At 41.3% G+C, this 51,786-nt stretch overlaps 5 protein-coding genes across 11 annotated transcripts; 2 read left to right on the forward strand and 3 right to left on the reverse strand.

Annotated features, from left to right (window-relative positions):
• The first annotated feature begins 14,947 nt into the window (after positions 1-14,947).
• On the forward strand, positions 14,948-17,824 carry LOC102717972 (2-dehydro-3-deoxygluconokinase). The gene is made up of 5 exons (XM_006651003.3): positions 14,948-15,375; positions 15,760-16,007; positions 16,140-16,431; positions 17,004-17,156; positions 17,250-17,824. Exons 1-5 carry the CDS (start codon positions 15,043-15,045, stop codon positions 17,634-17,636), a joined length of 1,413 nt encoding a protein of 470 aa, XP_006651066.2. The 5' UTR covers positions 14,948-15,042; the 3' UTR covers positions 17,637-17,824.
• Positions 17,825-18,319: 495 nt separating this feature from the next.
• LOC102717878 (myosin-binding protein 1-like) lies at positions 18,320-21,689 on the reverse strand. Of its 3 annotated transcripts, none has more exons than XM_015835584.2 (4): positions 21,451-21,689; positions 20,036-21,376; positions 18,693-19,959; positions 18,320-18,411 (listed from the first exon to the last, which is right to left on the reverse strand). In XM_015835584.2, exons 2-3 carry the CDS (start codon positions 21,051-21,053, stop codon positions 18,716-18,718), a joined length of 2,262 nt encoding a protein of 753 aa, XP_015691070.1. In that variant the 5' UTR covers positions 21,054-21,376; positions 21,451-21,689; the 3' UTR covers positions 18,320-18,411; positions 18,693-18,715. The 3 variants fall into 3 exon arrangements, with proteins under 3 accessions (XP_015691070.1, XP_015691071.1, XP_040378020.1); XM_015835585.2 differs by having other exon boundaries at positions 18,693-19,860; positions 21,451-21,688; XM_040522086.1 differs by lacking the exon at positions 21,451-21,689 and having other exon boundaries at positions 20,036-21,407.
• Positions 21,690-25,992: 4,303 nt separating this feature from the next.
• On the reverse strand, positions 25,993-35,657 carry LOC102718156 (DNA topoisomerase 3-alpha). The gene is made up of 24 exons (XM_040522122.1): positions 35,352-35,657; positions 34,329-34,507; positions 34,044-34,116; positions 33,635-33,757; positions 33,430-33,551; positions 33,284-33,356; positions 33,056-33,172; positions 32,855-32,938; positions 32,234-32,413; positions 32,007-32,135; positions 30,205-30,279; positions 29,772-29,861; positions 29,566-29,670; positions 28,754-28,788; positions 28,530-28,659; positions 28,323-28,375; positions 28,153-28,249; positions 27,993-28,031; positions 27,743-27,821; positions 27,553-27,624; positions 27,303-27,386; positions 26,966-27,130; positions 26,773-26,893; positions 25,993-26,420 (listed from the first exon to the last, which is right to left on the reverse strand). The coding sequence occupies exons 1-24, from the start codon at positions 35,655-35,657 to the stop codon at positions 26,174-26,176; spliced, it is 2,778 nt and encodes a 925-aa protein (XP_040378056.1). The 3' UTR covers positions 25,993-26,173.
• A 745-nt stretch (positions 35,658-36,402) lies between these two features.
• On the reverse strand, positions 36,403-40,343 carry LOC102718254 (pentatricopeptide repeat-containing protein At5g01110). Of its 5 annotated transcripts, none has more exons than XM_015834783.2 (6): positions 38,268-40,343; positions 37,772-37,914; positions 37,490-37,587; positions 37,367-37,405; positions 37,129-37,216; positions 36,403-36,905 (listed from the first exon to the last, which is right to left on the reverse strand). In XM_015834783.2, exon 1 carries the CDS (start codon positions 40,341-40,343, stop codon positions 38,394-38,396), a length of 1,950 nt encoding a protein of 649 aa, XP_015690269.2. In that variant the 3' UTR covers positions 36,403-36,905; positions 37,129-37,216; positions 37,367-37,405; positions 37,490-37,587; positions 37,772-37,914; positions 38,268-38,393. The 5 variants fall into 5 exon arrangements, with proteins under 5 accessions (XP_015690269.2, XP_015690271.2, XP_015690267.2 ...); XM_015834785.2 differs by having other exon boundaries at positions 37,367-37,400; positions 37,772-37,950; XM_015834781.2 differs by having other exon boundaries at positions 37,772-37,950.
• Positions 40,344-45,538: 5,195 nt separating this feature from the next.
• On the forward strand, positions 45,539-51,390 carry LOC102718533 (protein CHROMATIN REMODELING 35-like). Its single transcript, XM_015834952.1, has 6 exons — positions 45,539-45,616; positions 46,464-47,079; positions 47,586-47,813; positions 48,336-48,503; positions 48,917-50,679; positions 51,093-51,390. Coding segments are annotated over exons 1-6 (2,781 nt in total). The 5' UTR covers positions 45,539-45,614; the 3' UTR covers positions 51,097-51,390.
• The last annotated feature ends 396 nt before the right edge of the window (positions 51,391-51,786 follow it).

Here is a 51,786-nt window from a genome sequence, read left to right on the forward strand (position 1 = left end):
AATTAAATTGACTAAACTAACTACAACTATGAACAGTTTAGCAAGGCTCCATTTTTTTGCATTGAAGCTCTTACGTCAGGGAAAAAATTGAAAGAATTGAACCTAAATGAACAGTCGTTGATCTCTACGTCTGCATCCATGTGTACAGTAGCTCTTCGATCATGTTCATGTACATAACTCCGGCGCCGCTAGCTACGGCCGGCAGCGCCCGGAGCCACCGCCGGCGGTGGGGCTCTGCTTGCAGTCGTTGGGTCCCGACCCCGACCCTCCCTTGAGCACCGCCTGCAAGACGACGAACTCGCCGGCGACGCCGCCCTGGCCCTGCAGCCAGCCACCCAGCTCCCCTTCCAGCAGCCTCGCCGCCATGATCGCGTTGCAGCACTGCATCACCAGCACGGCGGCCACCAGCACCGCCACCCTCACCGTCGCCGCCATATTCAGCTGCAGCGCTAGCTACTGTAGCACGTAGCTGGGTACTAGATCAGCTTAATTATCTAGCTAGGTGGCTTAACTTAATTTGTCTAGATTGTTTCAGAGATCGCAGACAAAGAATTGTTTCAGGAGCCGGACACTGCTAGTAGCAGTACGTACTGCGGTTTGTTGGAAGGGAGACAGGATGGGGAGCTGGTTATATAGAGAGTTTGGTCGTCGTTGAATTGAAGGTTAAAAAAAAAAACGCAACAAAAGGGACCGGGTCTCTGTTCTTCGGCGCCATTGTAAAAGCTGCTACTTTTAAGCTTTTGGTCGTCACTCTCGCTCGCCTGGGGGATCAAAAAGACGCGGTTAATTGTTTTGAGCGAGCGAGCCGCGGTCACGTTTAATAACTCCGAAGATTTTCCTATGTTTGACATTGACATTGAAAAGTACTTCGTACATTGTTGCTTACTTCCGTCATCCTAAAATATTTTCATTTTTTATACGATATCTGATTTTTCGTCTTATTTAAAATTATTTTATAATTAATATCTTTGGAGAACCGTCACGATGTCGACGGGTTGCGCCGTCAGAATCCTGGAAAATTCGTTACAGATGCTACTAAGTCCTTTGTAACCACTAGGCTACGAGCCCTTTCGCTATAATTAATATTTTTATCGTTACTGGATGATAAAATATAAACGAATATAAACAGTACTTTACACATGTCTAATATTTTTTAGTTTTTTTAATAAATTTTTTAAATAAGACGAATGATCAAACATTGGGTATAGAAATTAAAAATTAAAGTTTTTATAGTAGTTAATTATGATCAACCTGCATGAACTCGTTAATTAATTGTACGGCGTCCAGCCTGCGCTACAGCTAGCTAGTTACACGTTTGGCCGAGACGATTTCAATGGATCAATCGATGAACTAGCGGCTAGTCGCATTCAACGAGCTAGTCAGCCGCCGATCGATCGACATGATCGGGCTGATCACTCACTGATCTGGCTAGCTAATGCTATAATTGCGTACATTTTAAAATATAAGCATTTCAGATATTTAAACCAGGTATCAACTTATATATATTTTTAGCACTATTTATAATACAACTGGTCTCATCAATCACCTTAATTAATTATATTAAAATTTCTTCTTATTTTATCCACCCTGCCTATCATATAACTCCGTTTATTCCCTATTTACCAAGAGATGATATCATGGTTTTTTCTTCTCACGCTTAATATGTGCTAAACAATCCCTAGAAATGTTTATATTTTAACTGATGCCTGCTTGAATGGTGCTCTGACTTGATGCCCTCCTTTCCTGCCTTGCCGGCCAAGCTGCAGCTATCCTAGGCCGTTATAACTTCCGAGAAAATGGCGGCGACTTTGATTGATTTCATTCGTTTCGTCGTGTAGATTTGGGCGTATATATCACACCGGCCGGCCGGCCGTTTTTAAGTCTGGACTTGCAGGGCAGTGCAGTGCGTGCGGGCAGGTTAATTTATTTTACGCGCATGGGTCAGTTAATTACCTGCTGATCACTCCATGCACCAATTCGATCACCACCGCGCTTCGATCGATCTCAAAAGCTGAATTAATTATATTGGTCTTGTTTAATTACTACTTTAAAATGTAGACTTTTTAATATTAACTAGACACATTAATTAATAAATAAATCTAAAAAAGACTAAAAAGTCATGTAATATAAAACGAAGACACTACTTAGAGCATGTCTCACATGTCTGTCCTGGCAGTCAAATAATAGATGCTTATTTGCTACTGTATATTATATATATATATATATATATATATATATATATATATATATATATATGACATTTCTATTATATTCTCTCTGTCCTTAAGACGTTGTTGACTTTTTATACATATTTGACTATTCGTCTTATTCAATTTTTTTAAAAAAATATATAAAGCTATATATATATGCATAAAAATATATTTAACAATAAATAAAATGATATAAAATAATTAATAATTATGTAATTTTTTTAATAAGACGAATAGTCAAATATGTATAAAAAAATCAATGACGCCAAATATTTAGGGACAGAAGGAGTAATGTTGATCAAGTCTAACTATATATTGTTAAGTATTTTTTTAGAGAATACGTATAAGAATGAAGCCAAACTATAAGTGTAGCGCGTATGCTATACGCACCAACAATATGCATGGTGTATTATTAAATTACATGCCAGACATACAACCTAAGGGGCCTGGTCGAACTGTGTGTTTTTTTCGGAGACTATGTGTTTGTATTAAAGAAGAAGATTCCTAACCTAAAGTCCTATTAAAACTATATATAAGAGAAATGTAAATTTTGTTTTTTTCATTTGCAAGTATATGCTTAATTATTGGTTACTAGAATACCATTCATCTGTAAAGTTTGTTCATTGTATTTTTGCAAACATTTATAAACACATATGTAGATATCGTATTATCAAAGAATGCTACATCCTAAACATAAGTATCAAAACTTTTTGTTCAATGTACTAGTAGTCTAACTATTTAATAGCTATATTATACAATTAGCTGTCAAAGTTAAAACTGTGAAAATCAACAAAGCCAAGTAAATGCAAATGGAGTTAGCAATAAATAGGATTAATATTACAACAATTGTATTTAGGAGCATTGATATTTCACTACATTTATGTAATTAGTGTTAATATTACAAGAGGAAGTGGGTTTTCATGCCTTAAAAAGCTGCGTGAAGAGAAAAAAAAAACATCAATCTTAAAGAGACGTGTGAAGAAAAAAAAATCGTGCCGTGCTGCAGGGGATTATATTACAGTAGTAAACATAAGTTGTATCCTCTCTATTTTTTTTACATTGCAGGGTCTACGTTCAACCATTCATCTTATTAAAAAATTACATAAATATTAATTAATTTTCTGATTTGATTTATTATAAAAACTTTTAAACTTGACTTATGATTTTATATATTTAAACAAAAAATTTAATAAAACAAATGATTAAATATAGATCGAAAAGATAATGGTGTCAAATAAAGAAAAACCGGAGTGAGTATGTTGATTTACTATGTTGCTGGGTTGTTTTACTTCACACATTTTGTAGAATTTTATTTGCACTACACATCAGTTAAGTTATTCAATTAATTAATACTAGAACGTAACGTTATGAAAGAAGGGAGAGTGTGTTTACAAAAAAGATCACTAATCAAAGACTAAAAACAATTGAATTTAATCAATATTACAAAATTTGATACATTTACCTGGCTAAAATGACTAACACAACTTAATTACAATTGCGAGACTATTTTTGTCCCATGTGTACTCGCACGCGTATTACACATGCTCTGCTTATTGACTACTACTACACTAATTATAAATATCAGCTTCATATACATTTAGCTTCAACATTCCTTTTTTGCATGGAAGCTCCTAATTAACTGAAGATCATTAAAAAAAACGAAGAATGAATCAATATATGCAGCCGGGGCTAGCAGTCGGCCGGCGCCGGCGAGGACGACGGCAACCCACCGGCATGGAGCTGGGCAGCTTAGCTGCTGTGGCATGGTGGGCCGCCGCCGGCGGTCGGGCTTTGCGAGCACCCATTGCCGTTTGGCGGAGTTGGGTCGGTCTTTAGTATCTGCAGGACGAACATCGTCGTCTCCCCGCCGCCGGTCTGCACTGGCAGCCGCCCGCCGACGACGTCCCCATCCAACGGCCTGGCCGCGAGGACCACGCCGCAGCACAGCATCACCACCACCGCCCTCATCATCTTCTCCGACGCCGGCGACGCCATCGATCTTATCAATCAACGAGCTAGCTAGGTGCGCAGCAATTAAGGCTGTGCACAGTGCAGCTCGCTCGAAGTGCCGATGAACACAGCAGACAACAAGCAGTGCGTGATGCTACGTACTTGGGATTAAACAAATAATAATAAGGAATTAATGGTGTGTTTGTTGGAGGAAATCCAGACAAGACGGGCTCCCTTTTTATAGCAGCTCCATACGTTGAACTGCATGCATGGTAGTAAAGATCGTAACAAGGACCGGGTCTAATCGCAAGCGTTTACCAGAGCTAGCTAACAACATATGAGGAGGCTAGTGCCCAGTGTACGTACGCGGTTTTCAGCTTGGTCCGTGCCACAAGGTTGAACGAATTGTTAGGTGCAGACGTGCAGTAACAGTGTATATTTTCGTGCGTATAATATGTTTAATTAACTACGACGACCAAAGCTAATAACGTAACTGACTGTGCGTGTACATACGACGTTCTCTGATCGATTGGTAGTCCATTCGTTCATGTGTGTGTAACTCGACCTTGACTCCGACCGTGTGTGTGCCCTTGAATTGACACATTCCTTAAATTCAATCGACGGACCGACCGGCGAATTTCCTCGATCGTAACGCACCGGCTTGCTAGTTAATTAATCAGTACAATTCCCTCCTAAACAATCTACTTAGTACTTTCCCTGTAAAAAGAACAGCGACTTATGCACACCATGATCGACAATCGACAGGAACATGCATGCCGTGTTAATTACCGTGTATAATTTGCAACGAGTAGTAGACGTTTGTAGCGTATTTATTTATGTACACGCCGTGGTTGTACTGTGGGAATGGTTAGGTTCAAGTGTTCAACCCGTTTACGACGTACCGTGTATTCTTTAAAAAAAAATACCTCAAGGTATTATACTTTTATATAAAAATTTAACATTTAAGTTACCATGTATATTAGAATATCAGAATTTGACATAAAGAAATTTTATCGGTAAAAAAGCCCTGCGACGAATGATATAAGCTGGTGTAGGTGTTTGTATGTGATCCATCGATCTCGATCGCACGTGATTTGGTTTTTTGGTCGGTCGTGTTGAACGGTTTAATTTAAGGTGATGTGGTGTAGTCGATCTGCGCGTGCCTTCGCAGGTGGGAGGGTTGGGCCTGCTGCTCGTGTAGGTCGGTCCGTCGCGGCTGGGTCCGTGGGTGTGGTGAGGTTGCGCCCAGTCTCTGAGACGCCATGTCCGTGACTCCGTGTAGTTCAAGTTATATGGGAAACTCAGTTATCACAAAGTTAAAACTGAAATTATTTTGGAAAATGCCCAAACTAAGCAATTCAGCTTTGGTTTTAGACATGGCTGAAATTTGACAGATTATGATTGCAATGAAAAATTTGATATGAATTGATAAAGAAACTGATAACACATTTCTTCTTTTATGTTTTTTAACTTCAATAACCGAGAATTACATCAAATCATAAATATACCTCCAAACATAGTATGATAGTTGCATAATTTGATGTACTTTATGGACTACTATGCTCTGATGTACTTTATGGAGTACTATGTTTATATTAGTTTAGTTTTTGGTTAACTAATAACTACAACCAAATTTCGGTTGGTGTCAGCTGGTGACCAAACTATGAGGGGGGGAGAGGGAAGAGGGTGGAACCAGAAGGAAGGGTGAGGTGGAGGTTGTGAGACCACAAGTCTTTGTTTTATCTTTATTTTTCTCGAATACCATGTAAATGTCTATTTTTTTTATCTTTTTGTGTGACTGACGTGTCACCCTATATATTTGTTATACTCTTGCTTCAATGTCACGTAAGCGCTATATCAACGTCACATAGAAAAAAAGTCAAATAAGCTATATAGTTACGCCCACGTCAACCAAAACCACTTTTAATATATACTGCTAAGGGATTTGTTTTTACTGGTTTTAGAAGTTGGTAAAACTCTCTACACCTAGTATTATTGTAGTTATAGCCAGGATGCAAATAAAACTTGGCATATAGTTGAGGACTTAGGGTGAACTTTTTTTCTTTCGGACGTCGGCCAACCGTTATGCAGAGTTGAATCGCCCTTACATGGCTGGCTACGTTTGAAGTTAATGACTACCAATGATGGAAAAACAGGGTAACAGCAGCCAAAAGACACACGCGTAGCCTTATCATTTTGCTGAAATTAAGTGAAATGGCTTATTAATGGTTAAAACTTTTATATACTTATTCTTAGTGATATAAAATTAATGATCTAAAAGCAAATAATATAAAATACAAAACATCAAAATTAAATCTTTTAAAATTTGAAGTTTGGTTTATATCGAAAGACGGTGGCATGGCAGTTACAACCCGTAAGCTCTTAGCCTCATGCCGATAAAATGATCATTAATAACCCATTACCTATCACAGTAATCATCCAAAATAACCTATCGCAGTAATCATCCAAAATAACCCTATCACAGTAATGATTTTTTTTCGCGATACACCGGTCCGCCGCAATGCAGTATTTCAATGTTTGCTTGACACAAATAATGGATATATCCATCCACACAAATATGAACCAAACATCCATTCTTAAATCTTAATCAAAACAAACTAAATATGCTTATTTTACCTAGCCTGCAGGCTAAACGGCTCACACAAACTTGCTTGCTTAATTACAGCACTTACAACAATGAAATGTCTGACTGCTTTGTCCCATTGTCGCATGCACATTTACATGCTCTGGTGATTAACTAGTACCACTACATATACCAACTATGATCAGCTGTACATTCACCTCTTCCAGCAATCCATTTTCTGCATGGAAACTCGTAGCTGCCGATCGATGATTAAAAAAACCTAACAATGCAATGAACGAATTAACAATCTACGTATATATATACGCACTTCCTTAATTATAATTAAGCAGATCGATCGATCGACGGTGAGGACACGGCAATTAAGGAGCTTATGGTTAATAAGCTACTCGATCTACCGGCCGGGACTGCCGACGCACGGCGGCGGCGGTGCGCCGCCCGGCGGGGTCGTGTTCGCCGTCGGACTCATCGTGCATTCGTTGCCTTGGCCCCCCGACGAGCCCGTCCTCAGGATCTGCATCGACACCGTCTCGCCGCCGCCGCCGCGGCCGGCCTGCTGCATCCGCGGCGGCCACCCGCCGACGTCCCCCTCCAGCGTCCTCGCCGCGAGGAGCACGCCGCAGAAGCACTGCAGCAGCACGGCGGCCACCACCAGCGCCCTCACCATCGCCGCCGCCGCCGACGACACTGACGCCATCTTATGATCAAAATAGCTAAGGCAGCTATATTGACTATAGCAGCTCAAGTGTTTGACTGTTTGTGCTAAGCTAACTACGTCGAATGCCTTAATTATAAATCAGGAAAGAAATGTTGCGTTGCTTGGTTTGCTAGTTGGAGGAGATCGGACAAGATGGGTTTCCTTTTATAGCTAACTCTCACGTACTCCTCCTACGTACGTTGAACTGCATATTATGCAGTAGAAATTAATCAAAACAAGTTTAAGGATCAGCCGGGTCTATTTTCTATTCGTAAGACTAGTTTATGTTTTTTCTTCCCCGGTCCAGTACTACGCGGTTTTCAGAGCGGTCCATGTCCTAAGTTTTGACCATTTTGGAAGATCAGTTAGATTTTAGATAAAGCACTACTTCCTGGCTACGTTGTTTTATCTGGTTTATTTCTAGTCTTTTGCGCATTTATCGAATTAGTAAATGGTGTATATTCATTTTTAAGAAATATATATCGAAGTTCATCCTCCTAGTTTTTAACTTTATACACTTAATTTTATTGTTTATGTCATTAAATAGCTATTAAAAATTAGATGTTATTTTTTATCTTTCATCTCCATCTGCAGTTGCACGTTGGTGTATGAAAGCAACTTAGCCACAGTCATGTATTCCGGCCTGTGTGCTAAGTAGAAACCTTGTATGTGTTGTGTTAACCATAACGACCAAGCTGACTGACTGCGAATGATGTTCTGATTAATGACCAAGAAGCTAGCATGCGTAACTAGCAGTCGATCAGTATTGACTCTCCGACCCTTGAATTGACACATTCATTTTCGATCGCCCGATGTGAATCCCTCGATCGTAACGGCGGGGTTAATACCACCAGTTCCATCAGAAACAAGGTAGTACCAAGAGAGACAGCCTAAAAAAGGGTGAATAGGTGTCTTGAAAAATCTTTCAAATCGCAGCAGTCAGTACAGGGGCCGGACCGTCCGGGCCTATGATCGGACCGTCCGGTCGGCACTCTCGGGTTGGACCGAGAGCTCTGGCTGGACCGTCCTGGTTAGAACACCGGACCGTCCGATCAGTGAAAAATGCAGACTTGACAGTCTACCTTTTCGGTGATGTTACTGGGAACGTGATATGATTATGTGTGTAATAAAACAGCAGAAAGATCGCAGGAACAAACAGAACACGAAATTAACAACAAAGACACGAGAGATTTATCCCGAAGTTCGGATCTTTCGATCCTACTCTCCGTTGAGGCACTCCTGCGAGCGGGATCTCTCTCGATCCTTTCTCTCTCTTGGCTTCCTCCCACAAGGCCAACACAGGTCTCCGAATTCACAACTAGGGACTAGCAACCCCTTCGATCGATCACCAAGGCGGCTTGCCCAGCCCTAAATTGTAATTCGCTCTACCTTGCAGCCTTCTATGAGAAAGCACAAGAATCCACTATCAATCTTACCTATTCCTTGCGGAGGTTAGGTACCAACCTTCACAACTTGCTCCCGGGCGATCCACACGAATCGGAGGCTCGCGGACGACGCCTATCTGTCTAGGAGATCAATCTCCAAGAGTAATAGGCCACCTTGACTCCACATACATCCATCAACACCTGAGAATGAACACTCTATCACTCACTAACCTTAACACTCTCTCTAAGACATGATCCAACGATTAATCTCTCTAGAAGGTGTATTGGGTTAGTGGGGAGGCTTGAGAGGTGCTAAACTTGCCCTAGCAACCAGAAAACTCGAACAGAAAGCCTCACTAACGGCTAGATATCAAGAGCCCATTTTATAGGCTGGCAGACGTCACTTAGCCGTTGAAAAAGAAACCTAACCGGACTGTCTGGCTAGGGGGCCAGACCGTCCGACCAACACTTAACTCACTCACTCAGAGCAGGGGCCGGACCAAGGTCCGGACCGTCCAACCACCAGACTATCCGGCTTGGGGCCGGACCGTCCACACACTCGACTTGAGCAGGGGCCGGACCAAGGACCGGACCGTCCTGTCACCGGACAAAGGGCCGTCATGTCCCTGCTTCAGGAAAAACAGCATAGGCTACAACTGGACCTAAACTTACTCCACTCGGCTTAGGCTTACTCCAGGATGCATGCAGAGATTCCAGTGACCCCTCTTAGTAGTACGGAGTTCCTACGACTCAAAAAGAAAAAATAAAATACGCCTTCGAGCGCATTCGTCTTCGTAGAGCCGTCGCTTCGGGTCACACATGCTCTAAGTTTGATCAAGTAATCCTTCAATCAAAATGATCTCTCATCTTCTCTGCAATCACAACTGATTAGCGCACACATGCTTGGCTAGCATTGTCATTAATCATTCAAAACTTCGTTTAGGGGTTAGATGCACTTTCACTATATCCGTACGTTCAACATATGTTTTGGGTTTGTACTTAATAAATTTTCTTTAAATTTGATAGAAATTTATAGGAAAACACGGCAATAATAAATTTGTATATTATTTGTATATATCTAAATTTTATTAGTATCAATATAAATTTTACTACACGCTTTATATGATCTATACACAGCTACAGCTTCCATCACTCCATTTTTGCATGGAAGCTCCTAATTAACTGCAGTGCAGATAAAAAAACAAATAAGAGTAATTTTATAGTACTCGATTAGGTACAAAGAGGTATCAAAATTTTAGTATAAAATTTAGTACCTCCTAGTATCTAAGGTACCGAAAAATATCAAAATTTACATAGAAAAAATAGCAGCTATTGATACCTTCTTAAGAAATTTATGCTCAATAAATAATAACTAACGAGGACTGTCTGTGGACAGATCCATGCGTAGTGATTAGTGAAAGTCACTTAACCCAGTTGATCAGGCACTCCTATGTGCCTAATGTGCTAGGGTTGAAATTGACCTTTTATAGTCGTCGTATCTCAACCGTAATAACGATCAAGCTAACTCACTGCAACTTGATCTACATATCAAAACGACCCATTGTTTTGACACATTCATTCCGTCGACGATCGATCATTCGACCGGCATCATTCCTCGATCGTAACGGCTGGGTTGACCCGTTAATTGGACCACGGATCGCTGATACGATGAGTTAGTTATTTTTTTAATTTGACATTGTTAGCTTTTAAAAGTATCATTAAAGTTCATTCGAATATGAACTGAAATTTCACTCATTTGCACATAAGTTCTGAATAAAACGAAACGTGGATTCAATAGTGTCAGCATGTCAAATAAAAAACAATGGGAGCACGAAGTAGAGTAAGATTGACACCCTCGTCTTTTCGCTTCTCCTTATGCCTAATGGCTAAAATTTAAATTTTAAATTTATAGTTGATTTTGTTTTTTACCAATGTTTATTTTTAAAATTTATCTATTAAGATCGCTAAAAAATACGTATATAAAATTTTTGTTCGCAAATTACTTTTCATTTACAAATATATCGTTTAACTTTTTTTATTAAAAAAACAAACAAGTCTTGAATGTTTGCACTGTTAGAGATATAGATACATACGGTTAGAGATAGAAGAGTCCAATGGAAATTCTAGAGATAAAGATAAAATCCTAGAGATATATGATATAATATTTATCTTGTATTCCAAGCTCCTATCTCCTATGTACCCTATAAATATATCTACGAGCGTCAGTGCAATATACAACAGATCACAAGATTTCTCTACCATCAAATATTTTTCACGTGGTATCAAAGCCTAGATCCCAACACTAGTTGTCGATTTCAAGTCCACGCCGGCACGCCGGCGGCGAGCTGCCACCGGTGAACCCATCAACTAATTTCCGGCTGACGACGAGGACACCAGCCAGCCATCTCATCAATATGCACTGTCATCGATCAGCAAACGCATGGCAGCAAATCGAGCCTTCGGCTGGTAGCAAGATCGTTCCGATCTGAAGATCAACGGCAAGGCGGCGGCGAGGACGACGACCATGCATCTTCAGTTTTCAGCACAGAAACACATACTGTGCATGTATTTTGTTTTTTTAAGTAGCTATCTAGACTCTACAGATTATTCATAGATTAGATTTTCTCTAATAATTAGTATTAGATCAATTTCTTTTTAGCCACCATATATCATATATAGATTAGATTAGATTAGTTTCTTCTCACTACAAAATCCCCAAATTCTAGCGACAGAAGCAGAGGTGCGGCGACGTCAATCAACCAACAAGCAAGCACTACATCTACGTCCGTCATCAACATGCATTGAAGTAACACCGTCGATGGTCTACATCAATATGGAAACAACACGACACCGCTTCGTCCACAACGATGGACATTCATCTCGCGTCCTCTGACAGAAATCTCTGCAAGACGCTTCATCGACGACGGCATCGACCGTGTCATTTATGACGGACAAAAACTGCATCAACCTGGCATCACTACGGTGGTTACCTCCTACACGACGTACGAAGTACAACCAAAAATTGGTGAACCGACGTCAACAACGTTCTCTGACATATGCAAGATGACCTAGGAGCATCCTTTGACATATGCAAAGACGCTTCCAACGGCATCCTCTGACATCTGCAAGGTGCCTCATCTACGATCGCAGCTCCGTCTCTAATTTTTTTTCGCCTTCGGCTATATGCGGCTACATCAACTACCAAGTCTATAACTACCACGGCTACCACATGATCGACTACCTCGACAAACATTACAACAAATCATCGTCGACAACTCCAGTCAAAAGCGTCCGTGTCATCGCTATCGTCCATGACACTCCCGCTATGACCGCGGGAGGGAATAGAGGAGAGAGACAAGGGATGATACAGAAGAGGACGTAGTCATCAAGGTGGAGGACCGAGATGACATGGAAGGAGACACGGTCACCAAAGTAGAGGACTATCCATCAGAGATGCAATTGATGATGCAGAAACGAAGAAGAAAAGATGGTGAAACACACGATTTCAAATCCAGTCGCAATCGTTCGCTTTGCTCCCGTTACGACTGAGGGGGAATGTTAGAGATATGGATACATACGGTCAGAGATAACAGAGTCCAATGGAAATTCTAGAGATATAGATAAAATCCTAGAGATATATGATAGAATATTTATCTTGTACTCCAAGTTTCTATCTCATATGTACCCTATAAATATACCCACAAAAGTCGATACAATATACAACAGATTATAAATTTCTCTACCATCAAATATTTTCCACATGCACGCATACGTACGTATTCATATTTGTGTGTAGTCAGTCGCGTGTGCTCGGTGTTTGCGAATTCGGGTCGGTCGTGTTCGACGGAGTTGATCTATCTCAGCGTGGACTGGTCGGCCGATCGAATTCTGCGTGCTCGCCTAAAATTTGCAGATGCTCGAACGGTTCAGATTCTTTTCTATTAGATTAGATTCCAATAGTTTAAGAAAAATATTTTCTGATAGACAAAATCCGAAAAAAAAACAAATAAACAGGAGCTAGGTCTGATCTTGTGCGGGCGTGCTGCGTGCATGCAGAGTAGTAGATGGGCTGCCATGCGGTGCCAGGCAGGCCGAGAAAGCGTTTGGGCTCGTTTGCTTATGTACTCCAGGTGGATGGGCCTAGGCTTGGTGGGCCAAACTCCGTCAATCTGGGCTTTCTTGTGCGACCAGGGTTTATACTTTTAAACGTAACCGGATTCTCTCCTTTTTCGTTCGTACACTTTTAAACGGCTAAATGGGTTATTATCGACAAAAAATTTATATTAGTAAAGTTAACTTCCAAAAATCATATTAATCCACTTTTCTATAACTAATAATTAATTAATTATATGATAATCTATTACTATCCTTTTTTATCGGTTACATATCCCAAAAAAACAAGGCCTAACTCCGTATTTTAATACATGAAGTCATTAATTTAGTCGTCTTATTGAAAAACTTAGATAATTTTTATTTATACTTTTATAATTATAATTATAAATATATGTATATATATATATTAAATAGGACAAATGATAAAAAATTAAAATTATCTATTATCTACTAAAATAATACGAAGTGAGTACATATATTCACTCCATAAGTCCGGGTAGATACTCAGGTCATGTTATCCATGTAGGCCTGCTAATGCATTTGGATCCAATCCAAACCCACTTCAATCCATCCCTTTATTAACTAGTCTAACAAACCAACCCACCTCGATTATTTTTTTATTAGGATCCAATCTAAACCAATCCAACTTCAATTTTAGTCCAACCCGCACCAAACCATTTAGTTAAAATGGATCCAACCCCTTTAGTAGAATGGATGCGCCTATTTGGTATGTATAAACTCGGACCTAAAATTTTAAAACTCGCGTTCACACTATAAAAACTTATCAAATTTTACTGAAATTTGGTGGGGTGATTCATTATGTGTAAGAGCAACTTTGTGCAAATTTTGATCAATTTCTACATGTGGGTCCCACGTATATCTATTCTCTTATCCATTAGCTACCCAATTAAAGGATCCATTTGCCCTTCACGGGTTAAATCCATTTAAAACCTAAAATCAGCTAACCAAACCCAGTCCATACCAATTCATTTGTCTCTATAACACAACCCAATCCAATCCATTTGAACTAACAATCCATTTTTACCCAACCAAAGACAATCCAAATTAAAACCCGACCCATTTAATCCATTTCCATCCAACCCATTAGCAGGCCTAGTTGATCTAAGATTGCACATGTCGTTGCCACCTTGAGTGCGATTCCTCCCTTCTCCGTCCACTGTTTTTCGCAGTTTGACGACTACTCCCTCTGTCCCAAAAAGAATCAATTCTCCGGTTTTTGTGTCTAATGTTTGACCATTCATCTTATTTGAAAATTTTTTAGAAAATTAGAAAAAAATTAGTCACAGGTACAGTACTATTCATGATTTATCATCTAATAAAAACAAAAATATCAATCGTAAAAAAATTTAAATAAGACGAAGAGTCAAAAATTATAGATAAAAAATGAAAAGTTGGTTTATTTTGGGACGGAGGGAGTAGCAAAATTCCAATACCACACTATAATAAAAGTTCCCCCGTATTCCAAATCTCGCGTTCTCCTAAAAATAATTTTATATTATAGTTCTGAAGGGTCGAGGGACTTTATATTATATAAATATAGATCACCTTCTGTAATAATAAATTCTCCATCATTTTCTCCCACCTCTGGTTTTACTTTTAACAAATAATAACATTGACTTTTTATGCTTATTTGACTATTTATAAAACTTATAAGTTAGCACCAATAGGATCAGCTTCACCCTTTTGCCATTGGTTTATAAATATAAGAAAGAAAATTTAGAACTTAAACTTAATCTTAGAGTTAATTGTAATAATTTTTTATCGTGATTTATTTTTATAATAATTATTTTTAAACCAAGAGGAACGTATGTACGAAAGCTTTACATATAAATTATTTTTATGCTAACAGGCTGTTTCGTTGGACTTAAATGTTATCTTTCGCAATCGAATCAATTCGCAGGCTAAAAAGTGATGAGAAAAATTATGCAAAAATCCCCCATGGCATCATCACGAACTCACGACGCAACTTGCACACGTTGATGAAGAAGAGATCAAGCTAAAGCTCATCTCATCTCATCCTTCTCCAACCTTGCGGGTTCCCTCTCTCTCTTCTCTCTCTGTGAGATGGCGCTCCAAACCCTAAACCCGCGCCCGCGCCACCACGCGGCGCCGCTCCCGCCGGCGCCCGCGCCGGCGCATCCGGTCCTGCACCTCCTCCCGCCGCCGCGCCGGAGGCTCGCGGGGTGCGCGCGGCCGAGGGCCGTGGCCGTGGCGGTGTCCGGGGCCGTCAGCGAGGCGAGGAGGCGGTGGCCGCCGCAGGAGGGGAAGGAGACGGACCTCGCCATGCTCGGGAACCTCTGCGTCGACGTCGTCCTCAGCGTGCCGCAGCTCCCGCCGGCGCCGCGGGAGGAGCGGGAGGCCTACATGGAGCGCCTCGCCGCGTCGCCGCCCGACCAGGTACGGAGCTAGTGGTTGCGAATCTACGCGCTATCTGTAATTCACCTCGCCGGATGAAATTTAGTAAATTATTGGACACTGCAAAACCGGATTTATTTGCTGTATAAACTAGCATTCTGTGGTCGGAGAAAATTTGGAGGCTTTTCATGAGAAATGGAAGATTAGGTATGCACATTTTGCGAGTGTCTGCATTTCTTCTGTTTGTGATGAAAATAGGATGTTGGATGAAAATTTAGTTATCCATTATTCATTTTCTGCTTGGGGACGATGGAGTACCAGGGGAGAACCCCATTATAAATGGATCGAACATTATGATCGATCAGTGGTTATGCGTAATCTTGTTGTTAGCTATTCTGAACATTTTGTCTTTTACCATTTGAACAGAAATTTTGGGAGGCTGGTGGAAACTGCAACTTGGCCTTTGCTGCAGCTAGGCTTGGGCTTTGCTGTTCTACGCTGGGGCATGTAGGAGAGGAAATTTATGGGAAATTTCTTCTTGATGTGCTTGAAGCAGAGGGTATTCATGTTGTTGGGATGCTTGACAATTCCGATGCTAGTTCTTGCCGACAAGCCTATGAGACACTTCTATGCTGGGTTCTTGTAGATCCATTTCAGAGACATGGATTTTGCAGGTTAGAGCTTCATGTTCTCATTCATGCCTTACTGCCTTAGTATTTTTCATTATGAACATTGTCAACTTCATGTCAAAATTCATGAGCTAACATTCTTATCTTTTGCTTTGCGTTGTAATTTATCTATGACAGCCGTGCAGACTTTAGTGATGAGCCAGCTTTCAGTTGGATACGTAAACTTCCCACAGAAACCAAGACTGCTATTCGTCGCTCCAAAATATTGTTTTGTAATGGCTATGCTTTTGATGAACTTTTCCCTGATGTCATCTCATCTGCTATTGATTGTGCAATTGAAGCGGGAACTACAGTATTTTTTGATCCTGGTCCCCGAGGAAAATCTCTTTTACATGGGACCCTGGATGAACAGAAGGCACTTGAGCATTCTCTGAGGCTCAGTGATGTTCTACTTTTAACATCAGATGAGGTTAGATAACTTACGACTACTCCCTCCATTCTAAATTATAGGGCACCCACAATTTTAGGAAAATCAACACCTACAATCTTGGACTAATATTTAGACAAGTAATATATATGTTTCATGAAATGCATGTGATACTATTAGGTTCATATTTGAAAATGCTTTCATATGATATTGATTTTTGAAGCCACTGATAATATATTATAAAAGAAACTAATGGTATTTCTCGTTAAAAAACACCCAAGCCCTATAATTTGGGACGGTGGTATATTTTTACTTGGTGAGCTTCACTTGTAATTGGTAAAAGCCAAGTGAACCGTAAATAACATGTTTCTTTATGATACTCGAGCTGGCCAATCTTGACTTCACATCTGCCATTGCCTTTTTCCAAATGAGTTGATTTTAACAATGCAGCCATTTATCCCAAAATAAGAGTAAAGGGGACAACCAAACATCAATCTGCTTTTGCAAAGATTTATGTTTGCTGAATCTGGCCTGTTTAGAGAATACCGAAACAAATGTGGTGTATTTAGTGTTTCACTTCATTTCTCTCATAACTCTGTTTGTTGGTTCGACAGGCTGAGTCCCTGACGAACATCAGAAACCCAATCCAGGCAGGGGAAGAGTTACTGAAGAGGGGGGTTCGCACAAAGTGGGTTGTCATCAAAATGGGCTCCAAGGGATCAATGTTGATTACCAATAGTGCTGTCTCCTGTGCACCTTCGTTTAAGGTATGTTTATTCTGCTGACAAAGGATCTTCACTTGTGAAGTAACCTGCATGATTACCACATTGTCAATATTCACTATGCTCTACTTTCATTAGATTGACGTTGTGGACACCGTTGGATGTGGAGATAGTTTTACTGCTGCTATAGCTTTTGGGTTCCTCCACAACTTGCCGGCAGTTAGCACATTGGCACTAGCAAATGCAGTGGGTGCTGCAACTGCAACTGGCTGTGGGGCAGGTCGGAATGTTGCTCGCCTAGATAAAGTGTTACAACTTTTGAGAGAATCCAATATCAATGAGGATGATACGACGTGGAGCGAGTGGATTGAAGGAAGTTCACTCTGCAGTGAAGTTTCAGTGCTATCTAAGACGGCAGTTAATGGATTCAGCGACCACATCGTGCATGTTCCTATTCACAATGTGGTTTCGAACCTTCTCTCTATGTTTGAGACAGTGTCAGAGCGAAGCACTGTCCAGGCCTAATCCCATGTTGGATTGTACATGGGACCCTTTTTTTGCCCATAAATCATTCATATAGATTCATATTTTGCTAGACGTCACACCGATTTCAGGTGACAAGTGATAGTTGGTGGCTGGCCTCCAGGGAAAGCTATTTGTTGAAAAGAATGCTGTTTGGGAAGATATTAGTAGATGTGCAGCAGTGGTCTCGCATAGAAACATTATAGTTTCCCGCTTTAACTAACCAAGTTATCTTCTAGTACTGATCATCTGTTTGTGCCAATGTCCTCTGTCCTGGCACTTGAAACGGATCGATGAGTTTAATATGATGATGTCCTCTGTTTGTGCCAATACTACATTTTGCAAGGTACACTTTTGTTCTGTTATCTGTTCCTCCAGAATTGTAAAAGCTCACTGTCCCAGATTGTCCTGGAGATTTCAGGGTCCTAGGCAACCTCTGACCAGCATCAAATAGTCAAAAGAAAATTTAGCCTTGTCTACGCTATACATGGAGTGCAAGATGGTATGAACTAATCTCACATGAACAATAGCTGAGTGAACTTCCTGATCTCGGCAAGAGCCGGAAACTAGAATTACAGCGACGAACTTACTCCTAATAACAATTACCGTTTCATTTGTACAAGGATCTCATGCAGCAAACTCGATGTGTATGATCTGCTCTCATGTGCTGTTCAGGGAGATCATCAGACCACAAATGATAATCTGTCAAATCTTCCGAGCGAGATGCCACCATGAAGCACTCATGGCGCTGTTACAATCAACGGCACCTACTTCAGTTCTGCAAAACAATTTGGTTCAGAATCTTTTGGTTAGAAAAGTATCTAGAGTGATATATTGCATGGGCATCATGGAAGCAACACATGAACTACAATTATGGATTACACTTTACAAGCTATTAAACGGTATGTTTTGTGCGACAATTTCTATATAAAAGTTCCTCATGAACATTCTAAAGCAAAATTTCAACTTTGTACTAGTAGTTAATTCAATCATAGAATCTGATAATTCAGAATGTCCCAAAATCTCATAAGAAATGAACAGCCTACGGTCTATTGTTACCTTCTGAGAGATTAACTACGAGATCACAAAACTGCTGTCTCTCTTTGCTCGGTCATGATTCTCCGCAGCTCTCTCAAATGGGTTGTTATCTCTTGAACACACTCTACTCCATCATTACTACATTTAAGAGAGCTTAATATCTGCTTGAGAAACTTTTGATCTGCTTCAAGTGCCATGAATCTAGTATTTAGAAGTGAAATCTCATGTTTGACGCTCGCCATAGAATTGATGTTGCCATCATCTAGGCGAGAACACGAGCCAAAATCAACACGTTGGTTTTCATCAATTTGTTCAGAAGAAACGAGTTCACCGTTCAAGTGTTCCAAAGGCAATAGTGACCTATTCTGTAGACTATCATTTGTGCCACCAAAATCATGCCCATTTGTGGAAGACATGCCCAGTGTTTCCTCCAATCTGCTCAAGGATTCCAAAATATTTGCCTTCTCATCCTCAAAATCAAACATGGTATCCCTCATGAAATCTGAGCTATCCAAGAGTCCAGATGCCATATCTCCATTAGTAGAATCAAATTTGCAATCAAATGGTTCATGAAGCCTCCGATAATTCTCAAGCTCAGCTTCCAGATCAAGCATTTCTTTCTCCCTTTCTGTAAGCAAGTCATTCAGCCTTTCAATGGCTTCTTGGTCATGATCAGCCTGCTCTTCCATCATCCTGAGGTACTGAAGTGCCTCCATGTGCATTGAAGCCTTTTCTACCTGCAATCTGTTGATCATAGCCATTGCTTCACTTGCTGCCACAGCTGAAGCACTGCGCTCTGCCTCAAGCTCCTTATAAAGGATACTCATTTTTTTCCTGCCAAACTCAACCTTCTGCTTCAGGCTTTCGAGTGAGCTTTCACCTTCATCTTCACTAGTAACATGGACATCAAATGGTTCCAGATTTGAGTAGTTTCTCTCGAGAAATTGTTTGCTTTCATTAATCTGTGTGATTCTGGGACTAGCGGCCACCTCACTCCAAGGACCATCAAGGCCTCGTGCAGAAGACATATGGGACAGGAATGTCTTCACTTCTTCATGAGTTCTTGAATCATTATCCTTAGACGACATTATTTCAGACCATCGAGGAGATTGAAGGTTGCTTCTACCACCAGAAGCACTCTTCGTACTGCTGTTGCGGTTCACACGGGCGTCTAAAGGTGAACTCATTCCTGCATTTGCAGAAGCAACAAAACCCTTAGCGGTTTCCTCGTCAGGGCTCCATGAAACACCCGCTGAATCACCGACTTCCTCAATACCAACCAGAAAAGCTACAGCACAAATTTGACATACTCAGAAAAGTTCAAATTATACAAGGATTGCAGCATTTTGGATAAAGATACATACTTTTCTCTTTCGGAAGCTCTGCACAAACCTGTTCAGGCGCAATCTTCGCCTGCACTTCATGATTGTTGGCACTTACATTGTCCTTGCTCCAGTTAATATCCCCCAAGCCTTGTCCAACAGCATGCTCTGAAGATTTTTCTGAGGAAACAAGATTGGTGCTGGTGGCCACATAGTCAGTACTTGTTGCAGGATTCACTGGCACTGGAGGAGTTATATTCATCGGCTCTTCAAGAACAACATTCTCAGAAGGATGCATGGGCAAACTGTTGGTGCTCCTGATCATGGGTTGCAGTTGCAAATCATAAAATGAGAGGTCTTTGCTTCTCTGTGTAGCTTTATCGATCATTGAGTTGCCATCGTCATCGTCATCCAAGATGCGGATCTCAGACTCTGAATCATGACAGGCATTCAGTTTTCTATAGCCTCCATAAGACAAGTCAGCAGAACCTTCATCTGAAGAATGCCCTACACTAGTCATGTCTATGCTTCTCTCCTTCACTGTGTTCACATCATTATCTGGAACCATGCCATTTGCACGCTTAGATAGCTTGTGTGCATGGTGTGCCTTCTTAAACGGCTCTGAACAACAAGAACATAAATGTGAATGCCTATACCTTTGTCGAGAATTAACCTTGTCCTTGTTTCTCATGCTTTTCAGATTACTGGGATTACCATCCAAACCAGCACATGAAAGTAGGCACCTTTCACACAGATCTTCAGAGTTTGCAAGCTTATTGTGACTCTGACAATACACCAAATGCGAGATTTCCAACCTGTGTGCAGCACAGATCAGATCTTCAGAGAACCAGGCTTTGCCATGTAGGAGCCGATCCAACCTTGAGCACAGAATGCATGGTGACCGAAGGCTCCTGATGCGTGCAAACCTTGTCGCCGTAAATGACACCACGGCGGTCACAAAGAGCATTATGATCAGGCAGCATTCGCTCAAGGCATGGCACAGCACAGGCCAGAATTGCCGCGCAAAGTCCGGCGACCTTGCACGAGCATTCACTGCCATGGAAGATCAATGCACCCCTGATTTGCATGTAGGTTGCTTAAAGATCCAATCTTTCCTACTAAATTCCTATTAGTGCGGCACAAAGATAATCAAAATCGAACCACATTGTTGAAGAGGAATCAAAGTTTGTGAAACATTGTCACTCATGCCAACGTATGGTTCCAGAAGATGAGGCTTTTCAGCTGGAAAACTTCAATGCAGCAGGAGCCCGTAGCCCTAAGCCAAGAATACAGGACCATTTTTTTCTTAACATGCCAATGCTCATACAGATCTATCGCAATAACCCAATATTTTTATTAGCTGGAGCAAGGATTCAATCTTCTCTGCAATATTGCACGTAAGAGCATTCAGGGTTTCGTATGCACACCAAATTGTTCAGATTAACAGAAGGGTGTACCTGGAACACACTGATGCGTCAAAACTTCAACCAAGAAGCTGCGAATGTGAGAATCACAAAATTGGGAGCATGACGGAGAGGCAATCAACAAAAGCCATGTAGTAAAAATCAACCAAAAGGCCCAGAAAAGGAAAAAAAAAAGCTGATAAATGGGGGGAAATGGTTCTTGGCAGCAAAGAGGAGGCAAAATGATAATCTCTCTGTACTATTGGAGAGGAGAGAGAAGGGGGAAACAGGTGTCACCCATCTATTCCCTGAACCCCGCATTTTTCTCTAACCTTTGCATGTGATGTGAAACTGAGAGATTTAAGCATAGCCTCACGTTATGACGAAGAAAACCATCAAACTTGAAATGGTGAGTCACAAGAACTGAACTACTACGGGGAAATAGTTTTTAGCACACAGGTGGACATCCACCTGTGTACTTACATGCTATATAAATAGTTATAAAAAATATAAAAAAAATTTGACAAGATAGAAAATATGAGTTATATCACTTCATAAACATACAAGTTTAAATTCAACTTCTACGAGTTATAGTAAAAAAAAGACTAAGTATACGCATATTCATAATTGTTTTTATTATTTTTACTATAACTTGTAGAAGTTAAGTTGAATTTAAACTTGCATGTTTATGGAATGATATAACTTATATTTATCTATCTTGTCAAATTTTTTCATATTTTTTATAACTATTTAGATGACATGCAATCAACGGGTGGACATACACCCGTGTGCTAAAAACTGTTTTCGTAGTTATGTAAACCTGGAAAATGGACATCTACTAAAGAATGGTTCATTCATTTTATTTTCTTCCCTGGAAAATGGAAGTTACGGTAAGGCTATTTTACCATAGTCTCTACTGATAGTAGAAATTATGTAAACCTCTTTTTCCTTATCCAATCAACCATATCTATTTATACTATCACATAAAAAACCCTGTAGTAGACTAAAGCATAATTGTTTCAGTTGGTTGTAGAATACACCTATGCTAGGATCGTTTCTAGCCTTTCTATTGATGATATTACTGATTGTTGAATACTACCACCACTAGAGACCTCCATAAAGGCACTAAAAATACTTATGCACCCTTCAAACATTTTCCTGGAAATTCGGACCAAAGATGCTATAGTATGATAAACATCTTCTGCAATTCTGAAAATGTAAGAGCTACAGATGTGTATTGTCCGGTTAGATGCAAACCAATCACATATTCTTCGCAGACATAGGTGTGCAATTCATTACTGCACCCATACAGAATATAGCATATATAGTATGCTCCTCTCTACAATCTTCCAATAGAAATTCCTGTCCTACATCAATCAAGAACTCTCCCATGAGACCCTGTCATATAAAGAGCCAGCCAAAGCCTGGCATTACTATTCCATGATTCACACGGCCATCTCTGACCTTCATGATGAGCTAAGAAGAAAAGGATTAGTACGGATTACACCTGCACAAAATTAACTATCGGATTCAGTCACTTGGTTCTTTTCACAATTTCCCCATCACATCCATTTGCTCAAGCAGTCAAGCTAGATCTCTTTCACATCCCCACGGGGAAAAAAAAGCTATCTTTGTTGTTGCAGAGCAGCAGGTTGCAGCATGGACAGTTTCTTAAGTGCTAAGCTTGGAATCAAAACAACTTGGCAATGCAACACAGTACATGCAAAGCAAAAGATAATCCTTTGCTTGCGAATAAAATCATGTAGCACCGTGCATGCGATGTCACAGCAATAGCTGGACCTTGTGAAACAAAATATAGCTCATATGACCATGCATTGCATCCACCGATCATATATTCCTATAGCTTGCTGAATTCTGATTCAATCCTTGCCTGAGATATATGATCCTGTGAACCCAGCTGACAAATTCAGTGGCTGTCCATAGCTGCTAGCAAGTGGTCATGAGCTCATGATTTGCTCTGACGTGTCCATGCTGGGGCTGATGGCCATGTCACTTCGTGCAAAGTTTGACTTGGATTAAATAGCATGGTCAGAGTAAGTGCACTAGCTAGTGGTAAAGATCAAGTAGCTAGTACGGTTTTAGGCTTAGACGAATCCTTGTTCATGCGAGCTGGCAATGTGAAAGCAACAAGGTGGCAAAAGAAGCATGTGGACTTGTAAGCCATAAGGCTGCTCAAAGCAGTGTCATTTGCCGTCATCTAACAAGCTGCCCAAGCCCCCAACTGCCCAGCTCCTCTCCACATGTTATATATAAGCGCTTGGCTTATACATGAACATCTCTCTATCTCTCTCTGCCGTTCGTTTTTATGGCTGTTGAGGGGAATGTTGTCTGGTTCGAGACCTAACACCGGGCGGATTCAGCTGCGGCAAAGCTAGCTGGGTGGGCGGTTTCGGACCAGGCTTCATTCCCCCCAACTCAACTGTTAGTTCTTCGGCTTCGGCGTCGGTCGGCTGGCGACGATGTCGGCGTGAATCTTCTTCAGGTAGGGCGTTTCGCCGTGCAGGTGCTGCCAGCCGTCCATGATCCATCCGCCGCCATGGATTTCTTTCAGCTTGTCCACTGGTAAGTGCTCTCCACTTTATGCAATACGCTACTCTCTCCGTCGCAAAATATATATAGTTAACTTAAATAGCTAAATCTCAAAGTGGTAGATGGTTATGATTAGTATGTTGAGATGAGAAAGCAGGTAGAGAACTGATTATGATTGTTTGACATGAGAAAAGATAGTTATATTTTTCAAACAAATTTAAATACTACATATTTTAGAACAGAGAGTATCTCAGACTCGGTTGCACGTGTGCATACATGCACCGGGGCCAAGCGATTAACAACGTATGTGCCCGTAGATATTGCGATGCTTCCATGGTTCTAAACTAGCAGATTGTCATGGGTCTCATGGCCAAGGGATTAACACGTATGTTCGTCTTGGTGACCTGCAGTTGGTGGTTATCTTTTCAGTTGCCTGGAGTTTGAGATAATAAAGGTCCAGCAACTCAATTAGATACGGAAGTTGTTCACCCGTTAAGGAATTAGTGAAGCTGCAGTAGATAGTCTATCCCCCACTATTTGCTAAGCCTCTATGTACATGGACAGGAGGAGCAGAGGCCGAGAGGAGGGTTAATTAGGGCATAACAAGCAACGTCAAAGCCCCTTTTGGCAGCTGTAATCATAGTAGCTTATAGTTAAGGCCAGTGCAGCAGCATATATGCTATCAGCTGCTAGGTGGGCGTGGGCAATGATGGTGAACAAAGGCTAAGCTTGATCGGTTCGTGTCGTCCTCGTTACGAATCTTTCCGATCATGGAAAGATCGCTTCCAAGATTTTCAGTAGACCAGTAGACTACATGTAGCTGAAGCATCTATGCAAAAGCCATGCCCGCTGCCGACACCGTTAGGTGGAACCTAAGAAGCACCAAAGCATGCAAAGCCCCTAACGTATGTAATCATTAACTCTTTGTGCTCTCTTCTACTATCTCATTATCTAGTTAATAAAGTAGTAGTAGCTTAGTTTTAAGAGCAAAGGTTGAAAACAAAAGTAGGCATAGTTGATTATTCAATGAGTTCAAGCTGGTGAGATCGGTCACACCAGAAAGATTCAACACGAAAGGAAAAAAAAAAAAAGAAATGGTAATCAATTACCTTGATCTAGCCGTTCAACCAGCATCTGAGCGATCTCATCAACCCAGTGCTTTTTGAGCATTGGCTTTATTCCTGCGAGTGATGCTTCATGCTTGTACGTGTGATCTGAGAAAAAAGAGGATGGTGTCATGACAATGATGTGAGCCACAGTAACAGAGAGTTGATAAACACAGCATTTAGAGAAAGCAGCCGTCATATGTCGAGAAAGTGACCTGACGAAACAAACAGTGGGTTGATGTTAATATGGCAAGGAAAAGAGTGACGGCATGATCCATTTTTCCCGCTCAACTTTTGACTAAAAAGTTTTCGGTGAGCGATGAGATTTCTCAGCAGCAATGAGGGGTTGGGAACTGTTTGAAAGACTTTACAAGGATGCGTACGTGCATCGAAGCCCACCGTGCGTACATTTCGAAGGTACCATCATTTGATCATCTCATACAGTTTTTGTTTTTTTTTTGGTAGCATTTTTCAACTTCAAGCTTGAAGAAGTGCCTTCCCCTCTCGCATCACGATCCCAGCACGTGTTTGGAAAGACTGGAGGTACATGTCCTGGTGGGCATTGTCTCGTTGCCTCCTGCCATTGTGCCGGTGAGCCCTGCGCCGTCTATTTCATCTGACAGTTCCCTAGCAGTACAGTAACATAATAAAATCGGTGGCAGTTTAATACCTAATTTTTTGTACTAAAATCACACAAATATAACTATATATATATACACAAACACACACACACACACACTGTGCTAACTTTTTAATAAAATTACACAAATGTAACTATAGTAATTACAATATAAGTAACATATAATTATCAATGTAACTAGTGTAAGCATCATGTAACTAAAAACATCATAGGTAGCTCAATGCTAGTTACATTCATGTAATTTTAATGAAAAAGTCACACATGAGATTTTTAACAAAGCTGATTGCTTTTGGTACCTTTTCAAAGTTTCTAGAAAATCACTGACATATCTACGATGAACTAGTCATCATGTATAATGCATATAAGAGGAATCAACTTACCATGCCAATGCCATCACTCCTTGATGAAAATCTGGGCATGCCTGTAATCGGCCACCCCGGCTAAAAAATCTGTACGGGCGTAGCGAGGAATTGGCTGAGAACTATCTCCCGCGGCTGGGGCAGGCGTTGGCGAAGTGGGTAGGGTCGCCGCAGACGAAGCAGCTGCCGTGCACGGGCTCGCCCGTCGCCGCAACGAACATCATGCCATCAGCATTCCGTCCCCTGCCCCTCCTGCCTCGCGCTTGGCTGCCGCCTCTCCGTCCTGCAGATGCAGATGCTTGCCTGCTGCCACTGCGCCCGCCCCGCCCACGGCCCCTCGGCACAGAATTCTGCACATCGTCTTCCCATCTGCGTTGCACACAAGGACATCAGGCAAGGCAGTGCATAGATAGCTAAAACTAGCCCCTAGAATTCACAGATTCTCTTTTAGCATCATATTCCATATGTTTTTAGCTACTTAACTTGGTAGCTACTAGTGCAAAATAACCTACCAGGGCGAAAGCTAAGAAAAATGTGTATTTTCTTGTGCAGAATTGTAGTGTATGCAAAACTTTAAGAAAGACATAATGGATCAAGCTGCATAACTAATGATTTTCTACATTCTTATACAGCTTTAATTAGTTGTTAAGTAGATGCATATGCACCCTGCAAATCAAGTTGTATGATGAAAAAAATACTATTAATAAAAGGGTTCACATACGCAAAAAAGCCACATGCAGGATCTTGGCATTTGTAGAACTTCCTCCCCCTATTAGCCTCTGTATTAGCAGTTCGCAGTATACAGGGTTCTCCACATGAAGTGCACTGTACTTGACCTGAGTCTGAAAATAGCTCAGGATTAAGTCATGGACTTGCATAACAATAAGGAGGAGAGTGGTAAGTAGTACAGACACCTGATGCATTTCCTGAACTTCCAGTATGGGTTGAACGGAAACCTTGAGGATTCACAACAGGTGTGTGTCCGTTAGTGAACTGCCTGGCTGGACGAAAATCAGTATGTAAATCTTGCCTTGGAGCCCCCTGCCTTGCACCACTTGGATTCTGGCTCTGATTTCTTGCTGTAAAACAAAAAAAACATGATAATAAAATATGTGTTTTTTAGGAAATGACAAATACGGCTACTTTGTGTAGTAAGCAATGCATGCAAGACGAGGTGAGCCAACAAAACAAGTTCAGTGCCCATATGCTTTACAAGTTGACTGGCAACAGTTATATAAAGTTTAACCATACCTGGTGTTGCAGTCTGGTTATGGCTTCCAAATCTACTTATTTCAGTAAGCTCTTTGAGTATATCGTCACATCCTCCAATACAACCTAAATTAGTAAGAAAATATCCTGAATCAGTTTAATATGTAACTAAACAGAAGATGCTCCCAAGTACAACTCAAGGGGAAAGAGATTTGCTGGCCATAGAAGTATTAAGTGAATAACTAAAATGAGAATGGGAGTATGGGACTTCATTGGGATTAGGAAAATATACCAAGGTGATCAACATCAAAACTTGGTGGAATATCCCTTCGGCGAAACTTAAATTGAATCTTATAAACTGGACCTGTAAATTTGAGAGATTATCAATATTTAAGGTAGAAACAGCAAAGGAATAATCTATCAGCAAAAGCATTGATCACACTAATGGCACAGTACCAATAACTAGGGAACTAAATAATCACCTGGAGCACAGGTAGGACAAACTTGGTCAGTCACAGAAGCTTCTGAAAGAGATCCAGGGAGCCAGACTACATTTCTACACTGAAATTTTAGGAAGACAAGAAATATCAAAGTTATATCGAAACTTCAAGTATTTTGGCTGCACTAATTGGTCTATATGCTCTTTTCTGGCCAGATCAACAAGCTGTTTATTGTGTCCTCTTTTGCTAATAAAAGGACTGGTAACTAGGCAAGATACAACATGTTACTCACTTGAGGAAAGCCCCGACACCCAACCATAAATTCACCAGTCTGAGGAAAGAAAAGCAAAGCTCAGTCATGAAAATAGTGTGAAACATCTAATTTGTGAAAATAGTGTGACACTTCCAGTTTGCGTAAAAAAAAGAAAATAATGCATGAAAAGATAACTTGCCGGCCTTCGCTTCAGAACCATTTCAGATTCATTGCATGCAGCACATGGCCTCACAGCTTCAATGGAGTTCTGTGTCTCATTGATAGGTCTACTTGACCTAGATCAAAAGCCAGAGTGAAGCTAGAAATTTGTAGCAATAAAAGAAGAGAACCAAATGGATCCAATCAAACCTAGCAAAGAATGCTCCCATCGCATCAAAGAGCTTCACCTTGTTTGCCCTTGCCTGCATTACAACAATGATAAGTGGCTAACCACGACATATAAATACAGAGAAATTCAAAAGATGGCATGAGCAGTTTATATGTCTCTGCGCCATTTGTTACTATTTTTTTTCTATAAATCTATATCAAGACTGACATACAGAAAATATAACTTACATCAAGAAAACAAGCCTTCATTTGCTGCAAACAATTCTCAAGTACTTCTGCTTTACTCTTTGTTCCAATGCTAACTGATTTCATATCAGCTTCCATCATTGATCTCAAATAAGGCTTCCAAAGCTCATACCTACAATTAGTTATTTTATTTTGGAAAACCAAGAATATTTCTTCAGGCATAGATCAAATAAGTACAAAGATTAAATTTTAAAGAAACAACTCACCCCATTTCATCATAACCCATCACCAATGCCTCGCCCTGCATTTAGGAAAAAAATAAAAGACTAATTTGTGAAATTAACAGATGAAGAAACTATTTTACAGAGAATAGTACTTTCTGTGAACTGGAGACAATATATTTTACAACGCACTAAACTATCTTATCTGGTCTTGTCCAATAGAAATCCCAGAAGGTAAATGTAATGAAAATAAACAGGGTGTATCATTGTAGTAACATGAACAGAACTAATACTTTCAGTTATTTTCCCCAAAAGTATGGATGTGTTACGTCAAAGCATAAAAGATGAAAAAGAAGCCTACTTTTAGACACCAAACAACAGCACTCACATGATAATAAGAGGTTTACTTTATAAAAGCAAGGGAGTAACTGTGGTAAAGAATGCATCTGAGAACATGCTACAAAGTATCGTATTTGGAATGGGAATTCTATTTACGCATCTTCTGCTATGACTTATGGTCGTATCTTAAAAATGATAATCTGCACAACAGCTTAATATAGCTCACAGGGTACATGGAAAAACTTTTATTCTGACATATTCTGGCCAGGTAATTTCGACTATCGTATCTAAACCTTTTTTCTGTCATAATATAAACTACCAAGTCTTCTATGTATTCCCGAAGAAATATTCTGACCAGGTAATCAAACATATTGTATTATCATTAGATGAGATTATCTAGCTCAATTTTGTCAGATGGTATGTCATAATAGCATTCACATGTCAATAATTGTGACCATATGAATGAATGTGGCTACATGCAGTGGTTTAACTCAAAACTAAATTGTCATCGGACATACTAGATTTGTTGGGGAGAAACGTGTATTTGCGTCTTTGGTTGCGTAACAACGGTCAAGTAACTTTTTTATGTGATCGTGCATCGTTGCATCAGTGCCAATTCCAGCCTGAAAATAAAATGAATCAATCAGTTAAATATTTCAGTGTCACAACTCAATCTACATGTGATATTACCACTAGAAATAATGCAGATTGACAAGTGGTGTACTTTATCCATACAGCTAAGGAGGTCAGCTTCAGCAAGCAGAGGAGGTGGTCGAGTCACTCCAGAATCAAGTGTTAAAGTTGTTGGAATAAACTGCAAGGTCATCGTAGATTAGAACAACTAAAAACAGCCAGCATCATTTCTAAGAAAAAGGGGGGAAAAAGCCATATATACTGGAATTACCAACTATTGAGAAGGTAATACATCCATGTTGTAATGACTAATTCGCTGTTATAAAGAGATTACCTATAAATCACCAACTGTTACAACATAGGATCATGTTTCTAATTGGGAATATGAATTTATAGTAGTACTCAAATGGCAGAATTTTAGAAGAACATTCAGGTATTTTTACAATAATTTTACCCACCTTGCATAGAACAAGAAGGCACAATAAAATGAATGAATAAAAGTCTTGGTATGGAATGAAGCAAACCTGCTGCCCAATGGTGTATGTTGGAAGTAATGTACCGCCCCATGAGTCAAACCGATAGACATCCAAATAATTTTTCTGCAAGGGAGTATTAATCATATTTTATATGAAGAAATGGAATTTTTTTCGTAAGTAGAATTATCACCAAAAGTTTAATATATTTATTATTAAAGACATTGCATTCCTGCGCTCATGGGCACCGTAATTCCACCTGCACCAGCAGAAGGTTCGTTTCGAAATATGCTGCATAAGTACCAGGCAATGTAAAGGGAGCAAGTATAATCTGTCTGCATATTGGCTGTGCAATTCAATGTTTATTCACATGCTACTGCTTTCTGTTCCCTTCTATAATAAATTTCAAAGTTGTTGAAGTACACCAAAATTGACAAAGTTCCTCATGAGTTTTCTTAGAATTATGCTCATCTAAGAAAGAAATTAACATTTCGCATGGGATAAATTAAACTACTAACAAAGCCTTACACCACATCTTTAACATAAAGGACATATGCTAAGATCAAGAGATTACATCACCTACATTAGGCATACTTCCTTCTTGTTTACTGACTACATAATACATATTCTATCATCTTTCTTTTCCCCTCCCAATAAATATTAACTGCAGTGCACCAAAACTGGCAAAGTTAATTGCTACATGAGTTTTTCCCAGAATCATGCTCATATATAAACGATTATTACCATAACATAAAGGAGAAATATCAACCCAAGACTCTTGAAGTTTGAACACAAAGCAGTGCTTCTAACAGCTTAAGAGCTAAGACTATGTCACCTTTGTACATTGTATAAAGCTCTTCTGTTACTGATTAAAACAAACCTTCTCCTAGTGTTGTTTACCAGATTTATTAGTAGAGCAAAGTGTTTAAAGAACATACAAAGCCAGGGGATTAGGTGTAACACCCTAGAAATAAATATATTGCTTTGCTTCTTGGTTTTTGAGTTGCTTTGTAAAGAGATGACGGTAATAAATAAAGTAAAAATACGTAGTGGGCTCAGCCAACCTTGGCCAAGGTCCTAATAACCCAGTCCACTACCTCCAACCCACCTAAAACCTATATAGAGGAGGTATACCTCTCCCTCCTAACATACCGCCGCTGACACCCCCCCCCCCCCACCCCCACACATGCTATTCTGTTTTCTCCCCTCTACAGCACCAAACTTTCCTTCCATAGATCTTCACCAACATAGCTTGGACCAAGAAGAAAAGTAGAAAAAAAGAATGAGGAGTTGAAGAGGAGCAGGAAAAGGTGTTGGATTAGCGTTTTCTCGTTGTCTCCTCGCTGGCACCTTAAGAAAACCCTAGGTGTTGGTGTCTCAGGACCGTGCTTAACACCGTCTCTTATACTTTGTCAGTCTTTCTAGGTACTTTCTGTGGCATGTTGCATAAGGGGATGGGCGATGCCACATTTCTACACATCACCTCCATATTTAATCTTGAAATGTGGTGATGTCATGTTAATAAAGAATAGATTTTTTTGGTTAAGTTAATAGGCTATATGAGCAGAAGTTGTAAAATATGGTTTGTATCTTTATAAGTTATTTCTTAGTGTGTTGTCATGTCAGTTCCTTCTTATATTTTGTCTACACATTTCTGCTGCATACGCAGTGCTTCTGTTTTTCGAGTAGATGCTGCCGAAAAATTCATTATTCTGACATGGTTGTATCGTGATTAAGTGGCATCCCAGGCTTGTTGTGTTTTTCTTGGGTGTTGCATTAGGATAAGCTGCATATTCATGTTTGCAAGAATTATCAAACAACGGAAGATTTCAGCAAGATTTGAGGATGCTTACAGAAAGTACAACACGCCCTGATGCATTGAACTGTTCGCCAGCAATGTCAATTTCCACAGTTGTTTCAGCTCCAACTGCAGGTTGGGAACAACAAGCAAGGAAATGGCGAACAACAAGCTCATACAATTTCTGGACAATAGAAAACAGATATGCAGATGTTTATTAAAAAGCATTTAAAATGTTATAGTGACTATGATAATTATCTGCTATCTAGCAACAGCACATACTTTATGGTTATCAGACCAGTTGGTTTCTCCAGCTGAAAATTTTGTTGGGTGAATAGGAGGATGTGCCTTGTCATCATGCCCGCCATTGCTGGGATTTCTCCAAAGCCTTGCTTCAGGATCCAAAAGACGCTGAGCATATGTTCCCCAAACTGGATGAGCTGTTTGTTCCTGCACAATGGACTACACCAAAGGGACCCAAACATGTCAGGGAAAAAATGGATAATAAAAAATAGAAAACAAACAAGAGAAAAAAGTAAATATGGTAAAATCGTTGCAGGTATGAATTGGATTGTTGAAAATGCTTTTAAAACTTTCCGGTGGCATTCCATGAACAATATATGTAAAGAATTCTATGTATAAAAGATTTCAATGCAATGAAGATCATCATGCATTAGCATATCCGCACCAAATGAAAAAGGGATGAACATAATGTGATAAAATGGTAAGATAGAGATTAATTGATTGACTTTTGAGCCTTTGAGGCATGTTCTTTGTCATGTAAAATATGAAAAAAAAAAAGAGTAATGTTATATTTATAAATATACAAAATAATGTAATCAGAATCATCAAACCAAGAAATAAAGAACACGGACAGAGAAACTAGTAAATTTCAAAACATACATGTAGGTCAGTGTTTGGAGAGAAGTTATCAGTCTCTGTCCTGGGATAACTAATAAATCCAGCTTGATACAGTTCTTCTGCCACCTAATATAGACAAGGACAAGAGCAGCCAATAAGACAAACAGTTCATTGAGATATACCCATAATTGGCTAGTAGAACTGTTTGGGGAATATAAAGTACCAAAAAGAGTTTTTTAACACCTTCATTGTGTGCTCGGAACTCATTCTGAAGTACCTAGAAGCACGTTTCTGAAGCTCTATGGTACTTAGTGGATATGGAGGATATTTTAGTTTCTCTTGGTTCCTTACATTCTGCACCTGCAGGGAAAAAAAATACAACTAAACTGGTACTTTTGTTCTGTTGTCAAATATACCCATGATTAAATTTCATAAATACTGGTGTTGAGATGAAAGATGTCGAGTACTCACTGTTGCCATTGGTTCTTCAACACACATTTCATAGATCACAACAGCAGATGAGTAATCGAACAGATGACCACGTCTGCCAAACAAGAAAAAATGTCAGATGGTGTTTGCAATGGAAGTATCAGTACAACATCTAAAGTGTATCTTACATCCAACCAAAAGATGCAGTGCCTTCATCTGAAGTATGGGAACAATTTATTGTCCAAAACTCTTCAGGTTCATGAGCTTGAATCTCCCAGAAACGCTCAACAATAAATCCCAGGGTTGGAAACTGCAATGCAAAGAACATATTACACCAAGATGAAAAGTAGGTATGAATTCAGTGCCTTCTGTTCATACAATATAGTGAAGTACCTGACAAGGACCATAGCTCAGAATCATATTCCTTTCATCCCCAGTGTCATCAAGAACAAATGCATCTCTCAGCAGCATTGTCTGGAACCTTGTGAAGGAGGCACCAATACGAAGGTCGATTTCCTGAACAAAATTCTTAATATTTATTTGAGGCCTTCAAGACAGTAAGATGCGAGAAAATGCTTATTCATTTGAGAGGAATAATATAAGCAGGAAAAAATATACTGGCATCTCATTCGTATTCCTATACTAATACAAAAGCTCCTACAAGGTAATAGTCAGAACATGTGGCAGAAGCCCTTCAAGGACCTTAGTTTGCTAAAGTTGCTGTAATACTTTTCAGTAGTTGCAATGCAGTAGCTGTCATGGGAGAGAATGCAACATTAAGGAAAATTGGAGTGATAATTACCTGTCTTGCATCCACAGCATCAGCAAAGAGCTTGTTGGGTCTGTCAAGATGTTGCACAGCTTCGTGTATTTCCCTGTGGTTTCATTTCGTTAAGACACTAAGAGGATATTTGGGATGAGCGTGGGTTAGATTGATCTAGCCCGCTGACCCATCATGGTTCATTTAACACAAATCAGGTTTGATGTGGAGTGAAACGGGGTACCCCGTAGCCATGCTCATCCCTACAGAAGATGGATATGCCATCTTTGCAACTGAGGAGAGAAAGCCATCAGTAGCAACCAATACCTGTCAATCAAAGCTGAGAAACGAGCTCTCCAAATGTTGAGGCGGCTGTTGGCGCCTGAGCAAATATCAATCACTTCATATGCGATATTCTCACCCTCTCTGTCACAATCGAGCCAAAGCACAAGCCATTGACAGTTCCGAGCTTCCTCTTCCAATGTTCTTTTTATGTCTTGCTTATCCTGCACTTAAAAAAGTAATGGTTCTACCTCAACTGAAAAACAAAAGTGACCAATAATAACATTATGACCATCAGACCGAATCACATCAACAGTCAAGCTTCGGCATGGTTGCTGGCTTGCTGCAGTGCAAAACACAGAAAGGGTGGCATCTTACTCTCCTGATCCAGAATGGAAGAAGGAGAAGAGGAAATCTGTATAGTTGTTGAACTTCATGTTTCTGTAGGATGAAAATGCTGTAGGATAAACTTTAATTTCCAAACAAAAGACAGACCTCCTGAGCATTTTATCTGCCAGGGTGTTCGTATAATCATACGATACAACTACCATGTTATGCAAACAATAGCAATTTTGCCTTCGGTTTTCTTAAAATAACTAAAAAATACATTTTATACATTTATGTAGAACGCTTCATATTGCAATAACAACTTCATATGTCACATACTCACATCTCGAATACTATATATATAACTGGAAATAGATTGCTACTGCTCAACCGCGCAAGTGACAAGTGGAACTGGTGACTCCCAATTCAAATACGAGTTGCAGCAATGCAATTTCCCCCAAGCAAGCTCCTCAAGCACCCTAGAATAGATTTCCGTAAGTGCAGTAACCAAAACATTCCTTAAGTGCAGTAAGCAAAACAAAACCAGCAGAACTATCCAGTGCCAACACAAGGGTACCCACGAACTGGAATCCAGGTAGAGTAGACCATGAAATTTCAGTGCCGAACACGTCACCAAGAGTTGAACCGAAGAAACTCCATGGACGCGGGACAATTCACAGGCCACGGCGCGGCGCGCGCAAGCTGTTCGGAGAAATGGGCGAGCAGGACAGAGAGCCATACCTGGGGTACGGACTTGCGAACGGGAGCGTGGAAGAGATCGGCGGGGTCGCAAGAGTGCCAGCGGCGGAACCGGTCATCGAACTCGAGCTCCATGAGGTGCCCCGTGACGGAGGTGACGAGCATGTGGCAGGCGCGACCGCCGATGGAGTAGCCGAACTCGAAGACGCGGTTGTACCGCGACCGCCCCTCCCGCGACCGCATCCCGCCCGACGGCCGTGACAGGATCTCCGCGACGGACTTCGCCACCGACGGCTTCTCCGCCACGTTCAGCACGCGGATCGCCCCGCCGCCGCCGCCGTGATGCATCGCCGAGAGAAAGGGTGGGGAGGGGAACGGAGAAGGGGCGGGAGGTTTTCGTCCTTTTCCAGATGGTTTTCGAACTTTTTTGGTTCTGAGCGCGCGCTCGACTCTCGAGCGATCTACCTCATGTGAGAGCGCTGGGCTTTCGAGCCCAACTGCTCAAAGGCCCATAAGTAAATTTAAATGGGCTACATTAGGCTCATTTAGGCCTCGAGTCACCCTGAAGTTTGCAATGAAAACAACAGAATTTCGCGTTCCCTGGACATCGTCCGCTGAGCCTTGGAGGGTACGAAACCGTTTTGACAGATTGACGATTGACAGTGGTTTATTTTTCGCTTTTTAATGAAGAAAATCAAATAATATATTTATAAACAAAACTTTTATATATACGTTCAAAGCAAATTGAAAAACCAATGAAAAAATAAACTACGATGAAAAAACCTTAAAATCAACTTTAAATTTAAAATTTGGCTTATAAGTATAAGCAAAAGATAAAAGATGAAGCTGACTATCCCAGCCGGTTTTGAACTGCGACAGAAATTTCCTATGAAGGAAACAGTATGAAATGGTGTAGCAGTACTCCGTATTTTAAATCTGAAAAAAGTGGTGTTGATTCTTTTTCATAAGATCTTTAGATTTTTGTGATGGCTATTTGAAGGTATAAATGATTAAATTAACTAATTCAAAGTTTTACATAATATGCACCATTTTTAGAGCTTGAAAAGCATATCAACGAAAACCCAAAATCGTGTGAATTCAACCCACGAAACTCCTATGCAAAGGTGAAGGGGTTTTACTTTGCATTACACCACGTGACGACTTGTCTTCGCAGTTGACCGCGCTACAAAGGGGCAAGGGCACACGGCGCGTCCGCGTCGAGCCGTCGATTAGACGATTAGGCACATCGAAGCTTGGCACACAAGGAACCAACACGCAGTCACGCAGAGGCACACAGCATGATAAATTTTATACAGCATGAACGTGTTGCCCCGCAGTATATAAACTTCGACCCAATTCGGCAATTCCACACAGCAAGTTCAGAAGATATCGCCAGGTCAATCACGATGATCAGAATCAGAAGACAACAAGTCCTGCCTCTGGCTCTCGTTTTCTTGCTGATCTTCAGCGCCACAATCAACATCAGCAATGCGTCCAGACTGCTGGGAGCGAGAGCGCAGCCACGGCAGGGAAGCTCGGTGTTCTTAACTTCAGCACACCCAGGTGCATCTGGGTGCACCAATGATCCCAACAATCCTGGAGGAAGATGCCAAACACCATAAATGCTTTTTAGACATGTACATGTAGAATATTCATTCTTTTCTTTGTTTGCTGTTCTTTTTCATGCTCATCTGGAGCTTATTCTTTAAGGGGATTTTTATACCCTCTACAACCAATTCAATTCTTCTTTCTGATATGACATTCTTGAGAATTACTGTGAATATGAAATAAAGCAATACCTTTTCATGAACACACTCACCGTTTCCTTCTGATCGTAGCAATCACGTTCTGTTGATTCAGTTATGACTCCTTAGCAAGCAGTACCCATCTATTTGTATTATTGCATCCTAAAAGAAACATCTTCAGAAGTTCAGAGTGAGTTTTTTTTATCAAGAAGAGCACGGGGAATGCTCCAGAGTTTAAGGTCAAGTAAACGTAGCAAATAGGGAATGCAATAGGATTAGATTTGGTGGGAAAACTAAAAGTTCCTTTCTTACTGTCATGCTCTTGTTTCGTTTGACTCCAATGATCCTGTGCTACATAGAGGATTTGACAAAGTGAGGATTCACTGATAGCAAATAACTTCACAGATCATTATGGAATCTGTATAGTGTAGATACCTCATACTGTCATGCATAATGATGCTTCGTGTACTACTACTCAAGTAGGATTTTTCAGTGATCTCCCAAACTTCTCGACCCTGAACAGGAGCAATCAACTGAAGTGTAGACAAGTAATTAATACAAGTGAGAATAACAGCTTTGCAAATTTGAAAAGGTGATTCTGATCACTGTGGGACTAGACGATGTTCTACCACAGAAATAAGGCATATTAAGAAAGGAGGAAGCACGACTTATTCTTTAGAGAGAGAGGAAGAAACATGAATATGGTTAGAAGAGCACCTGAAAATTTAAAGGTGTACTTGACTTCTCCAGTGCCCTGAAAACAAAAGCACCATCCCTAACAGCATATTCCTGGGTCTTCACGGAAGAAAGCACTCCCAAAAGGACACTTATGTGGAACACTCTTTCTTTTCTTGGACTACCTGATGGGAGAAACATCCACAAAATTAACCAGCAGCCTGTGGAAATTACAAGTCAGTATGATGGAACAAAATCTCAACCAAAATTGTAGAGGGATTCAAGGATAGAGTGCAAATAAGGTAAAAAAATAAAAAAAAACTAGCTCAAACCAGCACCATTGTTATCAAGAGAACAAATACTTCAGTAGATGTTTAGCTTCTTGTTGGTCAGAAAATGGATATCACTACATCTTCTCAAGTCATACTCAAAATAGAAAACTAGGCATCATTTATCATAGCTGGTCAATAAGTAGAAGTGTGGCATGAAGAGCTAGAAGATGTTATAGTACCAACTGCAGAATATTAAGATTCCTTACCTTCAAATCCAAAGGTATATGTTTCAACAGAATCCTGAATATTCACAATTGCACCATGCCTGCACTTCTTTTTCCGAATTTGTCCAATGGTTCTACAGAATCCAATAAAGAAGATGATGAGCAGCCTCAGAAGTTGTCATCAGGAACAAACCCTCTTTGAAGCATCTCATCATGAAGCTGAAATGCCTCTTTCGAGTTGCCAGCTGTGACATGACCATTCATCATAGACATGTAAGTATATCTATCTGGTTTAATTCCTCTCTCACGCATTTTCTCAAAAACCCAACCAGCTTGTTGCACATTACCCTGTACAGAAAACCCATTTATGAGCATATTATATGTGACAACATCTGGTTGAACCTTTTCCTTCTCCATCACGTTAAGCAACTTAAAAGCATCATGTATCTTATCTTCTTTAATATACCCATGGATTAGGGTATTGTAAGTAATTAAGTCAGGTGACACCTTCTCATGCATCATCCTTTGCAAAAACTTCTGTCCCTTTGAAGTATTTCCTGACCGGCAATAGCCCTTAATGATGGAATTATATGTCATGATGTTTGGCAAAATGCCCTTACTTATCATTTCATCCAAAAAACCAAACGCATCTTCGACTTGTCCCTTCTCACAGTGGCTGTCTATCAGGATACTGTACGTAACATGATTGGGGAAGATTTCATGAGAATGCATATCATCCCAGAGATCATTAGCTTTGCCAAGATCACCTTGTCTGCACATTCCGTCAATCAAAGTATTATATGTCACTATGTCTGGCCTCAAACGCTGGTGCAACATTGTGTCAAAGAGTTGCAGCGCCTTTTCTACTTTACCCTCTTTGCAATACCCATGAATCAAAGTTGTGAACGTGCATAAATCTGGTTCAACCTCCCTCTCCCTCATCTCATTCAACAGCTCCTCTGCATCTAACAATCTGCGCTCTTTACAAAGCCCATTCAACAAAGTATTGTAAGTTACCACATCTGGCAAACATCCACAGCCAACCATTTCATCCCTAACTCTTAGTGCATCCGTCATTGACCCAGCCCTACAAAATCCACCTATTACCATGGTGTAAATCACCCCATCAGGTACCAATCCAAAGCACCTCATCTCCCTCAAGTATGCCGCCGCATAGTCCATCTTCCCCCTCCTTGCAAACAATCCAATTAAACAACTAAAGCTCACCACATCTGGTGTAATCCCACGCCGCCGCATCTCCTTATAAAACTTCATCGCCGCCTCAATCTCCCCAGCTCTACAAAATCCCCCAATCAGAATGTTAAAACTCCGAACATCCAGCACAACCCCAAATTCGTCCATTTCTCTGAACACTTCCCTGGCTTTATCCCACATCCCATTCCTACACAACCCCTTCAACACCGAAATATATGTCACAATCCCAGGTTTTAGCCCTTTGTTAACCATTGAGTCAACCAACGCCATTGCTGCCTCCGCGTCCCCCGCGCGAAATCTAGCATCAACCATCACATTATGTGTAACCACATCTGGAAATACGCATCTCTTCTCCATGTCGGAGATGACCGCGCCAACCTTATCGAACTCCAGGGTTTTGCAGTAGTTGTGGACCATTATGTTAAGCGTGTATGTGTTTACCTCGGAGTTGGAGGAGAGGACGAGGCGGTAGGCGTCCGCAGCGAGATGGGGCCATCCGGCGCGGGAGAGGGCGGCGAGCAGGGCGTTGGAGGCGGCGGCGGGGACGGGAACGCCGTGGTCGAGGATGAGGCGGAAGGCCTCGAAGGCCTCGCGGGGCTTGCAAGACTGGGTGTAGGTGCGGATCAGGAGGTCAAAGACCTGCGGCTGCGGGGTGGGAGAGGAGGCGAGGAGGGAGGAGACGATCTCGCGACGGCAGGCGCCGCGGCGGCGCGACATGCGGAGGAGGAGGGACTGACATTCGGAGGCGCGACTGGCGGCCGCGGCGGCCGTCGCGGCAGCGGCTAGTTCGGCCGTTGAGGGCCTCCCGGCACTCCCACCGAGGCCGACGGAGACACCTCCGGTCGAGCGTTTGGTGCTTCCGGCGGCGGCGGGGAGGCGAGCGAGGCGACTGGGAATCGCCATTTCCTGACTCGAGGTGGGACTGCGAGCGGAACACTCAGCAAAAGCCCTTAAAACCGTATTCACAAAAGGGATACGTATTCCATATAATTTAAATAGGGCTACCAAAACGTTATTCCAGAATACGCCTTCGTCTGGACATAACGCCTGCTCACGGTGGCGCGGGCCGCGCGGCTTCCGGCGTGCAGAGCAAGAACTCGAATCCGAATCCATGGCGGACTGACGATCTCGGTCTCTCTCTCCAACTCTGACTCTGACTCTGAGAGAGATCATCTCGGCTCCGACGAAACTTCTCCGGCTTTAAGTTTCCAACTCGGCTTCAGCGTTTCGTGATCTAGTTGGTACCTTCCACATGGCGGCGCTCTATGCTCCCGGTGCCGGTGCCCGTTCCCGTGCCGGTGCTCCGACGGCCGGGACGCCGCCTCAAACGCCTTCTCGGCAAATGCAGCACGCACCACCGATGACCGGCGGCGCTTCCGGCGCTGGTTTTACCACCGTGAGGGGTCCGTCGCCTTCCCCGTCCGTGCAGAACGCGCCACCGATGGCTGGCGTGCCGCGGCCGGCGAGCCTCGGGGCTTCCGGTGCTTCTGCTACCACCTCGTGGGGTCCTTCGCCTTCCGCGCCCCAGCAGAACGGGCCATGGATGACCGGCGTGCCGCGTCCCGTGAGCTTTGGCGCTCCCGGTGCTGCCACTGCGGCCGAGAGCGCTCCCTCGCCGGCGCCACCAATGCAGGGAGCTCCGCAGGCTGGAATGGTGCCGGCTGGTCCAAGGAACTCTCACACGGCTGTGGCCGGCATCCCGACCGCGAGGCCTCGCGCATCGTTTCCACAGAAGCAGATGCGGGGAGCGCGAGCTGCAATGGCGGCGGCTACGGTTCCGAGGAGCTCTCATACGACAGTCACCGTTCCCTCCATGACGCCTCGCGCGCCGTTGCAACGCACGCAGGGAGCGCCGACGAGGCCAGCCCTTCCGACGAGCTCTTTCCCAACTGGGGTCTCCATGATGCCTACGATACCTCAGGCACCAAGAGCTCAGGGAGTTCCGTCAATGGCAATGTCGCCTGGTGTTCCGACGATCCAAACTCCGACCGGGAATCCTCACGCGCCGCCGCAGCTACAGAGAACACCAATGGCAAGGCACCCCGCTCCGACGAGCTATCGTGCAATCGAGGTCCCGATCCAGACCACTTATCCTCATGCGTCATTGCCGAACACCGGGGTAGCAGGAGCACCACCAGCACGCACCATGGCGCCGCCACCCTCTCAGGCTCCGACATCATCCGCCCCCTCCACCGCCGCCGCCGCGACGCCACCGCGGCCGCAGGCGCGAGCCATACAGATCCGCTACATCGGCGTGCAGCAGGACAGCGTCACGGGCAAATGGGCGGCCAGCGTGGCCGACCCCGTCGACGCGACCAGAACCCGCTGCGTCGGCGCCTTCCCGGACGCGCACGCGGCGGCGCTCGCGCACGACCGCCTCAGCATCGCGTTCCACCGCGACGGCGCCCGCGTCAACTTCGGCCCGGCGTTCAACCGCGTGGAGCGGGACTTCCTCTCGCTGTGCATGGCCCAGCAGGGCTCGCCGGCGGACGCGCTCTGCAGCCTCGTCGCGGCCGGCGGCGGCAGGTACGACGAGAAGTACACAGCTTTCCTGCGTAAGATATACGACGGGCTGCTGAGCGACTCCCCCTGCAAGAGGTTCATGGACGCGATCTTGGACTTCTTCATCGATCGAGCCAAAGAGATCGGGCGGGGCGCCCTTGAAGCCGGCGGGGCTGTGCTGCTTCAGAGGTTCGTCGACATGCACATGAACAAGGCCACGTCGCCGGCGTGGCGTCAGTTGTACCATCAGCAGATGGCGGCGACGCGCGCGAAAAAGATGGCCTCGCAGCAGCAGCAGCAGGGCGTCGCGGAGAAACGCAAGGCGGATGGTGAAGACGATCGAGCAAACAAGAGGCGGGAACCTAGCCCAGAAACCACACAAGTTTCAGGCACATCAAGATCAAGTTGAAAATGTACTGTGCTGACAAGTTGAAAATAGTTTATACTGCTTCTGTGCTCCTGTACGTCGCAAAATAAGTTTGGATTCGAAATTTATCCAAAGTAGATAACTGTTTTAGAAACTATTTAATTTGAGTGTTTTTACCATCCTTGAAAAGTATCTCAAGGTACCAAGAATTTTAGTATAAATTTTTAATACCTCAAGACACAAGTTACCACACTTTTTACACTAAAAGGGTGGTATCTTAATATATTTTTTCAAGGATGGTAAAAAAGTTCATTTAATTTACCACATGTCATTCATTCTTTTTTACCATCTTATCTTGGATCATGCTCAAAGTCCTAGTTTTTTCAATCACCTCATATTAAAATTTACAGGTTTGCTATTTGTCAATCGCTTGAAATTTTTTAATATATCAATCAATTTATTTATCTATTATATTTGCATGAAATTTTTGTTTGTGCCCAAATGCTAATTTGTTTGGTTTCTTTGGTTACCTCAACTTCTACCATATATAATTTAATAAAATTATGTTTGATAAAGGTTATCTCAACTTCTGATCCCTCGTTTTCCGAGTATTTGTTTTCCAAACCGCTAAATGATATGTTTTTTGAAAAAAAATATGTATGAATGTTGCTTTTAAAAAATATAGTAACAATTTTAAAGTTTTTTTACTAATACTTAATTAATTATATGTTAATCAATCACTCGATGTTATGTGACAGGGGATAAGTTTCCAACCCATGCCAAACACGGCCTAAGGGTCTCCAGATTATTTCCTCCTCCTTATAATTTGGCATATAAATAATAAAGTGATCCATTATTTTAGGACAAGTTCTATAAGCACGTGAATAGGCAAAAAGAAAACAAATCTACTAAACCCATGAAGTATTTGTGGTGATCCACTTAACCACAGAAGTAGTAAACCGATTATTTTACCCTCTTCCCTATTCAAATAACCTCTGAGAATGATTTGATGATGTGGACATACCGACATTACAATAGAGTTAAGTTATTTTTTAATGAGCCATAATATGGAAAACAATAACATTCGTTATACTCCATTTGTTAAGCATTGGTGTCATTGAATCTTGTCCCATAATATAATCACTTATAACCTTATTATTAAGATTATTTGTCACATCAATCACCTTGTATTCAAGATTATTCCCATTTTATCATCGTCTACCTTCTCACCCACCTTCCCACATGTCAATTACCTATTTATTAAATAACACTATAATACTTTCTTTTCAACTTTAATCTTGACTAAACAACATATAAATGCTTATATATTTGGAGTTGAGGTAGTAATTATAATATCAGACTTGCCAATTGGTTAGAGGAAATGACAGTTGGTTCAACTAAGACTAAATAGGCTAATATGTTCAACATGGCACATACTCCCTCTGTTATAATAAAAGAGATCACTACAATCCCAACGTCGACTACGGAGGGTTAGAGCACGCGTAACAGCTCATATTTTTATTTGAATAACCATTAAAAAAGATTCATCATTCATATTTATTTGTACTATAAAAAATCATCTATATTGCCTTCTTCATATCACACTTAACTATATTTTATTAATAAATATCAACTACCCGAAATAACTTTGTGTTATCATTTGCGGTGATGGTGGCTACAAATGAAGATGGGTCGGAGAAATTGTTAGAATAGTTTACTGTCTATCATCTATTTAATAAATTGGGTATGAGATGATTAAAGCATGCCCATTGGCCAAAGCTCATCTATATCTTCGTTTGAGTAACTATAACAAAAGATTACTCCTCAATGTCTGTGTATAATCCAACAGATCACACATATTACATAATTCATATTACAGTATATCTAGATTTTATCATCTATATTGTCATTTGGATAATCATCCAAAATATATTATCTATTCATATAATTCATATTACAGTTTATCCAGATTTTATCATCTATGTTGTCATTTGGATGATCATCCAAAATATACTATTTATTCATATCAGTTGTCACTCCAATAGATTATCCATATTATATTATCTATATGTATTTTATTAATATTTACAACCATATTCTCTTATATTATCGCTCTATTCTAGATACGGAAGAGAGAGAAATATTTAGAGTTTCTCTTTCTAATATGAATGATTAGATAGATGACCTGCGAGAACCCTTTTCTCTTTCACATAATCTATTTATAGGATGGATGATAGGAAAAATGATTTGCTGGACTTGTTGTTAAAGTATCCCAACAACTTATCTACATTATCATTTGGATAATCATCCAAAATAGATTATATATTCATATCAATCAATTATTACTAATATTTTTCAACAACATCATCTCATGTTATTTTTCTTATATTCTCTTATAATTGGATATAGAGATATAGGGGAATGAGAGAGAACATCCATATTTAATATGAATAATGCTATATTTTCAAAGGATGGTATGTACTCTATGCTGAAACAATATTTTCTCTCCCAAATTCTTTATTTTCAGAATAGATTACGAGATAAAGTATCCGCCGATAAATCTCTTCGTTGCTACATGCTATGTTCCATGAGTCGGCGGCCTCTTGTGTGACTGTGGACGGAGGGGAGGAGGCACGGTTCTACGACAAAAAGTTGAAGGGAAATTTACTGCTGTTCCATTATAATTTTACAAAATTAGAGATATGTCATTAGTATCTCAATGACATATGGATACCACATAAGTCAGTGACATGTGACTCAGAATGACATATCTTGATTTTGTAAAATTATAATGATATTCTTGTAATTTTTCTAATTTTTCTAAAGTTGAAGCCGCAGAAGAGTCAGTCCCACCCCCACCACAGTACCACACCCTCCAAATCAACCAAACAACTACCTCTGTTTCGTATTGTAAATTTTTTTAGACTTACTTAAATTCATTAGCATACATATGAATCTAGGCTATATCAGAAAGACTTACATGGTGAAACGGAGTGGACTCCGCAGTGGGATTATGGGACACCGGAAGGCGAACCGTTGGGATCTTCTCAGCTTTCAGGTCAGCTTAATAGGTTAATCCACTTTTAATTTGGGAATAACCCATGTTGGTTCCTCTCTGACACGCATGTCCCACAACGTGGGTCCCAACTGAAGAAAGTTAAGTGTATATGTATGCCATATATATATATACTAGTTCAGCTGAAGAAGCAGTTTCTCCCCCTCATAGCAGCAAGTTCTCACAAAGACACAAAGGCTCTTCAGATTCCTTCGTCTCTCCGAGAGATCGCTAGGCCCAACAGGAAGCTATGTGAGTTTCTTCTGCATTTCTCAGAGTCACAGTGCCTCATCAGTTTTTTTTTCACCTTCACGGATGATAGTTCTTCATTCTCACCACATTTACCCTTGCCCTTTTCCCATTTGATGCACGTTTATTTTAGTGGTCTTCTTGGACATTTGTGTTTTTCTTTCTTATTTTTATGAGAGTAGTTAGGCATTTCCTTTTTGTGGAACAAGCATCGAAGAACCTAGTTCTAGCAAACGTCCCTCAACTCTGCTTGCGGCCGGAGCTCATCTCGGTCGCCCAGCCTGCATCGCGAGAACAGGCCTCTTCAGTGTCGCCCCCCCCCCCTCTCTCTCTCTCTCTCCTTCCCTGTATTTTGCTTTCCTGTGTCCTGCAACTTTTGTTTGTCTTGATACAAAGATACGCAAATCTTTTGTGTATTCCTGAAAAAAAAAAGAACCCGAGTTCTAATTTTAACTTTAGTCCCTCAGGTCGATCTTTTTAGGTTGTGGCATTTGTCGCAAGCGCTATCTGCGAGTTGCAAGCAGACACGATCAGAGCAGTCTCATATTTGAATAGATGGATTCGATTCAGAGCAGAAAGATGGGGTTTTGTTGGTAGTAAATATGATCGAAGTTTGTATAACCCCCAAATTATCGTAGGTTGACTACTTAACCCCCCAAACTATTAAGTAGTCAATCTGAGATAGTTTGGGGTTACGTAGACATATTCCTTTGTTTTTCTTCATATTTAAATAAATAAAATTGCATGCTTTCTTTTCTTCAGTTTAGTAATATTTTGTTATTGCAATATCATGCATGCACTATGCGCTCTCTTAAAAAACGTTAAAAGTTCTTGCCTTTGTGTCCCATAGGATGGGTCCTGGTAGATGCAAAAGGCAGAAGCATGAAAGTCGGCGTGGTAGCTCATCGCTACTCCAATCCCTGTCAAGCATCGTCAGTCATAACAGAACTGTGTGCCTTCAGTTTCTTGAGCAATTAAATGACTTTAAGTATGGGAGTGCCACGGGAGATTACAACGCGATCAGTATGAAGCGGCTCGAACTTATCAACGCCCTACAAAAGCTTCAAGAAGTACCTATCCAGTTGCCTTATGCCAGTCCACAGAATTCATCAGAAGCAAAACTTGGCCTTGGGCAAAACGGGAGGAGCTCTAGTTGTCCTATTACAGTTGACTTGGATGCAGACGATGCTGCAGACAGTGCCTGTGATAATGTGGACAGCATCGGTGCTAACGTAACCGTAATTTTAGTTGATTCTGATGAGGACAGTGTTACATCCTTTGCAGATGAAAATTCATCTGGTTCCAAGCAAAGTGCAAATTATATTCAAAAAGGTGTTATGTCCGAGCAGCCCGTCGACCATCAGGAAATCACCATGCTGGATAATGAAAACATCAGCTCTGAAGCACAAGTAATAGTTAAAAAAGGAAAGGATAGTATGGACATAAACGATGCTTTTCACAGCAAGGTGTGCTCAACTATTCCTGAAATTTTATGTCAATATTTATATTTAACTATTTATGAACTAAGAGGTATTTATACATATTGTGGGTAAATGGAATGGCATGCTACCTCTGATCCAAATATAGTCATTCTGGAGTGTGCACAATCAAAGTTTGAAGCCTTTGATTAATATTTGTCGCAATATGTCGCTAAAATTACTTTCAAATTGTTGTCTTGTACTATAAATCTCACAAACAGAAAACTACAAAAAGTAATGGTCAAATACTCAAATGTGTGGTTGGCGGCCATAAGATTACCCAAAATAACTTATATCTTCGATTAGATGGAGTAACTTATCAGAGGTGGTTACTAATTAATTAGTTTCAATGACCAATGGATATATTTTTCAGCCTTAAAATTATGAAGTTTGTCTAAACTTATGCTAATATGACAACAGTGTTGTTTCAAATTTAAATATACTATTGGTTTGCTGAAGATTATTTATTTGATGCCATTCTTGTATCTCAATAGAGTGGACATGAGGAGACAGGGAAAGAGGAAAGAGAAGCTGAAAGTGTCCAAATAAAAGAAACCTTAAAGAAAGAGATCATCTCCATTGCTGATTCTGGTGAATTACCTTGTGAAGTGCAGAGTCAGTCACTAACCAATGGAAATATTAATCAAAATGACAGCAGCAACCCAGTTGATGATCTGGAAGGACTTTGGATGGACATGTCTCTAGCAATGGCATGTTCGAAGGTATATCATCGAATCCTTTTATTCCAACAGTCTCATGATCTCTTCTTTTGTTGTTTGTCGATCAAGATAGAACATGCTGCTTCTATGATTCACTGCCTAGATAGCTTATTTGTGTGATAGTTATTTCTGGGAGGTTTTAAAACATTTTTCCATGCGCACACTGAGGAGGTTGTTCTCACTGCATAAAACCCATACAGGTTATTGTTATTGCACATGCCTTAATTTGAGTACCATTCTGCTGTTTGAAAGTTCTGATTGTTCTATCTCACTTTCCAACTCTTTGTCATCCACATTCCAGAACACACAAATTTTTATTCTTTAGTCTTTAGTTCTTTACCATCACCCTGGAACTGAGTCTTATTTTAGCATTGCTCCTTCTGCCTTTGCTTTCTCTATGGTTTAACACTGTTTACCTCTTGTTTACAACTACGTCTTTTTAACAATTTTCCTCAGTCTTTGCTTATTTAACGGTTTGCACTTGTTTCTCGCTGAGAGGCTTGCTAACTTAGTTTACTTCACCAGAGCATTGGAAGCAATCATAATATTGTCCCATCAGAGAATTCTTGTGAACAAGAGGAGGATGATTGTCATCATGATTTCCTGATGAAAGATGATTTGGGGATTGTTTGTCGCATTTGTGGTCTAATCCAGCAATGTATCGAAAATATTTTTGAATACCAATGGAAAAAGGTATGAAATTTCTGACCCAAAATATTTTACTTTAGTTATTCTTAGTATTCCACTAATAATTACTGAAAAACAATTTATAATATTTTCAAAGTTACTGCACAGTAGTATTCAACTAGTTATACTTTGCCTGCTGTCCTGCAGTCAACTAGCTGATATACTACTTTGCCTGCCATCGACATCCTGTGTCAAAAACTTCTGTAATTATCACTCCTTATTAAACTTAATGAATTTGGTTGGCCTTTCTGCCCGACCCGGCAAAAAATATGATCTTACTGGGATTTGGTTTAATTTAAAATAAATAACTCCTTGCCCCACCCCCTTTTACAAACATTCGAATCTAAAAAGAACATTTCATTCCTTCTATATTCTTCTTTCGTTTTGAAATATTTCTCATTATCTCTTGTATGCATCAGAGGAAGCAATCGTACAGAGCACACCCCTCAGAACACAGAAATTCTAGTGACGCGGATGCAATTAACAATACTCCTGGAGCTATTCTCAAAGTGGTTCCTGATGCACTATCTATCCACCCTCAACATTCCCAGCAAATGAAACCTCACCAAGTGGAAGGTTTCAATTTCTTGATCAAGAACTTGGCAGATGAGAACAATCCTGGTGGCTGTATTCTAGCACATGCACCAGGTTCCGGGAAGACTTTTCTGATAATTAGTTTTGTCCACAGCTTCCTAGCCAAATACCCTGATGGAAGGCCATTGATTATTCTTCCCAAGGGAATACTGTCAACATGGAGAACCGAATTTCTCCGCTGGCAAGTTGATGATGTTCCTTTGTATGATTTCTACTCCTCCAAAGCTGATAAACGGTCTGAACAGCTCAAAGTTTTGAAATTGTGGGAAGACAGCAGAAGCATCCTGTTGCTGGGCTATCAGCAATTTGCATGCATAGTTTCTGACCACAGTTCTGATACAGAAGCCATCATGTGCCAGGAGAAGTTACTGAAGGTCCCAAGCCTTGTCATTCTAGATGAAGGACACACCCCAAGAAACGAGGAAACAGACCTGCTCACTTCACTTGAAAACATCCAAACTCCTCGAAAAGTGGTCCTCTCAGGAACCTTGTTTCAGAACCATGTGAGGGAGGTTTTCAACATTTTGAAACTTGTCCGGCCCAAATTCCTGAAGATGAACAGATCCCGTGCAATAGTGAAGCGCATACTAAGCAAGGTGGACTTGTTGGGGAAGAGTGCACGGTCAAAGAATGTCTCAGATAAGGACTTCTTTGATCTGGTTCAAGAACACCTCCAAAAAGATGGAAATGACAAGATGAGAGTGATGATCATCCAAAATCTTCGTGAGCTAACTGCAGACGTGCTTCACTACTACCAAGGCCAGCTTCTGGAGGAGCTGCCTGGGCTTGTGGACTTCACAGTTTTCCTCAACATGAGCAGCAAACAGGAAGAGATGATCAAGGGCTTGGATGGGATAAACAAATTCGCGAGGCGCTCGAAATGCAGTGCCATCTCTCTTCACCCATGCCTGAAGAACGCCCACAGAGCCGACGAAGATGGTGGAAATGTCACCTACAAGAACAACATTGGCTCCGTCATCTGCGGGATCGACATCGACGACGGGGCGAAGGCCAAGTTCATACACAACCTGCTGTCTCTCTCGGAGGCCACGGGAGAGAAGGTGCTCGTGTTCAGCCAGTACGTGCGTTCCCTGCTGTTCCTGGAGAAGCTGGTCGCGAGAACGAAAGGATGGAAGCCGGAGGTGCACACCTTCAGGGTCACCGGCGGCTCGACGCAGGATCAGCGGGAGCGGGCGGTCCGCAGGTTCAACGGCTCGCGGGACGCCAGGGTGTTCTTCGGCTCCATCAAGGCGTGCGGCGAGGGGATCTCCCTCGTCGGCGCGTCCCGCGTCGTCGTCCTGGACGTCCACGAGAACCCCTCCGTGACGCGCCAGGCGATCGGGCGCGCGTTCCGGCCGGGGCAGTCCAGGCCGGTGTACTGCTACCGCCTCGTCGCCGCCGGCTCGCCGGAGGAGGAGGACCACCGCACCGCCTTCAAGAAAGAGCGGGTGTCGAAGCTGTGGTTCGAGTGGAACGAGCTCTGCGGCAGCGGCGACTTTGAGCTCGCGACGGTGGATGTTTCGGACAGCGAGGATAGGTTCCTTGAAAGCCCTGCGCTGAAACAAGATATCAAAGCCCTGCTCAAAAGGTGCATTTTTACTATTTCTATTTCTAGTATGAGTTTGAGCTGGAATTTTGATATTTTAGTTTTTTTTAAACTTATTTTATAAATAGATCTCTAAAAAAACTTATGGTATGAATGAACTTTTTTTTGATCGCGCCAAACCTCATCGTTGAAAAGGACGGCACCAATTCTCCAAGTTATTATGTTATGCTCGTGTGGCCGGAGGACAGTGTCAACGATATTGGCACCATCCTATTCAACGACGTTGGTGCGGTAAAAAAAATCTATTCGTACATAAATTTTTCTATGGATCTATTTATAAAATAAATTAAAAAAAAACCAAGATGTCAAAATTACAGCGAGTTTGATAGTCTGCTTAAGTCTAATTAAGCAGACTGATACACTGGCGAATTCGTCCTCGTTTCATTTGTCTATAGGTGAATGCAGTCGTTGAATGCTGACCAGTGACCGTTTTAGCTGACTGGTTAAGTGCCGGGGATAGGTAGCACATGTGACGAAGAACTAGGGGGAGGAGCTGAACAACCCGAGCAAGTTTTCTGTGATTTTTCGCAGTGTTTGGCAGATGGTTTGCAGTATGTTAAGACGAATATGGCATTGCTATTAAGTGTAAGAATTAGATGCTTTTGATTGACCTTTAGGGTTATAAGTTCCTGGACATAATTATATTCTCTTGTATGAATATTCTATGCTGCCGGTTGATGATGTATGAACATTAAACTGACCATTGCACTTACGCTTGATTATAAGTTTCTTGTGAATTTCTCTTAGGGCTAATTTAGATTGAAGGATTTTCATCGGGATTTTGTAGGTTTAAAATCCTACGGAAAATTTTCCTATAAGGCCACCTGAACTGTAACAAAGGAAAATGATGCCAAAGCTCCTATAAATAGGTGTCGTTTGGCCCAATTCAAATCATCCCCTATAGATGAGCGGTGGTAACTTTCGCTATAAACCACTTTTATAGAATTAATTTTGCAAATATGTAAATATTAAATAGAATTAAAATAAACAATAAAGTGAAGTAAACAACATTATGTTTTTAGAGTTTGAATAACCAAAGTACATAAAATTTAAATATAAACTAATCTAGTTGCGAAAATGCGCGGGCCA

Source organism: Oryza brachyantha, chromosome 3 (genome assembly GCF_000231095.2).
Source record: "Oryza brachyantha chromosome 3, ObraRS2, whole genome shotgun sequence".
In the NCBI taxonomy this organism is placed as follows: Eukaryota; Viridiplantae; Streptophyta; class Magnoliopsida; order Poales; family Poaceae; genus Oryza; species Oryza brachyantha.

What these genes read in the sequence shown, in the direction of transcription:
- LOC102717972 (XM_006651003.3), top strand. Translation starts at nt 15,043, where the DNA reads ATGGCGCTCCAAACCCTAAACCCGCGCCCGCGCCACCACGCGGCGCCG. An exon ending in CAGAGACATGGATTTTGCAG is followed by an intron (nt 16,008 to 16,139) that starts GTTAGAGCTTCA and finishes TATCTATGACAG; the next exon opens with CCGTGCAGACTTTAGTGATG. An exon ending in TACTTTTAACATCAGATGAG is followed by an intron (nt 16,432 to 17,003) that starts GTTAGATAACTT and finishes TTGGTTCGACAG; the next exon opens with GCTGAGTCCCTGACGAACAT.
- LOC102717878 (XM_015835584.2), bottom strand. Translation starts at nt 21,053, where the DNA reads ATGGCAGTGAATGCTCGTGCAAGGTCGCCGGACTTTGCGCGGCAATTC. An exon ending in AGAGCTTCCGAAAGAGAAAA is followed by an intron (nt 19,960 to 20,035) that starts GTATGTATCTTT and finishes TTTGTGCTGTAG; the next exon opens with CTTTTCTGGTTGGTATTGAG.
- LOC102718156 (XM_040522122.1), bottom strand. Translation starts at nt 35,657, where the DNA reads ATGCATCACGGCGGCGGCGGCGGGGCGATCCGCGTGCTGAACGTGGCG. An exon ending in CATACACCATTGGGCAGCAG is followed by an intron (nt 29,862 to 30,204) that starts GTTTGCTTCATT and finishes ATGACCTTGCAG; the next exon opens with TTTATTCCAACAACTTTAAC. An exon ending in GGTGTCGGGGCTTTCCTCAA is followed by an intron (nt 27,822 to 27,992) that starts GTGAGTAACATG and finishes CTAAAATTTCAG; the next exon opens with TGTAGAAATGTAGTCTGGCT.
- LOC102718254 (XM_015834783.2), bottom strand. Translation starts at nt 40,343, where the DNA reads ATGGCGATTCCCAGTCGCCTCGCTCGCCTCCCCGCCGCCGCCGGAAGC.
- LOC102718533 (XM_015834952.1), top strand. An exon ending in ACGATGCTTTTCACAGCAAG is followed by an intron (nt 47,080 to 47,585) that starts GTGTGCTCAACT and finishes GTATCTCAATAG; the next exon opens with AGTGGACATGAGGAGACAGG. An exon ending in TTGAATACCAATGGAAAAAG is followed by an intron (nt 48,504 to 48,916) that starts GTATGAAATTTC and finishes TGTATGCATCAG; the next exon opens with AGGAAGCAATCGTACAGAGC.